General features: G+C 37.0%; 4 protein-coding genes across 7 annotated transcripts; 2 read left to right on the forward strand and 2 right to left on the reverse strand.

Moving 5' to 3' along the window:
* Positions 1-1,940: 1,940 nt before the first annotated feature.
* LOC113750495 lies at positions 1,941-5,330 on the forward strand. Its single transcript, XM_027294459.1, has 3 exons — positions 1,941-2,342; positions 2,703-3,881; positions 5,085-5,330. The coding sequence occupies exons 1-3, from the start codon at positions 1,941-1,943 to the stop codon at positions 5,328-5,330; spliced, it is 1,827 nt and encodes a 608-aa protein (XP_027150260.1).
* Positions 5,331-12,514: 7,184 nt separating this feature from the next.
* Positions 12,515-28,485, reverse strand: LOC113749536 (putative CCA tRNA nucleotidyltransferase 2). The gene is made up of 15 exons (XM_027293306.1): positions 28,083-28,485; positions 27,365-27,495; positions 25,220-25,337; positions 24,182-24,234; positions 23,747-23,796; positions 23,532-23,630; positions 20,590-20,699; positions 20,312-20,439; positions 18,436-18,499; positions 17,741-17,824; positions 17,258-17,320; positions 16,733-16,877; positions 15,233-15,388; positions 13,072-13,169; positions 12,515-12,987 (listed from the first exon to the last, which is right to left on the reverse strand). The coding sequence occupies exons 1-15, from the start codon at positions 28,458-28,460 to the stop codon at positions 12,883-12,885; spliced, it is 1,782 nt and encodes a 593-aa protein (XP_027149107.1). The 5' UTR covers positions 28,461-28,485; the 3' UTR covers positions 12,515-12,882.
* Positions 28,486-33,610: 5,125 nt separating this feature from the next.
* LOC113749479 lies at positions 33,611-38,516 on the reverse strand. Of its 4 annotated transcripts, XM_027293235.1 has the most exons (4): positions 38,249-38,516; positions 36,866-36,915; positions 35,815-35,923; positions 33,611-34,209 (listed from the first exon to the last, which is right to left on the reverse strand). In XM_027293235.1, the coding sequence occupies exons 3-4, from the start codon at positions 35,909-35,911 to the stop codon at positions 33,986-33,988; spliced, it is 321 nt and encodes a 106-aa protein (XP_027149036.1). In that variant the 5' UTR covers positions 35,912-35,923; positions 36,866-36,915; positions 38,249-38,516; the 3' UTR covers positions 33,611-33,985. The 4 variants fall into 4 exon arrangements, with proteins under 4 accessions (XP_027149036.1, XP_027149037.1, XP_027149034.1 ...); XM_027293236.1 differs by lacking the exon at positions 36,866-36,915 and having other exon boundaries at positions 38,239-38,516; XM_027293233.1 differs by lacking the exon at positions 36,866-36,915 and having other exon boundaries at positions 38,235-38,516.
* Positions 38,517-47,047: 8,531 nt separating this feature from the next.
* On the forward strand, positions 47,048-51,998 carry LOC113750496 (zinc finger BED domain-containing protein RICESLEEPER 2-like). The gene is made up of 6 exons (XM_027294460.1): positions 47,048-47,144; positions 47,207-47,259; positions 47,709-47,786; positions 50,101-50,205; positions 50,800-51,098; positions 51,212-51,998. Exons 1-6 carry the CDS (start codon positions 47,048-47,050, stop codon positions 51,996-51,998), a joined length of 1,419 nt encoding a protein of 472 aa, XP_027150261.1.
* Positions 51,999-72,089: the final 20,091 nt, after the last annotated feature.

Below are 72,089 nucleotides of genomic sequence, written 5' to 3' on the forward strand. Positions count from 1 at the left end.
TCAAGGAGAAACTCCTTGAACTTCCTGAAATGAAGCGTCCGGAGGAAGCCGGTCAAGTCAATGATCCGAATTATTGCTGTTATCATCGCTTGATTGGTCACCCTCTCACTAAATGCTTTGTCTTTAAGGACAAAATTATGGAATTAGCCCGCCAAGGAAAAATCCTTCTTGAGGAGGATAAAGCATCGGCAAACCAAACAACAATAATGTTTGGATCTGTGTGTTGCCCGATAGAAGTCCTACCCACATCAAGCAGTGCTCTGTCTGTACAAACGGAATTTGAAAAATCGTCGATTGAAAATGTTGTCGAAGATGATAATGAAGGATGGACTTTAGTTACTCGAAAAAGGACCTGCAAGCCAAAGACAAAGAAGCACATCTTTCCGAAAAGCATGCGCTCGACAAAGGCTAAAGTAATAGTGAAACGACAAAATGCAACAAAGAAACAAAAGAGAGTCGCCACAACACCAATTTCGTTAGATTTTCAGCTTCTTCAAGAGGTTCGACAGCCCGTGACATTGAGAGAATTTATACCCAAAGGGTATTTAAGTGATGATACTGATAAATCCACTTCTTGTAATGTCGTCAAAGCTGAAAATCCTCAAGTCACACAAATTGGCACTGAATTTGAGAAAAAACTCAAAATCGATGATAAACCACCGGTGGATTGTGCAACGACCATCATATTTGATGATGACGATTTAACTGTTGAGTTCAAGACCCACAATCGACCTTTGTTTGTTAGTGCATATGTTCGGGAACAAAAGATGAATCGGATACTCATTGATGGGGGATCTGCTGTCAATATCATGTCCGTACGTGCTATGAAAGAGTTAGGAATCTCAAGTGATGAACTCTCCCAGAGCCGCCTTATGATCCAAGGATTTAACCAAGGGGGGCAAAGAGCAATTGGCCTCATAAGGCTTGAATTGCTCATTGGTGAGCTGTCTTCAAGTGCGTTATTTCATATCATTGAGGCCAAAACCTCTTATAACATGCTCTTGGGAAGGCCCTGGATTCACGAGAATGAAATTATACCATCTACTCTGCATCAATGTTTCAAATATTGTCGAGACGGTATTGTTAAGAAAGTCACTGCCGACGACAAACCGTTCACGGAAGCCGAAACTCACTTTGCCGACGCCAAATTTTATCTTCACAAAGAAGCAAAAAGAAAGGAATCGGTAAGGGAAGAAAGTCAAGATTCCAAAGTACCCATTTTGCGGTATACTCCAAGATCAAAGAGAGAAGAAGGTCAGTCTTCTTTTATCAGAAATGACACATTAAATGTTCTGCTCACCAAGATAGAGTCTATCAAAATTGAGAAGGTGAGCTTGCAAGGGTTTGTCCGCCCCAAAGAAGAGCCGGCAGTGGAACATTACTCGCTACTAACTAATCGGACTCAAGAAGGTTTTGATCCAAACGCCTATAGACTTCTTGCTAAGGCGGGTTATAACCCAAATGAGAAGAATACATTGGGCAAACTCCCTCCTGAAGTGACTGGCGAGAAGACTCACGGATTGACACCTACGCAGAAAATGTTGAAAGAAAAGGGCTATAATGTTGAAAGTTCATCGATGGGTCTTGGTTATCAACCGCCCTCTCCTGTTCGTATAATGATCAAAAGAGCGAGTTGTAACTATGTGAATGAAGAAATGGAGGTCACAAGCCGAAGGAGGTCTGTGTTCGATAGGTTGGGAAATAAGTCAAAGCGTATTTCTGTGTTTGACAGACTTGGCCCGCAGCCGAAAAATTTGAAACCGCCTGTCTATGAAAGATTAGGCAGTAAAAAGAAAGAGTACCAGATTGCCAAGGAAGAAAGCCTTACTCCAATAAAGAAGAACGGACCAAGAAAGCGAGTCTCCAATTTCTTCATGCACTATGGAGACTTATTCAATGTAAGAATTGAAACCATTTTTGAGGAATAGGGTCAAGGAAGTATGGCTTCCTGTCACCATATTACGATCAGTGATCCCGAAGAAGAAGAAGAAGATGCAGACGACGCTCCCCCTGAACTTGAGCAAGGGGTAAAAAATACGGTCGATGAGCTAAAAGAGATTAACCTTGGCACAAACGACGATCCTCGCCCAATTTACATAAGCTCTTGTATGACTCCTGAAGAAGAAAAAGAGTATGTTGATTTGCTGCTCGAGTTCAGGGACGTCTTTGCTTGGAATTACTCAGAAATGCCTAGTTTGGATCCAAGGGTCGCCGTTCATAATTTGTCCGTCAAGCGGGGAATAAAACCTGTCAAGCAAACGCAAAGGCGCTTTCGGCCCGAATTGATTCCCCTGATAGAAAATGAGATAAATCGATTGATTGAAGCTGGATTTATACGAGAAGTAAAATATCCAACATGGATTTCAAGCATCGTCCCTGTAAGGAAAAAGAATGGGCAAATTCGAGTTTGTGTTGACTTTCGAGATTTAAACGAGGCTTGCCCCAAAGATGATTTTCCTCTCCCCATCACAGAATTGACGGTAGATGCTACAACCGGGCATGAAGCACTATCTTTTCTCGATGGATCGTCTGGCTACAATCAAATACGCATGGCGCCCGAGGATGAGGAGCTAACTGCCTTCCGCACCCCCAAGGGAATTTATTGCTATAAAGTAATGCCGTTTGGCTTGAAAAATGCTGGAGCAACATATCAAAGGGCAATGCAAAGAATTTTTGACGATATGCTCCATAAAAATGTGGAGTGCTATGTCGATGATCTTGTGGTGAAATCAAAGAAGCGGGAAGATCATATTCAAGACCTTCGAAAAGTTTTCCAACGCCTTCGGAGATACCAACTGAAGATGAATCCTTTGAAGTGTGCGTTCGGAGTCACTTCTGGCAAGTTTCTCGGTTTTATCGTTCATCAGCGAGGAATAGAAGTCGATCGATCTAAAATTGATGCCATCGTGAACATGCCTGAACCGCGAAATATTCATGAATTGAAGAGTCTTCAAGGGAAGTTGGCTTATATCCGCAGGTTTATCTCTAATTTGGCCGGACGATGCCAACCCTTCAGTCGACTGATGAAGAAATGGGTGCCCTTCGAGTGGGATGAATCGTGTAGGAATGCCTTTACAAGCATCAAAATGTATCTCATGAATCCTCCAGTTTTGGCTGCACCCATCTCAGGAAAACCATTGATTCTCTATATTTTCGCCCAAGAACGGTCGGTTGGGGCCTTACTTGCTCAAGAAAACGATGAAGGTAAGGAGAATGCACTGTATTACTTGAGCCGGATGATGACATCTAATGAGTTGAACTACTCGCCCATCGAGAAGTTGTGTTTGGCACTTATATTTGTCATTCAGAAGTTGAAACATTACTTTCAAACACACACTATTCGACTCATATCTAAGTCTAATCCCATTAAATACTTCATGGCAAAACCTGTACTGTCTGATCGACTCGCGAGATGGTACCTCCAGTTTCAACAGTTTGAAATTATTTACGTACCTGCGAAGGCTGTCAAAGGACAAATATTGGCAGACTTTTTAGCCGATCATCCCCTACCTGCCGAGTGGGAGTTGACTGATGAACTTCCCGATGAAGAAGTGTTTATGGTCGAATCTCCGTGGTCGATGTATTTCGATGGAGCCGCGCACCGTGACGGAGCCGGTGCAGGAATTATCTTTCATACTCCTGAAGCAAATATATTGCCATACTCTTTCACTTTAACACGCCGGTGTTCCAACAATGTGGCTGAATATCAGGCGTTGATTCTCGGTCTTGAAACGGCTGTAGACATGAAACAGTTGCATCTTAGAGTCTACGGTGATTCAAAATTGGTGGTAAATCAACTTCTTGGTGTTTATGATGTCAAGAAACCCGAATTGATCCCATATTATAAGTATGCAAGGCAACTCATGGGATATCTGGGCGATGTCACTATAGAACATATCCCTAGAAATTTCAACCAACAAGCTGACTCTTTGGCAAGGGTGGCGTCCATGATCACTCTGCCTTCTCATCGAAATCAGATTTCAATATGTCAAAGTTGGGTCATACCTCCGATGTTTGATGAAGATGATGATGGTGAGGAAGAAAATGCTTATCATATTTTTGTCCATGAGATCGAAAAGGAGGATTGGTGTCACCTCATCATTGATTACCTTAATCATGGGAAGTTACCAGAAGATCCTAAGAAAAGGGTTGATATACGTCGTCGAGCACCACGTTTCATTTACTACAAAGGGACGCTTTACCGAAAGTCATTCGATGGGGTGTTTCTACGATGTCTTGGAGAAGATGAGGCCATGCAAGCAATGGAGGAGGCTCACTCTGGGATATGTGGTGCTCACCAATCTGGCCCGAAATTACACTTTCGCATTAAAAGAATGGGATACTACTGGCCAACAATGGTGAAGGACTGTATCGATTTTGCTAGAAGATGTCAAGCTTGTCAATTCCATGGCAATTTCATCCGTCAACCTCCTGAACCATTGCATCCAACTGTAGCTTCTTGGCCGTTCGATGCTTGGGGTTTGGATATAGTTGGACCGCTTCCAAAATCTTCCGGAGGACACATTTTTATTTTGGCAGCGACGGATTATTTCTCAAAGTGGGCCGAAGCGGTTCCTCTAAGAGAGGTCAAAAAGGAGAATGTAGTAGATTTTATCCGCTCGCACATCATTTATCGATATGGGGTCCCGCGTTATATCATCACCGATAATGGTAAACCTTTTTGCAATGTAGCAATGAACAAACTTTGCGAAAAGTTTCATTTCAAACAATACAATTCGTCCATGTACTACGCTGCCGCAAATGGACTCGCTGAAGCATTCAACAAGACCTTATGTAATCTGTTGAAGAAAATCGTGGATAAATCGAAAAGGGATTGGCATCTTCGGATTGGAGAAGCGCTTTGGGCATACCGAACCACTTTTCGAACTCCCACACAAGCAACCCCATATGCGCTTGTTTACGGTGTTGAAGCTGTTCTTCCACTTGAGTGTCAAATACCTTCGCTAAGAATTGCAATTCAAGAAGGGCTCAGTGGAGAAGATAATGTTCGTCTTCGCCTTGAGGAATTAGAAGCACTCGACGAAAAGAGATTGGAAGCTCAGCAACGGATTGAGTGTTATCAGGCTCGCCTTTCAAAGGCATTCAATAAGCACGTTCGACCCCGCTCTTTTCAAATTGGAGAGTTAGTGCTCGCCGTTCGGAGACCAATCATTCTCACTCATGGCGGACAAAGAAAGTTTACTCCTAAGTGGGATGGTCCATATGTCATTCGAGAAGTATATACAAATGGCTCATACAAGTTGGTTGCCGAAGATGGATTAAGGGTTGGCCCCATCAATGGCAAGTACCTAAAAAGGTACTATGCATAATCGGAACCGCGCGATGCTCCTGGCCCGCATGAGCTAAAACTGTGGATGGCAACCACCAACAGTGTAGTATGTGGTTAAACTGCTGAAACACTCCACCAAGTCTAAGGTGGTAAACAAATAGATACTCCTGGCCCGCATGAGGTTAAAATGCGAACGGCAGGAACTACATGTGACTTGATTCCCTTGTTGGGATACGTAGGCAGCTTGGAGGGCATCCTCTAAGTTCAGTTACACCGCTCCAAATCAAATCCTTGTCCCTTACAAAAAAAAAATGAAAAAAGAATTTTCTCTTTCCAAAAAATAAAAAAAAATAAAAAAAAATAATAAAATGCTCCATTTGAGTTCTTTTCTCTTAAAAAAAAACATGAGATAAGAAATGAAAAGCATTTTATTATTCAAAAGAAAACTCATTACATGGAAAAAATGAGTGATAAAATAATTCAAGGAAAAGAAGAACATGGTGGAAAGTCTAAATATCAAATTTGTATTCCACTACAGCTACTTTATATGATTCAAGTGCAGAATTCATGTCTTCAAGTTCCTTCATTGCGTTATCAGTCATGATGCTAGTATTTTCAATGGAAGATAGCTCATCATGCGCTTGGGTTATTTCAGCCTGGATCTCCTTGAAGGTCTCATACTTTTGATCGATAGTCGAACTGATTTCCAGGCCTTGTTTCTCCAAACTGATGAGTTCCTGTTGCAGAACCTTCTTCCTGTCTTCAATGGACTGCAACTTTTCTTCAAGACTTTGCAAGTGACAAGTTAGTCCTTCTTCCTTTGCCTTAACTCTCTTGAGTTGGACGGTCGCGTTGGAAAGGAGTTCTGCATGTGTTTCTTTGCTCATCCTTTCCCACGATGAGGATGCCAGAACATCATATGCCTCCGCCTTGGCAAACAATTCCATCAAGTGATCTTTTAAAGGGAGACCATTGGTAGAATCCGTTCTTGTGATTTCCGCAATGATTTCCTCTGCACACTCTTTTAAAGAAGAGATCTGTTCAGTTGGAGTGTCAAGAATCTGTCCGCGAAAATCCATCAACAAACTCTGCAAGTACTTCCTTCGATGCGCCTGGATCAATTTTTGACCATGAAATTCTGAAACCAATGCTACCTTAGGTTTTTTCCGGATTTCGTGCAAATTAGACAGCTCCTTCTTTGACAAAGCGCCTCCACTGGGGGCAAGTTGCTTTGGGATGCTGATAACGACTTCGTCACCTTTCTTGTTTGAAATTATAGCATCAGTCTCAAGTTCAAGTGGTGAATTGGTATCAACATCTTCTTGGTGGAATTCAAGAAGTGGGGGCTGAAAAAAAAAATGTTTTGAGGGTCTTTTTTTTTTAAAAAAAAAGAAAAGGAAAATATGATTACCTTAAGTGGCGACACTCCAACCGACGGTGGTGAAAAGGAAATTTCCTCCAAATCAGAAGATGTCCTCTTCTTCGATCGGTTCCAATGACGGTCTTGGCTACTACTGCCGCTTGCCAACGAATGGGTTCCTCTCTGGGTAGATTCGATACCCTGAGCTTGAGTCCCTTCTTGTCCTATAGCCTCGAGAGAACCACGATCGTCCATCATTTCAATTTCGACATCTTCTTCTGTGTGAGTCACTGATAAAGATTTTGAAACCATGGGCGGCATCTTCTTTGCTGGAATCACTGGTTGCGCCTCTTTGATGGCCTGTCGAGAGTCCTTGGAAGACTTATTTCTTGTAACAATATTTTCCAAGGAGCTACTAATGGTTTTGTTCTTCCGCAAGGTAGATGAGGTAAGACCCGTTACAATCTCTATAACTCCATTAGGATGCACTGACTCGTTGGCGGAGGTAATCTTGCTCTTCTTCGATGATTGCTGAGGGATCTTAACGGTAAATTTTAAGGGAGTTGAAGAGACACTATTTGACCGAGTCGACCACCAGGCATCATAGTCTTTGGTGATCAATGGATACTTCCTGTGCATGGGTATAGTCATCCGAGATCGCGTCTGAGTGCGAACTGAGGAATCCCATAGTTGAATAGCTTCACCTAAGGTATAAGTGTGAGTGATCTCTTTCAAGTTGTTGGGGATGTCCTGACAAAAACCGAATTAACTGCTGAACCTGCAAGGATTATATTTTTCAGTAATGAAAGTATTATCCTTACGTAGAGTTAAATGGCAAGAGCGTTGACTAATGAAGTAGCTCATGAGTCTTGATGATAAGGATCCGGCATCGATCAACGCCTTTTCTTCATTCTCAGTCCAGCACAATTTAGGAAGCATCAAAGGATTCGTTTCTTTGAAGATTTCCTCAGCTTCCAATTGGCCATAAAATATTGCCATCTTCTCACCACTAAATCTTGTCATGCGCGCGTGGTGGCTACTCACTTGATGATTTTCGTAGTATACATCGAAGTATTGGCCAATCCAAGCATAGACGTAATGGATTGGAAAAGTTACCTCACATTCTCCAAGGTTAGGGGCGTGGACGATCTCCCTCAACCCATGATATATGCTCGCAAGGACGGGAATTGCAAGACAAAATTTTTTTCCTGTAGCCATTAAGCATGCAACCTTGAAAACACTTGGGCGAATACGGTCGACCTTTTTGCTTGGCAAAAGGAACTTGCAGATCCAACACGCTATGAATGCCGCAATATAGGTCTCCTTTCTTAGAGACCCTGGGATACCCAGGGTGTCAAAAGGGACATTGAAGTCATTCGTATCGGCAAGGTCGTAAGGCTCCACGCTTCCAGAAGGGTTGTAAGTCATTTTTGGTTTAGATGTGGTCTTCCTTCTATTCGCTCTACTCGGAGGAGCCCTATACCTAGCCTCTCCTTTGAACCAGAAGCGAATCCAGTCCTTCATCCATACCCCTTGGTCATTCGTCCAGAGGTGGTAGTAAGCCGAAAAAAGATGCCTGCAACTCTCAGGGAGAAGTGGTTTCCCTTCTTTGTCGCGAGTGAGGAGCTCCCGTGCCGAAGGAACAACTTCATCGAAAAAGGTGCCGTCGATTGAAAGGCCACCAAGTCGATAAAGGTCCCAAAGTGTGATGGACAACTCCCCAACGGGCGTATGAAGTGTGTTCGTCGAGGGACACCAATATTTGAAGAAGGCTCGCAAGATATTTTCACAGCGGTCGTAGGAGTATCTCGACGCGTAGACGGCTTCAAATATGCCAGCGCGTGTGAGTACGTCTTTATACCTTCCAAGCATGTCCTCAACCCACTCCCAATAATGAGAAGTGAAGCACGCCTCACCAAAGAAGGACGAAGGGGTTTTCCATGTAGCTTTGTCAACATTGAAGCCCACGAACGGAAGCGTGAATTTGGCTATTTCTGGATCTCCATTGTGAAGTGACGAGTTTAATACGACCACTTCATCTTCCCTCGATGTAGTGGAGTAAGTCGACGGTGCCACCACTTCCTTGGTCCACTTGCTAGTCCAATTTTCGAGATGAAAGCTTTCTTCAAGGGGTATAAAAGATTCGGCGAGCGCCCCAACAGCTGGTTTATACACATGTAGCGACAAGCTCTTTGATTGAGGCCCTCCCCTTTCATCCGTCAGTGAAATATGCGGCACTGGCGCGGCGTAGTCCTTAATTTGCATGATTGCTGAAATTTTGTAAAAGAAAATATTAGAGGATGCAGGAGGTTCGTGCAAGAAGTTTGGTAATTAAATTACCTAATTGGTTGCCTCTTCGCAAATCCCCGGAATTGTTTCAAATCCCTCTTCAAGCGCGGCTTGAGTTGTCTACAAAGAGGCAAGTTGACAAAGTTTAGATCAAAACCATGTATAGTAGGAATATTTGGGGGGCAAAAAAAAAAACAAAACAAAACAAAAAAAAAATTAGGGTCAGAGTTCTAGCAAAAGGAAGGGAAGTTTTTGCTCAAATATCATTTTTGGTATTGTCCTAATAGATGAGCAAAAGCAAAAAAAAAAAAAAAATTAGTGTCAGAGTTCTAGCAAAAGGAAGAGAAGTTTTTGCTCAAATATCGTTTTTGGTATTGTCCTAATAGATGAGTAAAAAAATATATATATATAAAAAAAAAAACAAGAAGAAAAGTGCGAAAATTGAGATTTCAGCCCCAAGGGATAGTTCAAAAATAATTTTGAGCCAATCTTCATTCTCAAATAATATTTTGAGAATTTATTTGGTAAAATCATGAGGCCCTAAGCTTCTCAATGGACCGAAGCTATTTGTTGACCGAAGCATCTAACGATGAAACATGCAAAAGCCTTGACTGAAGTAAGAAGCTTCGTGCGGGAACAGTAGAAAGAGATACATGGGATGCTTCGTATCCGGCACGAAAACAGAAGCAAAAAAAAAAAAAAAGGAATATATCAAGTGTAGCGTATGTACCTCCGAGTCAACAATGGCAACTGGTGGCTTTGAGAAGACAATAAATTGGGACGAACTAGCAATGATAGCAGCAAGGAAAGAAAGCGGCGGCAACCTCTGTTGAATAAACCATAGAGTGCAGGTGACAAGTAGTAGCTAGAGCGTCACGCTTTTGGGGGTATTTGTGAATTCGCTGTCCTAGTCGTGAGCATTTTATAGCAGGGAGAGTCTTACTGAAGGGAGGCTTGGCCGCAGGAATTATGCACGCTTATCAGAGCTCCAATAGATAGAACTTGAGTCCAATACGGAGTCCTGGGGGTCAATTACAGTATGGTAAAGGACATTCGCATGAGGGGATACAGCTTCCTTTTACAATCAAAGTTCTTACCCTGGCGGAGATAAGAGTCCTGGTCAAGCTCTGAGATATCACGCGTGTATCCTAAGGAGCAAAAGAAAACTTGGAAATCTGGGTAAGTTAATGCGGGGCCATTCGATCTTGGAAATTGAAGCCGCCGAAATCCATTTGATGATACATATAGCAGTGGACTTGAGGATATCACCGAATTTTGCATGTAATGGTGGCGGCCCACATGGTCTTCTCATGACCAATTCAAAAGCTAAGATATTGCAAAGCTTTAAGTCCATTCACGGACTCTACTATAAGACTTCAATACGTGGAATCCGGCCTCGGGATTTTCCAATATCTCGTAGGTTCCTAATATCATCAAATACTACTTGAATTCATATGCTACTTGGAATTCGATTTACGGGACTTGCAAGACTTTCCTAATCATCTTAGAATTCAAATACTACGTAAGATGATCCAGTCTCGGGAAAATTGAAAGCACTAAGTGCATGCAATCCTCATTCCATGTTATCAATTAAGGACCATGACTAGGAACTTCATATGTTAACGGATTTGAATTGGGGATTAATGTTGTCTTGCTCCTAGGACAACCGAATCAAGCTGGAAAATAAAATATATATGTCAAAACTTGTCCGTTCAAAATTTGCTCCGATATCCAGCAGTCACGCACAAGTTTCGAGGGGGCATTTGTAGACAATGGAATTTTAATTAAATTCTAAAAATTACCATTGGTCTATTAAAATATTTTTGTCCAATCGGATATTGCCATATGTCATGTACACTTGGAAAATTTGGTTATTAAGTAGCCAATTATATTTTGCCACGTGTCAAGGTGAGGTGTTCCAAATCAATTCAAATTGCAGGGGTATCTCCACCAACCAAATCATATCATATCATGTATTTATTGGATAAATGTCTAAATATTTATTTCTTATTAAAGGGATAATATTTAGAAATGTTTAATCCAAGTATATCTCTTATATACTGCAATGGCCTGGCCAGTAAAATGGCGCCACGTCACGTGTCCCCACAAGTCTAGCCAATCGAGAAATTACTTATCTCTTTATTAATGAAGAGATAATATTTAACTGGCACGGTCCTAATATGACTGTACGTCTTGCTAGGCAAGTGGAGTGGTGTACATGATCTCAACCTCCACCTCTTGCTACAACTATAAATAGAGGTCTCTCAACCAAGTTAAGGGGACACAGAGATATCAAGAAGCATCTCATACACTCAAGTATTGAAGTTTCAAGCTACGAAGGGTTGGATCTTCAAGCTCTCCAAGTCTTCCGCATATCAAGGCTTGAGCCTCCAAATATTCTCAAATTCTTCAAATCTTCCATATCAAGATTTGAAAGAATCGGTGGTTGATCCAAGAACAAGCTGCGAAGCCCTTGGATTGGTGTTCGAGGAGAAGAATCGAAGGAAACTCTCCATAAGTTCGAGAAACTTCCAGAGATTGTACCTACATATTTTTCTAAGTTTATATAGTATATATTTGTCGTGTATTTCTTTTTCTTGTCGTTTTGCAGACTTGAAATCTTTATCGCGTACAGTGAGTTCTCAACTTTCTTCGAATTTTCTCTGCAACTTGAGAGTGGAATAAAGCTTTTAACCCACCATTGGAAGATTCATACAATTGTACGAAAATTTCTCAACGAAAAAGCAATTTCTAAACTGAACGTTAAAATGCTTTTACATCAATTAAAATAAAGTAGTTGCTAATGCCTGTAACTTGTTTTTCTATCTTCAGTTAATTTTGATTTAAGTTACTCTGGTTGCAGTATATATTTTGAATAGCCATGAACCTTTTTTTTTTTTTTTTTTTGCATAATAGATATAATTTGAAGATGTAAATGATGAAGTTCCTTGAAGCTGTACAATTGGGAACAAGAAAATTATTTTGAGTTTAAAGTAAAATGTAAGATCATGTTCGCATTTTTTTTTATTATCTTCATTTTTCATTCCTACGGGTTAAAATTAACTTCATATGAAATGTGCAGCTATCCTCATCTCTTTGAGGAACACATAAGAAAGGCGGAGAAAAAGGGGATCAACTACTAAAAACCAATAATTTAAAATAACATCAACTAAAAATAACCATCGGTGTTGGTCAAGTGATCAGAAAAAGAATTTTATAGTTCATCCCACTATCAAATTCAAGTTCAAATCCCGAGCCTAATAATTTGGTAATAAGAAAGGGTGTGAGAAGACGAAGGAGGGCTAAAAAACAAAAAATCAACCAAGGAACTCAACAACAACCGAACATAAAATGGAATTCAGGTGAATTGATTGCAGCCCAAATAATTTTAGAATGCCACTTTGGGTGGTGGGCTGGCCTACTGGTTAGAATGTTAAGTCCGCAACTGGCGTTAAAGAAGAAAATCAGTCCAGAAAAGGAATTTACTCGGAGTGAGTGAAGAATTGAACTCTCAACAGAAAATTTTCCATCTCTTTACCAGAAAAGCATAGACTTTCGGTAAAAGCATGCATTCCTTTACCAAAAAACATACAGATTTTCATCAAAAGCATGCATTCCTAAACTGTACAAAAATTTTGCCCCATATCCGGTTTTGGGAGAAATTTTCATCTTTCTAGCAATCTCCTATAGTAGCGCACTGGAGAGGTTAGGTTATTATCTGGTATCACTGGGGATATATATTTAGTTAATCATATTCCTTCAGAAGGAAAAAGCTATACAAACTTAACAATGATCTACAGATATTGTGACCCTACTATGCGCAGGCTGCCAGGGGAAGTAAAATTGGCAGCAAGAACCACAGTTTTGAATCTTCAAATATGACACCAAGCACACAGCTGGGCAAACAGGAACCAGATAATTGCATCTATGAGTACTGGAACAGTTACTCCAATCTTGCGCGTTTGGAGGATGCTTCATTCATCCATTGAATACATTTATCTTTAGATTCAAAGGGATGGGCAAGCTGCCACTCAATCATCTTCTGTTGCTGCAAAGAACAAATTGGCAGAAACCTCAATTATTTCAGCTATAATGTATTCCATAGCTTTACTTCAAAAGTATGATGATTTACCCATTCTCTGACAAGTGGTCCTCCAGTCTTAAGATCCAAAATACTCATAATCTCCTTTCCATCCACCAACGGTTTTACTTCCCAAACTTTATCTAGACCTGCATCCACACAAGAGACAAAAACCTAAGAGAGAATAGCATTAAGTTATGAGACAATGAAAAAAAATCCAAGTTCACTGTCAGGTTGCCATTCAAACATTCTCCCCACCCTTTTTCAAGTCATCTAAATTTTTGAAGGTGGGTTAATGAGCTAGATGGCAGGGAAGAAGCAGCCACTCTCAGAAGGACAAGTAAAAAATGATTACAGATAAGCCAGCAATTCTGCCAAGACAGAACTATAGAAGTGGCTTCTAAAAAATCTGTTGCATTGTTTAAGTGTTATTAGCAAAGTGCCCAAGCTTATAGACCATTCAAAGCATTCTCAAGAAACCCTCTTTGTATGATTTAGTACTTCACAATTTGCTTTTAACTTTCAGAGTCAAAAACCCAAAACAAAATGGGGAGATCTAGATGCAAATTTATCCGACAAGTCCATGCTTTTTAGAAAAAGAGTGCAAAAGCTTACTATCCAAACTATGCAGAGGATTATACTTTATAGTTCAAAGCATTTAAGTCAAACCCTAAACCCTACAACATCCAAAGACAAAAATTAAGGATGCTCCAAATGTTCATCTTCTCAGCAGAAATGATCACACAGTTTCAGCTTCTACACATCTGACAATGCGATAAGAAGAGAATTTTACTCATAATGACATGCAGAGGCCTCATAATTTAATTCACAAAATAAGCATAGAACTCACAAGGTTCTGTAACCCATATAATAATTTCATGAGAATATGCTGAAAGAAAGAATTGATTATCCCGAAAATCATATTTGTGATGCAGAAAACATGTATAAGGCTAGAAACCTTCCAAAAGATTCTTCCAGCAATTTGGTTTTGGTTTGGCAGCCAAAAACTTGAATAATAAGTTTGAGTTGATATAGCTTCAGGAGATTATGCTGAAAATTGAACAGCAGAGGAAGGGAAGAAATTTTAAAATCCCATATAAGTTGCTTTGACACCACAAGGTAAGGCTCATACAAACTTCAAAATGTTCCAAACATTCTGGCTCCAAGCATAAATTCCACTGTTTTTTGTACATAGAATTTTTTTAAACACTTGTGGACTTCCAACAGCCAATAATAGTTACTTTTATGTCAAAAATCATATATCTACACGATCTAACCATCCAACATTGTAAAACAAAGTCAGTACTATCTGGCTCTTGCAAAACCTAAGTAAAATAGTTCTAAGTATGACTTGTCAGCAATAGCCACTAGTGAAACTTTTCCCAGAACTTTCCAAATAATAAGCCAAATGCCAATTGGCAGTACAAAGTTTACCCTAATTCTTTCAAAGTTTGCCAACTAAACTGCCAGGCTTGGGAAAATTCCACTTTGTTCCAATAAAGTTTAAAGAAGAAACAAGTTGGCATGCCAAAATCCTAATTAGATCTATTTAGAACTCCTTAACCTTAACCTACTGCAAACCATGAGGAATATATTTTCAAGGCCAAGAATTCTGGAAACACCGCAATATACAGCTATGGCAAGCCAGTCACAAATGCAGGCTACATAATGCATAATTCTAGACAGATACACAATCCTTGGATTCCAACTCATCATCTCAAGTGATAGAACTACTGGTCCTACAAGCTTCTAGAAACTACTGGTTGCACCAACCAACCACAGCTACTTGGTTGTAAACACACAATCAACTCAATGAACACTTTTGTATTTCTATGGTATGGTAGACTTTTGAGTGGTAAGGGAAAAAAAACACTTCATTAGCTGGTAGTTGCATGAGACCATACTGGTGATGAGAGTAACCAAGAGCACAGATGAAAGCAGATCAAGGACAGTGTACACAGTTGTATTGCAGTCACAGAAGTTTTGAGATTCTAATTAGAATACTTGGCATACCACTTTCACAAATGAAATGAAAAGAATAGCTAGAGATCTGAGCATATGAACTATCCAAGCTTAAAATCTCATCTCAAACACATATTAGATGCTCAATTAGAGAACTCAACCACAAGAACAAGCACATTCATCTTCACCAAAATTTGTATATTTAAGCTAACCCATAAATAAGAACATGAACAAGAGATAGCAACCATACCTTTTTCCAGAATTGCTTCCTCAACCATGTTATATACTTCTCTCCTCTTATCAAATTCAAAAGAACTGGTGGCAGAATAAATATCTGTAGGGTATAACAGCATAGACAGCAGTAATGCAGCCCTCCAAAAGTCTTTGATGTCTCGTAAGAGTAATCCTGCAAGTTGAAGTAAATGCCAAGCATTGGCTGCAAAAGTCAAGGACACTATACTTGAAGAACTGATAGACCATTCATCCACACAAATAAAGTCTTCTTGAGAATTTTTTAGAGTAAACCATTGCCTGTTATCTCACATGTCTCAAGCATTGGCTGCAAAAGTCAAGGGCACTATACTTGAAGAACCGCTAGATCATTCATCCACTCAAATAATGTCTTCTTGAGAATTTTTTAGAATAATTTATTGTCTATCATCTAACATGTTCCCCACCCTCCACCCTCCACCCTCCGAATATTTATTTAAACAAAAAAAAAAAAGCTGTGTTGTTGCATCTCATAATACAGGTATTAGTTCTTTTTAAAATTAATCCAGAAGTCTCACAATAATTTCAAGACCATTGCACATTCTCAAAATGTTTTGTGCAGATATTACTGAACCAACAATAAACTTTAAATACTTCTAGATACTTAAGCACATCCTATCAACACCAAAAATCTTTTTCATGTGTTATTTCTGTTCATGCAGAGGCAGCATGGCCAAACTACCTTCAAATACAGGAAATGAATCCCTAGGTTTCAATAAGAGCAGAAATCAAAGTAAAGTGTGAGAAGCTCAACTGCACATTCGAACAGACCATTATCACCCAAGAAGTCCAAAAACATGAAGAGAGGCAGGGGAATGAAAAGATGGCAACAAGCCCAGCATCATTTCTGAAGCAAGCACCAATTGAAATAGCTTAGTGAATATAATAGGTCGATCTAGATTGGTCAATTAGGATACCCCACAAGTGTATCTAAATTTATGGATAAGAAACCCCAGGCAATATGCAGGTTTGTAATGGCAGCACAGTTTCCGAACCATTTCCAACCATTTCCTTTAGGATCAAATGTTCTATCAACACTAAGTTTTGCACACTCATTTCTATTCAAGCATAGCTCAAGAATTCTAGATTTTCAGCAGAGTTCACATCCTCTACCTTAGAAACTTCTGTGTAATGCAATCCTCAATTTTTCTCAACTATCAGAAATTTAGACTGCAGAAAGTTGTATTACTAGTTTAGACTGCAATCCTCAATTTTTCTCAACTATCATTAGTATTAATAGTTTAAAGTCATCCAGTATATTTGGAAATATGAATGAGACTTATCAATCTTGCTTATGTGACAGTCAGTTGAGCTAAAATCTGTTTTCGTTGAACACCAATGTGAGTAAACATTATCAAAATATAGAACATGCAAGTAACATCAGTTTAGACTAAAATATACAATTCAAAGACAAGCAACATCATATATTATATATGCCGAAAATCATGCAAAATTGTGTTGCAAGGAAACAGTTATTTACCAGCCAATATTCTAAGTTTTGAAGCAAAAGGGACATCAATTATTTCTTTTTTCCAATCAACTTCAAGAATCTGTATATCCTCCTTGGATACTATAAAAGGAATCAAGGACACAAACTTTTTTGTTGCGATATGCAAGCTTATGACCTGCAAAAAAAAACTAATCGAATATAGTTTACAAGCATCATGGTGTCCACAAGCAAGGAATTAGAGAAGTATCAGCTAACAGATTTATTTCAACCACAAGAATTAGCCATTTAGATAGAGCAAGTTATAACACTTTCATTTTAGCAGTTAGAGGCAGAAAGGAAAGTTCTGCTGCCCTTCAAGCATTCTTACATAAAATTTTCAAAGTTTTCATTTTCCATAAATTGTTTGACGACGAATTCAACCAATATGCGCTAAAGTTCTATTCTTTGAGAAATTACAATGATTTGTATCTAGTATTAATATATTAGCAAAGAAGTTAATATTTCACCATTATACACATTCGTATATATTAATCAATTAAAAGAATAACAACTTACCATCTCAGCATCACTGGCCTTTAGCTTGAGAGAATTGCGAATGATGTAGCTAACAACTGGAATCTGTTAAATATTTGAGCCTCAGTATCAAATGTCATGAACCGGTTAAAAAAAAAAAAAGGATTTCTTGCATGCAGTTAAGATGCTAAATAAAAGTAAAGGGAACAATGAGGTCTTTCCACAAATGATCAATTTCGGAAAAACCACGACAGTACCACAGCAGTTTGGCAAAAACTCGTGTTTATGGAGACTCTTTTCACATCAACGAGAAATGCTTTAGTAAACAGCTTTGAAGCTGATAAAAACAAAGTTTAAAAGGAGGAAGATTACAATATGCAGAGAAAAATATACCTCTAGACATTCACTTAATCATTTGGTTATCTTTGACAAACACAAATGCAGCATAACGTCTGCTAATGTACCCAACAAATGCATAAAAATGGATAGACAGTAATTAAGAAGAATATCAAGAAATTACTCTACCTTTTTAGCCTTTTTTTCTTTGTACACATTCTCTCTAAAAGGAAGAAACAAAGCAGCATACAGAAACAGCCGCTGTTGATCTGCCTGAATCCATAAAGCAGCATGCACATTTCAAACCTAAAAGGATACCCTTACGCAAAGAAAGGTAAAGCAGACTGAACATAGAAGCACAAATCTTAGTCTGATACCTACCATTGAACACTGAATGACATAAACAGAGTAATTCATACAAGACTGATTAGTTTCCAAAGCCAACTCAGCAGACAGCAATTGAAAGCAGTACAGTACAATAGTGAAACAAAATTTCTAACTAAATTCTTTCTTTTAAATGTCAGCCCCTTTTATCGGGAAAAAGAATAAATAAACTTGTTTTGTATCTAAATTAAGTATGCATAGCTTATTTACTGAGTTCCGTACTTACAGTTTTACACCTCCATCACAACAAATGGGCCTGCAAATGTTCAATATCAACAAATGGAAGCACTCTCTTGCATCTTGGCATAGGATTTTCTATTCTATAAACTCTCTCCCACTCTCACCCAACAAAAGTATAATGGTACATTTGGGCAGGCCATATCAAGAACAGATGAATTGCCACCGTGTATATTCAACTTACAAGTGAGAGGTATAAAGGCGAGACTAATAGGTCAGAAAGTAGATAATATTTAACTTGACATGAGATGTGTGTAACTCACACTGAAAGGGCAACCAATTGCTTCCAAAAGTCTCCAAGCAGAATCCAAGTCAGCAACACAAACACTGAAAGAAAATAAATACTAACCATGAGAAAATAACATAAATAAGTAAACATGAAAAAAATAAAAGAATGCCAAAAAAGCAGTTAAAAGAAGAAAACATTGCTCAGTACATGGTAATAAATGAAAAGGTAGTATTGTTGAGAAAACTCTCAAGTTGCGACTGCAAGGTAGGCCCTATTATAAATTTGAGCAAGACACACCGAACATTGTATAGCAATAGTCCTCCAGGTGCACAAAACATTAACTACCAGTATGATGTCAACAGCAACCACCACCCAAAAAAAAAAAAACACTCAGCAAGGATTGGGAGTGCTGTGGGAATTCACAAACAGTTTTGAATGTATTCAAGGATTTACCAGCCAAAACCAATTCATAACAAGAACTGAGATGCCAAACTAAACCAGTTTAACAAAATCAGGGTTAAAGGAGTGCAACATTTTACAACTAAATCAACTGCAGAATGTCAGTAGTATCAAGATAACACTCCAGATGTTCAGTGACACATCATCATCACAGGAACAAAAAACGTTACAGTTTCTACACCCATGATGATATTTGACTTTTATACCAACAATTTTCATATAAAGAAGAAGTCTGACAAACGAGTTAAAGGAAGAGAAGAGCCATTCTTCAACAACATTATAGGCAGAAATTGTTACTAATTTATCATTGTCAATACTATATTAAATGGAAAGGGTCCATAAGGATTGAAAATTATTTGCAATTTTTTTCCCATTATGTACCATAGCTCTTTTATCTTTATGTGATGTATGTGAGGTAAAAAGGTGGTCACAAAATATGTTAAGAAATAATGTGTGTAATATATTGACAATCCAAATGCACCAAAGCTGCCCTTGAACAGGGTGCTTAGGAGACCAAACCTTTGTGACTACAAAAGTCCTCCCAATTTTTAAACCAAGACAAAAAACCTATTCCACATCTTTTAACTAGCACTTACATTGTTTCATCCAAAATATAAACCAAAACTACATTAAAATTGGAAGCCACCCTCCTACTTTCAATTGGCAGTTAATTGTAATGACCCCAAGAATCCTCCCATTTTTATTACGTGACCACAAAACCCCTTTCACTTTTTGGATTTGCACTTTATTCAACCCAGATTATAAAAGCATAAAATTACAAATAAACTACTGCAAAAAAATGCATAAATTATATATGGTTACCATTTCAATAAGTATGCTCCATATAATATGCGTGTACAATTGTGTGTGAGCAATGCTAGCGATCTTAAATGCAGGCTTGAATTGATATCTTATTTTATATTTTGCTGGTCATACATTTCATAGCAGCTGGAACTTGAGCACTTGACCTACATAACTGGGAAAATTCTACTGAAAGCAGTTCCATACTTCCAATGACCTCTTTCTTGTATTACATTTCATAAACATGTTTGTCTAGGCTTCATCAAGGAGCATTCAGAAAGATATTTAATTCATTATCTCCTCCCTCCTCAGACAAATTAAAGAATCACCAAATACAATAAACATCTAACAAACATGACAGTAGATTAGGAAGGGAAATAAAATGGACAAGAATGGTGATGAAAGTCAAAAGTCTAGACAACTGATTAATTAAGAAGAAAATAAAAAAAAATTATAGGATGACTAAGAATTTGTGATACCAGAGATATACTCGATCAGTAATGATTACAGCCCTATCTGTCTAGCCCAATTAAATCACTTGATTTCATAAGTTTGTACTCACTTAAGAAATGCATAACAAGCCCATGCTCAATGCTTCTATAATGAAACACGATCATCACCAACAAAAGGTAACATGAAAAGAGAAAAACCTATCATATCTATCGGGAATTTCAGGCTCAAACTCCAAAGGAAGACTGAACACGGCGCCAAAAAGCTGCAAATCAGAAACATAGGTCAGTGCTTTCACCGGTTGATTGCCAGATACCATAAGATCAATCTGCGTAATCAAATATGAAACAAGAAAAAGATTAAGTTAGATCATGCATCAAAATAATCTGTTGTCATAGAAAAGTTGACTTTTTTTGAAGAAAAGAAAAAAAAATAACTTAAAAGACAAGCAGTATATACAACTTTAGTATGAACATACTTCATGACCAATACGTTCTCTGCTGATTTTATTTGCAATAGCAGCTTTGACTTCCTCATCAGAAGCAGCTTTTCTCAACTCTTCATCCAGAGCGAAGCCAAACCGTGCACCTGACATCACCAGAAAGCAGTAAGACATACAGGAAGAAACAAACAGTAGATCTATTGAAAGGTAACGAATTCTTCAGGAGGCTCCAGAGGGGCAGACAAAGTGTTTAAAACTCTCTGCATCAATCCTTAATGCCCAATTGAATTATCAAAAAGTGTTATTCCATGTTTGCTAGACTTCAGACATGGTAATACCAATCATACTTATATAGAGATACAATCCCATGCAAGCTGGTAAAACTATTTATCTGGAAAGAAACCTAAAAGGCTTAGTTGCCTCCATAAATATTTGGAAAACCAATTTAAGACAACTCGAAGCATTCAAAAATCCCTGTTACACATCTCCAAAACTAGGTCAAAGAAACGTGATCTCAATGTAACAGTCTGTTCACTACTAATGCCCCAACCTTTTGCAAGCAAAGAAATCCTGACAAGTATGGGAGTTGCAACAAATCAATATGCAAGCAAAACACCATCCACGTTATCCAAATCTCAACCTATTTTTAAACCAAAAATTCTTGTCATAAATTTATTCAATAATCATCATAGAAGTACAAGTACTTCACAACAGAAGTTGTCAAATATTGACTATCTCATATATTGTTAGCTTTCAGTACTATCATTTCAGACAAGTTAAACAAAACAAACAGACAGGACATTTTCTCATTAAGCATAACAAACCAGTCCAAAGAGAAAAACCCCAGTCACATCTGAACCGTATGCCAGACTAGAGGTCAGCAACCAAACATGAAGGATGTAAATGATCCAAGATTTAGACTATTTAATCCACTTCCTTCTCGATAAAGTTCCTAGAGTACTAGAGATACCATGAAAGAACCTTTTTTCTGATAGGATTATCCACAGAGATCAGAAAAACCAGTACAGACAGACTCGTCAAAAGCAAGACCCATCCTTCAAAAGACTAGCAAGAGTAAGACAAAGAACAAAAAGAAGGATAAGACAGTTGTTAGGTAATTTCAGGTCATATGTGTACTACACATGACACGACTTGCAGTTAAAGTATTCCATTACCTACATCTCCTCTTAACAATAATATTGTGCAATAAAATAGCCAGATCCTTATTAGTTCAAATGTTTGTGAGGCCAAATTCTCAAGATCCAACTCCACAAACTCACTACAGCAACAACATTCCCAACTTTGTCAAAAGTTAGTCTTCTCTGTAAAATTAGCCATGTCCTTTTTATTAAATTTTTTTTACACTAATTTCCATGGAACCAAACCCTTCAAATTCTGGTCTATTAACAATCCCAAGTGAACAAATGACCAATTTTATTTTTTCCTTTCACCATATTGTCATTCTGTATTTATGATTTCTACGGACATTCACGATTCACACTGATCAGAAACCTTGGGAAGTCAAGAAGAGCATTACAAAATTACTGTCTTTTTTTTTGTTTTTCAATGTACAATTTGTTAAATGCATGCCAAATAGAGCTAAACTCTGTTCCGCAAAAAGCTACACTAGCAAGAGTACTCAAAGAAGTTTGGTTTCCAAACCTCATACTCTACCATGACATCCTCTCAGAACTCTCAGCCAAGAGAGAAAATCACAAATTTCCTATTAGATATGAGCATGAATAAATACAACAATTCATCAAAAAGACTTCAATGTCCATTTCACAATAGTACCTTTTGTCCATGACAGATGACACGTCTTATCACCCTATATTATCATCAAAAGGTGGAAGATGTCCTGAAAATGAATTTATGGCAATAGAGACAGATATGTTGCACCCCTCAAATTAAGTAATGGTCAGACAGAAAGCCAACTACAAAAGCTAAAATACAGAGAAAATTACAGATCTGCAACAAAGCAGGAGTAATGCCTTGCAGTCTGAGCCTTGAAGAAAGAAGCACTCCCCTGATCATGGTAGTCCTAAGTGTCTATAAATAGGTAAATCTGTGTCACAATGAGTCCTAACACCTAGTCAGACAGCAAATGCAACTTCTATAACTATTATCCTTCAAACGTACATATATTTGTTCATAGGAGACAATGAATCACAAATGGATATGATTCCTTAGTCTGGAAAATTCTGCTAATTAACTTTTGCATAAGATTTAGATTAATACAGACAAAGAAATGCAACCTCAGCATCTGGTACCATCAAAATACAGTTGGCAACAAACTTTGCTGCCATTATGCAATTTCTATCATGTATAATAAAAACTCTAGTCAACAGCTCCAACAATTACAGAAAAAAAGCCTGAATCATTTTCTGGCTTCAAAATCTAGTACTCTACTGCCATCAGCCTTTTCTCCCTCAAACCAAAACATTCTGGTGTACTAATAAAACAGCAACTAATGATGTTTATCTGCATAGGCATTTCATAACTGCTTTTTTCCAGAAGCGTGCCTGTGGGATACTTCAAAAATTCGCATAATTAACATACCTAACATGTAAACAAAAAAATAAACCTAGACTTCCTCTACAGTCACAATCCTAAACATAATCCATTCACCCACTTCTTTTCTTCCATTGTATTCAAATCAAGATTAAGCTTGCAATGGCACCTAATGTATGATTATCCTGATCACCAAAACTAGTTTTACAAACTGACATGGCTTTCCAAATTTCCTATCAGTTACCCCAGAAAATGCTCAAATTTCCAAACCTCGCCTTCCCATCCAACCAACTTCTACTGTTCTGGGATTCAGAGGTTTCCAATCTCTGAAGTGCAGTGCCTAATATGAGTATCTATTCAGCGCTGGTATATATCCATCTAACTTCGTTCAATACCAGGAAGAAGAGAAGAGGGACAAAAAGAAAGAACGTAAATAAAGAGTGAAGTCAAGAGTTGTCTGTCGCTACCAAAACGTATAGCTCGAAGAACTCGCAGTGGATCATCCAAAAAGGTTTGCTTTGGAGGCAATGGAGTCACTATTTTTCCAGATTTAAGATCTGATATGCCTGAATTGAAAAAAAGTAGAGCTTTTTCAGAATGGGGAAAGACCACAAACAATGATGCACGAAACTAAATCTTTCGGAAAAAGAATGCAAAAGACAGTAGAATATATTCAATTTACCTCTTTCAGTCAAATCTTCCACTGAATCTTTGTTAATGTTGTAGAACAAACTGTAGCAACAATATTGTAAATGAAAGGCAATGAAGGGGGAAAAAAAGGTCAATTTCACTGTTTCATCTGACTTATTTACAAGAAAATGTACTGTTATCCCTTCCTAATAAAATTATATACCAACTTGAATAAAGAGATAAAAGAAAATGAAATAAAGAACAGAAGAAGCAAAAAGAAAGAAAAAACCAAGTGACAAATGCACTTCTTCAGTTTCAAGTTTGAAAAATGACAAAAAAATTGCAGAAAGGAACAGGAAGAGAAAATCAAGAAATGCATTAAAAAAATCCAGCACAAAGCGAGCAGATAGCTATTATTTTGCCCTCTCTAACGAACAGACAGTTTAGAAGACAACGATAACCAAAAAAAATGCGCGCTGACAAATACCTGTTAATGGTTAAATCCCTACGATATGCATCCTCCTTTGCAGTACCAAATCTCTAAATAATATAAAATAAAATAAAATAAAAAGAGGTCAGAAAAAGAAACAAAAGGTTTTCAACATCCTAACTGCATAGTCTTTCCCAACACGAGAGTTTCCAGGAAAAGCAGATTTCATAGTCATACTGCAGATAGAAACTCAAAATGCTTGGCACACTTAAGAAATCCCCCTCCCCTCACCCCCTCCCCCCCTTTAAAAACAAAAACCACACCCCACCAAAACAAAACAAAACAGTGGACCTTTGCACTCAGAACCACAATGAAACTAGCCATAATTTATAAAAGTAAAATTCATTTAAGGACAAGCATTAGTGAGAAGAATTTTAGCCCTACCAAACTACTCATAATAAACAAGTTGATTCAACCATAGTCTCATATCTTGTTACAGTAGAGTTTCTACCATTTGCTCAAGAAAGATTTCCCTTATGTTTGATGGGACATTTTAAGCCATTAAAGTTATTAGTATTAAACTGATTCCACTTTTTAACTTCATTGTCTTCATAACAGGTAAATAACTAAAATCTTGCAATAAATGTGGCCAAATCACAGACTTTCTTCAATTGCCATTTCATGGTTTACCTTTTATGACTTAACAAGGAACATACTGGTAGGGGTGCAAACAATAGTATAAAAAACACGGAGGTACAATAATGTGTGACTGAGTGAGGACTTGCATGCAGAAAATAACATACAACTAGGATCACAAAGATTGGAAAAACACAGAATTTTAGAAGACAAAGAAAACTCTCAATATTGAAGCTATTGGTTGCAAATAAGTGCCAAGACCCCAAAATATTGTATGAATAAAAGATTCCTAACTTCTGGATCATAATTGTTACCAAATTCATACATGTTAAGAAGTCTATACATGACAACCATGTCCAGTCCATGAGGCATCATCTCAACAAGTTCTCCAAAACATCTACAGAGTAAAGCCTCCAACATAATCTTAAAGCCAACCCTTTTTGCTGTATCAGTTCTTACCATCACTGGGATACGGCTACTCTCACTATAGTCTTCAGATCTTAAGTTAACAAAATCAATCCATACATCAAACAAGCGCATCCTAGCTGTTTCCAAGTGTTTTGACTGATCAGGATTGCTGCAGCAACAAAACAGAAAATATCTATTTCAATTTCACCATCAAATGACACATTCTAATATGCTATTATCAGGTTCAAGAATTTTCAGCTAGAAATAAGGATTGGCAACTATAAAAACAAATTATTTCTTATGTGAAATTAATCTGATAAAAGCTCAATTACAGACTTAGCCCCAAAAACTCACAACTGTACCATAGACAATTAGATTACAAAAAAAAAAAAAAAAAAAAAAAAACCCAATCTAACAACTGTAAAGTCGAGTTTGCACAGTCACATAGACCAGTAAATCTGGTTCTAGATGAGCACAAAACCAAGGAAGACCAGCTCTTGGAATTTGAATCCATTCTTATAAATGTACAATCAGCCCACCCACATATCTAATGCACTCTACCTTTACATAAACCAATAAAAGTAGTAATTTTGTTAAGGAGCACCAACTGCTTACAGCTCAGTTATCTCTTATAGCTCTATGAAGTTAAGGCTGAGTTGTGCACAATCTCCAAAAGTAAAAGGGTGTTCCAGAATTGACATGTAAGTGGTTTCTGATTAGGGTCCCAATTGAAAGCTCCACCCCAATCTGTGTGTACGTATGTATTGCAGTTTCACCATAGATTGAGTCATTCGGGTACTGGTCGATGTTAATTCAGTAGAAGTAATAATTGTGAATCACAAAATACCAATACAATGCGCTTGCAAATTTGCATTTTTCGGTTCATTCTCCCTAAGCTTCTCATATATTCAATAGACATTAATAAAATATAACCGCAAAAAGCTATAAACTCTAAGAAGAATCCCACATGAACAAGATACACATGTAAAAGTACATACAGTAATAAACACCTAACACATATGAACACAAATATCTGGCGGTACAAAATGGTACTAAAAAGTGGAAATTCTAATGAACAAACTCAATACAACAATGATTGAAGAAAAAAGAAGAAAAGAAAAAAAAGAGCATTGTTCATCTTACTTATCAAGTCAAAGAGTGAAATGCCTTTTTCATCCCTCCTTTTTCTTGTCACAAAATTTAGCTAAAATTCATAAAAACAAAGCAGCATCATTACATGTCAAATATGTACTAGCATATGATATAAAATGCCAGTATGCAACCTGTCAGCAAATCAGGATACAGAAAAGGGGATATGTTGAACGCTAAAGAAACTTAACATAGCATTAAAAAAAATAAAACCCGAATTCATAGAGAATAAATCACATTTGAAACTAAAATTGTACAAAAATAATTGGTTTGGTAAATAATTTTTAATTATACAAGCTTAGATTGTAGCTTACATTTGATCTTATTCAGATTCAATAACATGCCTATACGTAAACATGATCTACATCCAATTCGATAAACATTTCCCCCCATCTCCACAGCCCTCCACTCTTCCTAGCCAAGATTTCAAAGTCGAAATTTGCTTCTTTGTACCATCTCTACTTCCTCCAACCCCATTGTTGCTTTTGAATTATTAATGACTATTAGCCCTTCTCTTAGTTTTCTTCCAGCTTAATTTTGCCTCATCTTTTCTGCTTCTTTTCCCCTCCTCCCAATTTTCATTGTTTCAGCATCCATATAAACTTATATTTTTAAAGCAGTAATGTGATTGAAGTTGCATTGGAAGACCTCTAAAGTTGCTCTACTGGTGTTAATTTGGAGGGATTTTGTTCAAATTGTACAGGTCTTTTCATCCGTCTGGCCTGGCATCTTTGTATATCCAGTATCTCCAGGTGATGACACGTGTTTCTATCACATAATACTACAAGATATAATAGCTAGAACATTTTACATAGCCCATAAGACTTTCCAATTTGCTGCCCCTTTCACCGTTTACTGCAATTTTAGTCAACAAGCTAATTCATTTTAAATCTATTTCAAGACTGAAGAGACATATAAGTTTCCAAAAGAAACATTCAATAATAAAATATGCTTGACTACCAAATTTTGGTAAGTTCCTCACTAAAATTTACATGCAAAGAAAGTATGCATTACAAAAAGGATGGAGAAACAAATCAAATCACGTACCACTGAATAACACCAATTCCTGGAGTTTCCTCACCAGTATATGACAAGTACTCATTGATTTTTTCACAAAACTCTCTTCCCGACATAGTGTCAATAGCAACATCGATATCATCACTATCTTTACCAAGAAGCTGCATCAATGATATTCAGAAATGTGTTAAGTCATCAGAAAAATAAATGTGTTTCATATGATAAATTCAATTTATATCAACTGATGAATTTGTTCAACAAGGTTTAATAAAGAGCCAACACATTTCAGTCGACCATCAAATGATGCAAGATTAAAAGAGAAAAAACCAACCCCCAAAAACTACAGAAAATGTAAAATTTACAAAGCAGGAAAAAAAGGGCCAGATAAACTGTCAACTTTAAACTTTTGCGGCATCTAATGTAGATATCCTTTGCTAATACTAAAAGCCACCAATAAATTAATATTCAGGCTTCCCGCCAAAAGTTAAATCTATCTCCTTATCTTAACAACATTGGTAAATAATTCCATTTCTAATTTCGCCCAATTTTCCTCCAGAAAATCTCATATGCCCCCAACCGAAAACAGAATTAGGAAATTATGGTAAACTGAACCGAGAGAGAGAGAGATAACAACCAAGAATCTCAATGAAAAGGAGGAAAACCAATAGCATTCACCGAAAAAAAATTAACCACCCAGAATCCCAATAAAAAGGGGAAAACAAACAGCATTTCGCCAGAAATAACTTACCTTATCACGAACCCAGCCACCGGCAACACGGAGTTCAGTTTCGAGATCAAAATGGCGGACAACTTGAAGAAGCCGATGAAAAATTTCCTTCTCCTTTGGGGTTAATTCGATGTGGTCTTTGACCTGAATTGGCGGTTGAGACGATGCAGTAGTAGTAGTAGTAGTAGTAGTAGTTATCGACATTGTTGAATTGTAAAATCGAAGAAATGGTCCGGTGGATTTGAAGGAAGAGAATTTCAAGGAGGAATTTGCAGTGTTGGGGCGAATTGGAGATTTTCTCAGAGGAGGAAAGGAGATCAAAGGACGGAAGAAAAAAGGTCGGCTTTGGGAAGTGAAGAGGCCGTTAGCGCTTCTGTTTAAAGATATGGGCAGTTTCATAGTTAGTTCGTTTTGAGGGGTTTTGGGTTTAAAGAATTGGATGCAATTTATGGCTAAAAGGAGTTTTTTGAGTGGCATTTTCTACTGCAGTGTGGGGAACCAGGGAACTGCAGTAGAAAACCAGGGAAAGCTTTCCCTGGTTTAACCAAATTGCTAACAGCAGAAAAAACATAAAAAGCTCCCGTCTGACCACTGGATTTAATCTAACAATAATAAGACTATAAGAGAACTTAAATAGCCCTCATCTGGTCACTGGACCAATTCCATTGGTTACGAAAAGGTTGCAACTCGTCGCTATCAATTTTTTTTCGCTAGTTTGGATTTTTTTTTTAATTACAAAGAATGAAAGTTGTGGGTTCTCTAGCAAATTAGTAACAGGTCAATCAGGGTATCAATGCCCCCACGTGAATGGGCTGGTGGTTGGCGTCTCTTCCTCGGTCTCTTCCTCGGGACGTTAGGTCCTGGGGTCGAACCTCCGCAGCAACATCGGTTTCTCCGTGCATCTAACCTGCTAGGTCTGGTTGGGGCGCTGGGCCGGGCCGAAGTGGGATTAGTCGGGCCACCTTTACGGACTTGACCCGGACACCCACTCCGTCGACAAAAAAAAAAAATAAAAAAAATCAGGGTATCAATAAATTTATCAAAGCTTACAGGTATCACACAAAAAATGACATCCCCACTGAATTACTAGAGGTTTCTCAAGAAAAGGGAAAAACAATTTTCCTTCGTACCAAAAGAAATTCATGCACTAGCTATGAGTGTAAAAAATAAAAGAATCATTTTGGTTTTTTTTACACCTTTTAATCTTTTTCTTGCAACAAACATAGAAATAAAAGAGTAATTTCCTTCTTACTTTTTGAAATTGGTTGGTTTTTCCTCCATTTGATTTTCTACAACGAGAAAATCTTTCAAAACATCTCTTATATTTTATAAAATAATTTTTGGGATAATTTCAGAAACCTCCCCTGAGGTTTCTGACACTTTCACTGACATCCCCTGAGGTTCTCAAAATTTCACTTACCTCCCTTGATAAAAAATTGGGCCCCTTTTCTGACGTCATCAGGGCCAAAATTACAGATATATCCCAAGTAGTTGGGGTTAATTACTACCGTTTAGTTACATAATGGCATCTGATATGATTAATTAAGCTTAACAACAATAATAGAAACTTGATTCCTGATACATGAATTAATCCAGTCATTTTGGGAGTAAGGCGCCAATTGAGCTACAATATTGGCGCCATTTTTTGTGCCTGGTGTGATTTGACAAGAGGAAATAACAAGATCACATATAAGATCACTTATATGTGGTCTTATACGACATTCTGGATATAGGAAAAGAAACAGAGGAAATAACAAGAACAAAAATGGAAAGGAAATTGTGATCAAACCAGTGGTCCTAATATGCACTGGAGTAGCGGCAACAAAGTGAATAATTAATTGTTATTTTGAAATAGTTGCAAACACAACAGGAAAGGTACAAATTTATTTGTTCCTTTAACTTTCCTTTCCTGGTGCTGCGAAAAGCTACATGACACCTTTGCTAGTGTTGCTCAATTCCACCTCTGTCTTTTGTCTAAATGTTGATATTGAACATTCATTTTGGTTGTTAAGTGGATTTTTGAGTTAATCATTATGTCTTAACTTAACTCAATTCTCAGAATGCGAGCTCGTACTAAGCTCCACCGCCAACCCTCCATTTCGAAAAAAAAAGACAAAAGCAAAACAAAAGCAAACACACGAAGCGCAGAATAACGTTGAAACCCGCAAGCGGGATTCTGTGTTTTTTCTATTTCAAGGTTAGCTCGCATGCGGGTTAATGTTATATTTGAGCGCGAGAAGAAAAAATTGGTAATTAGGCTCTTTGGGCATTATAAGTAAATATTTAAATTAATGGCAGTTTTATTACACCAATATTATTGTATTATCATTATTATGATTATTGTATTATTTCTTATGCAAATATAACATTTAATTATCCAAGCAGTTTGATTTTATTTTTACAATTTATAAAATTTTTATCACTTATATAATATTTTTAAAACCCTAATACATCTAAATTTGATTTTATTTTTCAAATTTATAAGATTTTTATTTTAAAAAATGGGATACGGATAAGATATCCGGTTGGTTCGATTTGCATAGGTGCATATGAGAATATCCGAATACTCCTGAAACCCGCAAGCGGGATTCTGTGTTTTTTCTATTTCAAGGTTAGCTCGCATGCGGGTTAATGTTATATTTGAGCGCGAGAAGAAAAAATTGGTAATTAGGCTCTTTGGGCATTATAAGTAAATATTTAAATTAATGGCAGTTTTATTACACCAATATTATTGTATTATCATTATTATGATTATTGTATTATTTCTTATGCAAATATAACATTTAATTATCCAAGCAGTTTGATTTTATTTTTACAATTTATAAAATTTTTATCACTTATATAATATTTTTAAAACCCTAATACATCTAAATTTGAATCTAATTTTCTACAAGTCATACTTATAAATGCGAAATCTAACAAAAAAGTTAAATACAATTTTTGCAGGTCAAATTTAACAAATGCGAGCTATTTGCAAAATTTTAAATATTTGCAACATTTTTTAAAACAAAAATTAGAAGCTTTCTGCAAATAATTCCCTACCTCTCAAAAAATACCAAAATAAAAAAGATAAGAGCTCGCATTTGCTTCCTAGAAATAATTCCCTAGCTCTTAAAAAAGGAAAAAAAAAATTGAGAAGAGCTCGCATTCGTGGAATGCGAGCTCAATAACCAGAGCTCGCATTTGTGAAATTCACAAATGCGAAGACCCCCCTGACGGAAATTAAACCCAAAATCACCCCTTTTGTAGAATTTTTTTAAAATTCATCACAAAGTTGGAAATTTCTCAATAGAAATACAACTTGTCTGGATTCCTTTCACTCTCTGATATCATTACGGTTGCTTTGCGATTACAGCGGCAAAACCTGTTTTTAATGGAGAAAGATGTAGGTGAATTCCATGATTCTCCCCTATGGCTTGAAGAGGCCATGGTTGCAGCTAAAACTTTTTACTCAGAGCTCTAATTGTAGCACAGCAAATGCACTTGTTATCACTCCAAATTAGTAGCAAAGAATGTTAATAGCTTGAAACCTCAGAGGTAGTTAAGTTGCTTTGCTTTATATGCTATTGCTACTGAAACAGCAAACCTTCTGGCCGTTGCAATTTGCAGCTAGCCGTTGCAAAATCTGCCAAATAACTGTTGCATGGCACATCTGGTGCATGCAATTTTTTGTATTGCACTTACCCCCCCTCAACTTTACTAATTAGTCCAAATCATTTATTCTTCTTTGAATCTTCTACTAATACAACTTCTGCAAAGGGTAGCTATGGAATAAAAATACCTTCTCACACATGAAAATAATATTTTAATCTGATTTGGACTGGATTGTTACCACAAAATCAAAAGCAAGGGAGGTAAGTGAAATTTTGAGAACCTCAGGGGATGTCAGTGAAAGTGTCAGAAACCTCAGGGGAGGTTTCTGAAATTATCCCATAATTTTTTAGTCTCTCACTTTTAAAAGTGTAATTTTACGTCCTTTACAAATTCACATTAGTAAAATTTGATCCCTATTTAAATTTTCGATTAGTTTTTTGCCGAAATCAACCACCTGCCCTGTACGTGATCATTTTTTTAAGGACAAAATTATCAAATTAAATTTTGTATAATCTGATCCATAGTCCCTTACATTTCATAAAATGAATTTTTTCATCCTCATATTTCACAAAATGAATTTTTTCATCGCTCATTGATCATGTATACGAATAGCATTTTTTTTTTAAACTTATATATATGTCTATTTGATTTTACCTGAACAGTGCGAATAACATGTAATATATCCCTATTTAATTTTGTCTAAACATACTGTTCAGGTGAAATTAAATATATATATATATGGGTTTAAAAAAATTGTTAGTTTTTCACTCATGTTCATTTCCGTTGACTCGAAAATTGAAAATAAAGAAGACATTTAATCCTAAACACTATCGAGTGTTTATATCTAATTAAATTTTGGACAGAAAAAATAAACAAAAGAAAAGTATTACAAAAAGAAGCAAGTGATTGGCACTTTTAAATTTTAAGACAATCACATGGCAAGTAATTCAATAATTGGTCTTAAAGGTGGTGAGTAGAAACTTCAGATTTAAATTGCAATTTATTAGCATAACTATAGAATTCAAATAGGACCCATTAATTAGATGATCTTATTATACAACTCAATAAATGAATTGTTACCAAAAGAGAAAAAGCCACAAAAATTGAATAGGTTCACATGATGAAATCAAATAGATTTAGACATGGGTTTTAAATAAAATTGTTAGTTTTAAACCCATGTATTTATCTATTGAATAGCATGTGTACAACTACAAATAGCCTATTTAGGTGAAATCAAATAGAGATATATTACATGCTATTCATGCTGTTCAGGTGAAATCAAATAAATATATGCATAGGTTTTTAAAAAAAAAAAAAAAACTATTCGTACACATAGTCAATGAGGGATGAAAAAATTCATTTTGTGAAATGTGAGAAATAAATTTATGAAATGTGAAGGACAAAATAATTCATTTTATAAAATGTGAGAGACTATAGATCGGATTATGTAAAATTTAATTTGACAATTGTATTTCTTAAAAATGATCACATGCAAGACACGCAATGAATTTCAGTCAAAAACTAGTCAAAAATCTAAATAGAAATCAAATTTGACTAATATAAATTTATAAAAGAAGTAAAATTACACTTTTCAAAGCGAGAGACGAAAAAAGTTCTTTTACAAAATGCGATTGACGTTTTCAACGATTTTCCTTTCTACAACCGAAAACTGTGCAGCCAAAACTTAATTTGATAAAATGATACTTCTTGTTTCAAACTTTACACTTTCTGCAGGTTGCTCAAAGCCTCAAATCCTGTTGGCTAGTTGCTTATTCATCAAATGTGGAAGCAATATTATTTCATGTGGGCCTCCAAAATTCCTTTGCATCTGGTTAAAATTGGGTAGGCACTCGTCACAAATGTTGAGGAATTTGTCGATATTTCCATGATGATCCTTTACTCTATACGTTTCATTCTATGAAGATCCACTATATTCAAGGTTAAAGCATATATGATAATGTCAATTTGGAAGCTTCATATCAACACAAAGAGGCTCCAAAATCCAACCACCAACTCAATACTCCTGTCTTTGAAGAATCAAAACCTATGATCCCTTGGACATAGAAGAACGGAAATGACAAAAAGTTAAAAAACAGTAAATAAAAAAAGCTGATGGAATCAATGTCACTGGACTACCAGCCCTCTAAAAAATTACAGCGTAGTCCAGTTCTACTGTTCTCACCTTGCGAAAATTTGCCAACACTATCTCCAGCACTATAGCAAAACATTGACTAGGGAAAAATAACTTGTCGCATGATTAGTAATTCAATGTACTGGCACATTTTCTTTTTAATACAATCCAGCAGCTGCGAGGCTGCAACCAGATAGAGCTACTCTTGTTTCGTCCGTGTATTTGATGAATCCTCAGCTTCAGTTGATTCAGAGTGCCGAATACTAGCCTTGGCCTCTGCAAGGAATTTAGGATCTGGCTCATGCTTATGTGACGGTTCCTTCATTGCCATACAAATGTAGAATGCAATAATCACATTGACAGATATGACAGCCAGGAAACCACTCAACAATGTAACAGAATAAGGAGACAATTGAGTAGAACCTGTTAAAAAGTGGACATGTTAGTTAAAAATGGCTTATAATCACAGCAACAATGATACTGAATGCGACCAGAAGGCCAGAATGGAAAGGGCAATGGAAAACAATATACGCTGAGTTTTCAGGAGGTTAAGTAGCTTAATCACAAATCATTTAATAGTGGTCCAAGCGAGACATAAATGCAACCCAAATGCATACATTTCTAAATAATAACTGCTAAGACTCTACTTAAAACTATCTAAACGGCTTCCAACAATGAACAGATAATCCTAAACTGCAAAAGAAAAGAGGACAACCGTGAAGGATCAGAGGCTAAAACTTAGACAAATATGTATCAAAATATTAGACTTCAATGTAGAATCAGTGCCTCAGATGTTCACATATGTTCCCTGTCATATTTAACATCTTTTGAAGAATTTCAAATAAGGACAAAGAATTATGACAACAGTAATGATTTATGAACCATGTTGCATTACATTCTTTCCCCTAAATGAATCCCCCTCAAGGTAAGGGAAACCAAAAGGTTGGAAAAACAAACACAAATCATCAAGCAAAGGGGGGAAAATTTAGGCTGTAATGTCTCAATCAAAATATACCATAGCCCACCCCCACTTTAAAACTAAAGCCACTTCTCAACAGCAAGACATATAGTCAGTAATTAACAAATTTAATTTTGAAATACTACCTTACCTGTAACGAACATCAAAGTCAAACCACATGTAGCAAGAACAATACTAACGTAAAACCATCACTCATGTGAAAAACCACCATTTAGCCTCCCCTAGATAGAATCTCTAAAACGGACTTGACTAATATTATTGCCGTGCAGCATAGCCGAAGGACAAGCATTCAAACTCCCCACTTCCCATGGCCTTACATTTCATAGCAATTCCAGTAACATGACAGTCAACCAAAAATTGACCAGTCAAATCCTTCACAAGACACTACATTACCGATGAACTCGTGAAAGCACAGTTCATTACCTATAATACTTAACAGTATAAATTTAACATTCTACCTCCTTCCTTTGCAAATATGCCTCCTTCCTTTGCAAATAGGCACAACCTTTTTCTGTCTTAAACAGTTCATCTTTCTACCTGATTTGATTTTCCTCCACGAAAAACTAATGAAGTTAAAATTCTGTAGGTCCCAGATAAAACAAGGACTACATCTTAGCACATTGCGAACAGCTCAGCCTTTGTCACTTCAATTCAATGATGACACTTTCTGGCTGTTAAACACCTATTTTTCTGGCAGAGATAAAGTGCCCTTGTCACGAGTGGCAGACAGGTATTCCTTCTGCCAAAGATGCACCTCAGAATTCCATAGTAATAAAATTTACACTTAGTTGAAAAAGAGCAGGTTGTCTACAGTTTTTTAGTCAACATATCTCTGAATAACTAGCATTTTCAAAGCCCTAAAACTTCATAACCCCTAGAAATCAAGTTTTGTAAAATGCCTCTTTCAAGAACAGATTGTGGGGAAAATCTAGACCGACACTTGTCACTGTTTTCAGACTATAAGCAGTCAAAAGCAGCTATTTTCAGCAAGTCTGTAATAGAAAATGGCTAAATATAAAAGAAGCATGAAGCTGCTAAGAACCACTTACCAGGAAACAAATTATGGTTGAAACCATATAAAATAGCAACAGGAGCAGCCCACATAAACATAGACGCAATAACAAATTTTTGTATTACTCCCACCATGGTACCTTCTTCCTGTAAATGCTATGCAGTGTCAAATTAAAGTGCAAAATGAACCAAGTCTTTCATTGAAAGTTTTCACAGTAAACATCAAAACGTGCAACAAATCAAATAAGCATTAACAGGTATTCACAAAATTATTTAACTGTTATCATGTGAGATCCATCCTTGAAAACATCAGTTGCAAATTTTACAAATAAATATGAGAAAAGGAATCGTATAACCAGGGAATGTCAATAGGGACTCCAAGGTAATACAACAATTATCAAAGCGCTCTATTAACAAGTTTGTGTAATTGATTACTATAAATTAATATCAAATATTATGACAAGAAGGTTTCTCAGTGACAACCTCATTTTCATGCCTTGTTATGGACAGCTTTTTCTTTTTAAAGCAAATTCCTGATTATCTGTGTAATTTCAAGAACATTTTATTCTTTTAAACCTTTCAAAAAGCTAAAAGCTGGAATAAACACCAATGTGCAACAAATCAAATAGCCATCACCAAGTATTCACAAAACTTTTAACTCTTATTAATGTGAGATCCATCCTTGAAAACAACAAATAAATATGATAGAAGGAATCGTATAACCAGGGAATGTCAAAAGGGACTCCAAGGCGATACAACAATTATCAAAGCGCTCTATTAACAAGTTTGTGCAATTGATACTAAAAATTAATATCAAATATCATGAGAAGAAGGTTTCTCAGTGACAACCTCATTTTCATGCCTTGTTATGGACAGCTTTTCTTTTTAAAGCAAATTACTGATTATCTGTGTAATTTCAAGAACATTTTATTCTTTTAAATCTTTCAAAAAGCTAAAAGCTGTAATAAGCACCATCAGAATCAATTTTTCTTTGACTTAGTAAGCTAAAATTAAAAGCTCTAATCAATTGAAAGCACCTCAAAACAGGTTTTAGCCGGGAAAGCAACAATGAGAGAGCTGTGGACGTACCAAAATGGGTAGAAGTTTGGCTAGTATTGAGGGAAAGCAGGATTGGGAGCCTCAAATCAGAAATGTATGTGTGGTAAGGATTTGCCAGTGAAGAAGGAAGCACAAATTTATAAATAAAAAATAATGGAAAGAATGAAAAGATATGATGGACAGTAAGAAAGATTTTGTTATTCCCCTCAAGGTACACCATATATGCATGAATGTTTATGCAGATGTGTGTGCTTTGATTTTCCATCTATTTTGAATCACATGAAAATATATTACCAATCAAATAAATGGATTACTTTTTCATGTCAATGTAGTGACTTTCTTAGGAGAAGAAAGCAGTACAAGTAAGTGAATTGTGTTTATTGTAAATTGAAACTGCTAGCTTTTATACCATTTCAGAATTTGAGTTTGCACTCTACTTTGCAGGATGAGGAAATCTTTTTTTTTTTTTGTCTAGAATATCCCAAAGTGTTACAAATTCAATGAGTTTCCATGTAAAGCATGCTTTACAGTTCAAGCATCATTTTGCATAATCCTTTACAGTAATCTTCTAAAAGGAAAGGAATTAACCTTCTCTCTGGAACTCTTAAAGGAATAAGTTCATAATCATGTAGTGTAACTTATATTTCCTGAGCACCTCTCCATATTTAAGGTGGTATAAAATAAGGTGCTGACACAAAATGGTAGTATGGTCTACCCTGTCTAGAAAAATACAGAACAATGGTGCTATAAGCAAGTGCCAACTAAAACCAATCCCTCTATCAATACAATCATATATTCGTATGCCATCTAATTCAATTCATTATTGTTTTCCTTCAAAGAAATAATTCCATCATAAAAAATTTCCTGAAAGCTATTCAATGCAAATATTATCATACCATTTGACACCAAAAATTTCAATTTCAGTGTCTTTATACCACCTCGGGTTAATTAGTACATATACTGATTTTCAAGACATATATTTTTCATTCCTTTCCAACAATGTTAAAAAAGTTTACACAATCCAAATTAATGGGAGAACTTTTTAACCTACACTAAATCATTTGGTAACTCCACATGACTAATATACAATCCATATCCATTTTCTAACTCCTCAACTCACCTAAAAAAGTTCGAAACTTCCCCTAACCTAACCCAATCAAGCTAAAAATTTCCAAATACACCATCAACAAATGAAGTTTTTGGAGAAAAAAAATAACCTTTACACAATAGAAATCATTATGCACAGAAAAGCTGCCTCCTTGACAACAATTCAACTCACCCAGCAATTCAATAAAACCTAAAAAATTAAAAGCGGTCCTGTATTCAATCTTCAAACCAATTTCCTTCAAAAAAAAAAATAAAAACCTAATATTGATAGTCGTGTTGCATAATTACATACATGCATGAACGAACCTGAGGTTGCTGCCAAGAGGCTGAATTGAAGGAGAGTGATCTCGATGAGAGAGAAGTCCGGACCGTGTGGTCAATGGTAGTTGGAAAAAAGAAAAACACAGTTCGGATAATTCAAATCAACTTAATTGTGGCAGCGGCAGAGCGATGTGCCGGAAGTCATCTGCAATTCTTTTATAGTCCGACTAAAAGCTTAGGGCTTAGGAGCTTTGAAAGAGACTAGGAGAGAAACACCGTACCATGCACAGTTAATATATGCCTATTGCCCAGTTATGCCCTGCAAAATTGTAAATTATTGTGATGGTCAATGTTGAATTATTCAGGGCAGTATAATTAGTGACAAAATTGTTGATTAAAAGAATTTAGTGAAAGTTGCAATGCGGTGTCATTCAAAAAACAACTAACCATAACAGAACAAAAATTAGGAGCTACATAACTGGCCTATATACACTATATTATATGATATACTGGAACTAAAGATGTCCACTATTTAAAATGCCAAGGTACATATTGTCTGGATCCACAAACAAAGCAAATTAATTTTCACCATAAATCCACATACATAAAACAGACATTAAAATTACTCCAATCTTGAATCTCAAAACAAAGCCAAAACAGCATTCTAATCATGATCATGCAGATAAAAGCAATAGGCCTTCTTTCTTTCTCCCAGTTTTTTTTTCTCCCATTGGTGAGCAAAAAATTGGGACTTCATAGGTGATCCACTTAGCATTTTGTAGAAAGTTCCAAGTTTTTGATATTCTACCTCAAAAACAAAATACTTCACTAATTACAAAGTCACACAAGGTCACAATAGCTTATGCAAGTTCTTAAATAACCCTATATCAGATTGACTCTATTTGTATTAGCTGTTTTGGGAGTGTTTTTCAAATATTTCACTTTAGCAGTGTATATGAAAAAAAATTTACTGTAAATGTTTTTTTGTGATGTTTTTAGATGCATTTTTTGGATATATTTTGGGGTATTTTTAAAATTTAAAATTTTTCTAATATTTTTTAAAAATTACCACCACCACCCCCTCCCTTCTCCTCCCTCTCTTTCTTCATCCTCCCTCTTTTTCTTCCTCCTCCTCCCCTCCTCTTCCATCTCTTTCCTCCTCCCTTTCTTTCCTCCGCTCCTCCCTTCCCCTTCCCCTCCCTTTCCCCACCATGGCTCACCCCTCCCCTTCCCCCTAGATCCAGCCAAGGCCAGATTGAGGCTTCTGGTCATGACATTGCGGCCAGATTGCAGTCCTTCTAGTCGAGATTTTGCTGCGGCCAGATCATTGCCTCTAGTCGAGACCAGATTTAAAGGGGAAGGGGAGGGGTAGGGTGGGGTGAGGCGGGAAAGGGAGGAGGGGTGGAGGACGAGGGAGGGAGAGGAAAGAGGAAAATGGAGGGGGATGGTGGCGGTGATGGGTAGTGTTAACGAAGTTTTGGATGGAAATATTTCACTACTTCATTGAGAGAAAATGTTACATATATATACATGCACTAACACCTCTATGTTAAGAAAGTTAACTGTCAATCAGCTAGAGTACTATAATTAAACTATCCCAATAATCAAGCTATTCATATAATTAAGCTATCCCTATAATCAAGCTATTCCTATAATTACGCTATCCCAATAATCAAGCTATTCAAAATAAATTCTTATATTTAATTCTGTAACACTCCCCCTCAAGCTGGAGTATAGATGTTGCTCATGCCCAACTTGTTACAAAATTAATCAACTCGAACCCCATGTAGAGCCTTCGTAAAGAGATCTCCCAATTGTTCTCCAGTCCTTACAAATCCTGTAGAAATCAAACCCTACTGTATTTTCTCACGAACAAAATGACAATCTATTTCGATGTGTTTTGTTCGCTCATGAAATACGGGATTGGATGCAATATGAAGAGCCGCTTGGTTATCACACCACAATTTTGCAGGCATTGAGGTTTTGAGACCTACTTCAGTTAGAAGTTGATTTATCCACATGATTTCACATATCGATTGTGCCATAGCTCTATATTCTGACTTTGCACTTGATCGCGAGACAACATTCTGCGTCTTACTCTTCCATGAGACCAGGTTTCCTCTAACAAAAACACAAAATCCAGTTGTGGATCTTCGATCTGCCTTGGATCCTGTCCAATCAGCATCTGAAAAACACTCAATCCTAGTATGACCATGATTTTTATACAGAATACCATGTCTAGGAGCTCCTTTTAAATAATACAAAATTTGTTCTACAGCTGCCCAATGATTAACAGTAGGATTAGACATATATTGACTAACAACACTAACTGAATACGCGATATCTGGACAAGTCACTGTAAGATAATTCAACTTTCCAACCAATCTTCTATACCTCCCAGGATCTTCTAACAATTCACCTTCTTTTGTGAGCTGCAAGTTAGGAATCATTGGGGTACTAATTGGTTTAGCCCCCAATTTTCCCGTTTCAGATAGTAAGTCAAGAACATATTTTCTTTGGGACAGAAATATCCCCTTCCTACTCTTTACTACCTCAATACCCAAAAAATACTTTAACAGTCCCAAATCCTTTGTCTGAAATTGACTATGGAGAAAAGTTTTAAGAGATGAAATACCGGCAGCATCATTCCCAGTGATAACAATATCATCCACATATACTACCAACAAAATAATACCAGTTTCAGACTGTTTGTAGAAAACAGAATGATCAAATTTGCTTTTCTGCATCCCAAACCTTTCAACTGCTAGACTAAACTTTCCAAACCAAGCACGAGGACTTTGTTTCAGTCCATACAAGGATTTCCAAAAATGACAAACCTTCCCAGACTCCCCCTGAACAACAAACCCTGGTGGTTGCTCCATATAAACTTCCTCTTGGAGGTCTCCATGAAGAAAGTTATTCTTGATATCTAGTTGATGCAAAGGCCAATTATGAGTGGCTGTCATAGAAATAAATAACCTGACAGATGTTAACTTAGCAACAAGGGAAAAAGTGTCAGAATAATCCTCTCTATAGATTTGGGCATAGCCTTTGACAACAAGGCGAGCTTTCAACCGAGCAACCGACCCAACAGGATTGAATTTAACTGTAAAAACCCACTTACTCCCTATAGCCTTCTTCCCTGCAGGTAAATTTACTAAGTTCCAAGTATCATTACCATCTAGAGCATTCATCTCCTCTATCATAGCATTACGCTATCCGGAATAGGATAGGGCTTCATAAACAGTTTTAGAAGGAAGATAGAATCAATAGATGCAATAAAGGAACAAGAAGAGGTGGGTAAATGATTATAAGATACACACGAAGACACATGATAAGTGCATTGACGCTTACCTTTGCGAAGAGCAATAAGAAGATCATCACTTGAGACAGGATCTGGTAACGAAGGAACTGGTTCAGGGCATGCATCAGGAGGCTTTTGTTGTCGAGAATATACCTGAGTAATTGAAGGTTTAACAGGGGAAGAACTTGAAGATATGACAGTATAGATTAACAAATCATCATCCTCCTCCTGACATGAATGAGATGAGAATGGGGTAAAAGGCGTATTTTCAAGAAAAGTAACATCAACTGACACAATGTACCTGTCGAGACTAGGACAATAACATCTATATCCTTTTCGGATACGAGAATAACCAAGAAAAATACATTTCAATGATTTGGGGTCTAATTTAGTGACTTGGGGACGAGAGTCGCGGACAAAACATGTACACCCAAAGATTTTAGTTTCGATGGGAAACAAAGGTCTATTTGGAAAAAGAGTATTATAAGGAGTCCCACCATTTAGAACACATGAAGGCAGACGATTGACTAGAAAGCAAGTTGTGGACACTGCATCAGCCCAAAAATATTTAGGAACATGCATTTGAAATGATAAAGCTCTTGCAGTTTTGAGCAAATGTCTATTCTTTCGTTCTGCGACCCCGTTTTGGGATAGTATATCCACACAAGAGATTTGATGAATAATGCCATTTTGCACCATATAAGATTGAAAAGGTGGGAATAAATATTCTTTGGCATTGTCACTTCGTAATATTTGTACAGAACGCTTAAATTGAGTCTTAACCTCAGCACAAAAAGCACAAAAATGAGAAAACAACTCTGACCGATTTTTCATTAAATATAACCAAGTCATGCGAGAATGGTCATCGACAAAAGTAACAAAATACTCGAATCTAGTTTTAGAAATGACTGGACTAGGTCCCCAGACATCTGAATGAACTAATGCAAAAGGAGCATCCGCTCGTTCATTGACTCTAGAACTCAGATTAACACGATGATGTTTGGCAAACTGACAAGACTCACAATCTAATGAAGACAAACTCTGAAATTGTGAACAAAGTGTCTTTAACAACGGGAGAGAAGGATGACCCAGCCTACAATGTGCTTCAAATGGAGTTACAATTTCAGAACAAGCTATGGACTTTGGTATCTGTGTGTCAAGGATGTAAATGTGAAGACTCACAAAATTTATCTATTTTAAACTCCTGTTACGTGCTTATTTAAATATTTAATTGTCTGTTTGCCCCGAATATTAATTTCTAAACTTTTTAGACCTAATTACATGAATCTATAGCTTAGTTATATTTTTTAAAGTGACTTGTTTCAAAATTTAATTTTTGAAAGTTCGTTAAGTGAGAATAGTGAATGCGCGTTTGGAGACAATAACCGATTTGAGGATACAATAAGCTTGAAAAATTGGAAACTTGTACATTAGTCTTAAAATAGGTATTTTTATGTTTAAGTGTTCAAGTGTTAGATAGTTATACTAATGTTATAAGAATTTCTTGAAAATTCCACTTTATCGCGCACAAATCGGAAGTAAGCGTTTTTACGCGCGCGATTAATTGAGGGGTTTTAAACATTTATTTTTAGACCATTAAGAGTGAATAATAATAGTATGAATGTAAGTGCATTAGAGGTTTAGTGCACTAGTGCAACAAACCCGAGAGGATTTGGGCGCGAAACGCGCGTGAACGCGCACTATTCCCGGTTGACTTTTGGGACAAATCTTGGCCACAAATTCTCAAGCTTCCTCAAGAAGCTACAACACTCTCTACACTCTCTTTTCTCTCTCTTGGTGGCCGGCCAAAACAGCAAGGAAGGAGGAAGAAAAGCTTCACCATTTTCACTCCAAATCTTTGCACCAATCTTTCTCCATTTCATCTCAAAATCACACTACACTTTGCTAACCACTTGGAGACCACCTCAAGCTAGAAAAAGGGCTTGCTTTCCACGGTTTTTTTTTTTGAGTTTCAAGAGGCCAAAATTTCTATCTTGATCATCCAAAGACGTAAGTGACGATCAACCCTCAAATTCTTGGTTTATGGAAGCTACCTTGCACTTATAAGCTCATATAGTCATGTGGGTAGCTTTATTTTTGTTGAAAATTGGATGTGTGGGATCTATGAACTCCCACTTTGATTTGATGGACTGATTTTGTGAGTTTTGATGTTAATAATGTTGGATTAATGCTTAAATTAGTAGAAATGAGTGATATTATGAATGAAAGCTCAAAGGAAGTGAAGGGGAGAATTTTTCCATTTCTGCCCCTGTGAATGTCGTGACCTTTAGAGCAATGTTTTGAAGTTCTATTGACTTGTTTATGATGTGTATATGTTGTATGGGTTGTGTGGAAGGTTTCCACAAAAAATTACGTGATTTGGATGGCCAAATATGGTGATTTCGAAAGTTTATTCAAAACTGGAATTTTTCCCTTATTGCACTGGCAGTGCTTTTCAAACAGCTATAACATTTTGTTCCAACATCGAAATCGAGTGCCGTTTGTAGCATTGGAAACTAGACATTCCCAATTTTCCAACGGTATAAAATACACGTCATGATTCCACCTGAGTAATCCAAACCAATTATTTGAACGTGACTGTCCTGTTTCGCTAATTCCCTGGAAGCTCTGTTTTGAGCAGCGAATTGATGCTCAAATGTGAGCTAATTGTGAACAGATTTTGCGAATGATTTCTTCTGAGAAATTGTAGCTTTATGAATCTAGTTTTCAACTCCATCAACCACGCTCAATTCCAAGTTGAATTGAGTGAGTTGTCGCCAAAGTTCGAAACTGATTTAGGGATTGAAAACCCTCTTTTGGCTAGTTGATGCCTTAACCTTGATTGGGACTTGTTGTTTCAAAATTCTTGGTGTTAATCACCTATCAAACACATCTTGGATACTTCTTAGACATTGTCTACCTAAATGAACCAGATTTCAGATGTTTTCATTGGCCGAATATTTAGAAAAGGAGAATTTGCATACAAGGCAGATTTGCCTTGGAAACTTGTGGGATTTTAACAATTTTGTTAACTGACTTTCCGTACATATTTTTCTATGAAATTTTACAATGGAATAGCCCTTATATGGTAGTGTAACACTGCTAAATTTGGCGCCATTCCGAGTCCGTTTCGATATTCAACCAAAGTTCCAACGGTCATGAATTAAATCTGGAATTTGGCCTAACTGTCTCACTTTTTAGTAACTTTGAGCAGCCATATCCTGGTGCTCGAAACTTCAATTCTTGTTCTGCTTATTGTGTTGAAAACTTTGATTGTAACTCTAATTGAGTTCCAAATTTTAGAGGCTAGTTCGCATTGTGTGAATTTTGCCAAATTTCCAAACTTTGTCAGAAATCAACCCAAATCTATCCTAACTTTCCAAAACAGCAACTTTGGGCCAAATTTCGAATATCTTCCATTTGGAATCATTGAAAGGTGTCTTCTAAAAACATTTTAATACTTTGGAAGTAGTTTCCAAAGGTACCAAGTTTTCAAATTTTGGACTTGTAGAGAGTGAGATACAATTTTTCAAAGTAGGTGTAGCAAATCTGAAAATTCCTAACTTAAAAGAAATGGAGTTTTTCAAACTCATCTTTTTCCTTCGATATCACTTGATCGTTTTACACTTGATTTCAAAGATGAAAATCAGATTTCGCTTGTGTTATAAAACCCCACTTTTGAGCTTCGATTTTCGAGTAATTAAGGCTCATTTTCGTAAAATTTTCTTAGATTGTACAAGTGTGCAATCTTCCTTGATAATTGGAGTTTATAAGTGATAGTTCATTATTAATTACTCAGCCACTCAAGAGGACCTCCAAGAGGATCTCACGGGAGACACCTAATCAATCGCTTGTACTTGCTACTTGAATCACTCGGTGAGTGTCAAGTGTATGAATACTTGATACATGCTTAATTGCTATAATTGATTGGAGATTTTGAAAATGGAGGCGAGTGTGTACTTTACTGCACTCATTCTTATTTGAAATAAATGAATTATTAATGACTTGATTGAATGAAATGAAATGATTAAATGCTTGAATGAAATGAAATTGTATGCTATGGCTGCATACGTCGTTGGAATGAATCTTCTCGACTCTCAAATGTACATGGGGACGCCTAAACTCATAGGCCGACCTTGGGACTCGAGCCGGCATGGGGTTGGTCGGGACCCTCGGTGAGCCATAAGAATAACATGACAAGCTTGATCTATTGAAGAGATCTTACTTGGCCTACTCGTGCAGTAGCGCCTTTATCGTCGTTCAGGCCGGGTGGGGGTTTGTAAGGTGGACGGATATGAGAAGTAAGTGGAGTTCTACGGATTGAAAATATCGACCCGGTTGATGGAGAGTCATCACGGGAAGATATACGAATGAAATTTGCAAAGTAAGTGGAAATTAGCTCCTGAGAGTTACCATATCCTTGAATTGTTTCTGTTTACTTTTCTCGCTCGAATTATTATTTATTGCAATATTATTGCTCTACTTGTTAAATTGAGATTGTTACTTGAACAGCGTGCCTGCATGTGTGTTCTTGGCCTCACGAAAATTTTGCTCACCATGTAGTTTTATTTTTCTTAACAGGAAAGGATCAGAAGTGAATCTCGGAGAAATCCCTTTTGAATGTACGTTTGTATTAGGGTTTTCAATGTATTTGGCTAGACTCTGAATTATTGCATATTTTGGGATTTGATGTAACCTTTGTGAACTTGATGTAAGGATTGGATACTTGACGTTTTTTGGAATCCGTGATGTAAGTTTGAATGTTAGTTATAGGAGTGACCTCCCTTTTCTTACTTATATCATTGTGATGGCTGGTATTTCATTAAACTTGAACGGAATTTGTCTTGAGTCTTGACGAGAGTTGGGCAAGCGTCTCGCGGATACCTTTTGGTTCGCCTTAGGAAGAAGTGGGGGCGTCACAGTTGGTATCAGAGTGCTAGGTTAGAGATCTATTTGGAAGTTATATTAAAAACCTTATCTTTAAGATTTGAAATAGGATGACTCAGTCATACCTTAAGTGATACTTGGGCAAGTTAGTGACTAAGTTGGTCATGCATTAAGCGACATTCGTGCGAGTTAGTGATTAAGTTTCTAACCTGAAAAGTGTAGTTGTTTTGCAGGGATGAAAAATGGAAATGGAACTCCGGTAGCTAATGGAAATGACCACGCTAATGGTCATATAGAGCCTTCTAGGCCTATTTACTACCAAACTCTTGATAGAGGGGCTCGCGTGCGTTACTCATCTGCCAATAGGTATCTCCGATGTTCGTGTAGATTGATCTTCGCCTACCCGAACCATCTCGTGCTAGCTTTGGACGACGAGCGTCGTCAGTTGGTGAATCTCAACCGAGATTTGCAGGAGAAGGTAGATGAGCTTAGACAGATGGTTGGCGCTCAGGGTAAGAGGGTCGCTGAGCTCGAGGAGACATTGGAGGGTGAGGTGGCAATGGCTGCAGTTACTCGTGAGGAGCTCCAGAGAACTAGGGCTCGACTTACTAGATTAGGAGTGGAGGTCTGTGATCTTGGCTGATGCCACTAAGATGATAGAGGGGGTGTTGGATATTGTCCAGAATCCAGTTCAGGGGGAGGACTTAGAGGAGGATCCGGAGGAGGATCCTCAGGAGGAGATTCCTCCTGGTAGTCCTACTGTGGACTAGGTCCCTAGTGATTGACTCTTTTGACCCTTTTGATTGGTACAGTTAGGATTAACTGGGGTGATGCGAGTACTGAGGCCATTGTATTTTGCATGACTGTGTGGCCTACTTTTGTGGCACTTGATTTTGCTTTAGTCTTATATGACTGAAAGTACTCTTGTGACACCTGTGTGCTATATTTTTGTGATTTTCCCCATGACTTGCTAATTATATGGATTTTGACAAGTTAATGAATGTAAATTATCGTTATTTTCAATGCTTTCGTGATTGGTTCTTGTTTTAAACATTTTCTCGCGTAATTGATTCATTTCTTGCACTAGGCACGCCTAGGATAATGGAAGAACTAAGGAGTGGTCGAGACTATGGGCGAGAGACTAAACAGGCCCAACCTCAGGGGGATGATCAGGGATCGGCAACTGGACCGACTCAGGGACAAGAAAATATTGAGGGTAATCAACTGGCTACTGCCATTAATAGGATGACTGATATTCTAGAACGGTTAGCTGATAGACAAGGTCTTGGACCGTTTTACTAACTTGGGGGACAGGATAGAGGAGAGGATAGAGCTTTGGAGAGATTCTTGAAGTTTAACCCGTCTAAGTTTATTGGTGAATCTGATCCTGAGGTAGCGGAGAATTGGTTGGAAAGGGTGACTAATATATTCGCTGCCTTAGACTATACCGAAGATAGGCGAGTGAATTTTGCTGCTTTCCAATTTGAGGGAGTGGCTCGTGCTTGGTGGGACATGATAAAAGGAAAATGGGAGAGAACCCAAACCCCTTGGACTTGGGAGAATTTTACGAGGGAGTTTAATGAAAAATTTCTTCCACCTTTGATCCAAGAAAAAAGGGAGGATGAGTTTATCAAATTGAAACAAGGGACCCTTAGTGTAGCAGAGTATAAAGGGAAATTTACTAAACTTTCCAAGTACGCTCCTGAATTGGTGATCAATGAACGAAGGAGGATCAAATAATTTATACAGGGGCTTAATGTGGAAATCCAAGAGGGATTGACTGCAGTCCAAATCTCTACATTTACTGAAACTTTAGAGAAAGCGCAACGGGTCGAAAGTGCGAGAATGCAAGTTAAGGACTTTCAGAATAGGAAGAGGAACTTTTCTAGTCGTACTTTTGGACAGACTAGTAAGAGTTCACAGCCTTCCAAAATTGGAAGGGATATGGGAGGAATAAGGACTACTGGAGCTTCTAGGAGAACTTTATCCAGAGGATGACGTAATGGACCGGTTCGGGGTGAGGGGAGTGCCTTCTAGTGGGTCGGCAGTGACCTCTCAAGTTACTTGTGGGTATTGTGGTAAACCCAACCACTATGTGAACGATTGTTAGAGAAAGTCTGGGAAGTGTTTGGCTTGTGGTAGTACCAAGCACCAACTCGCGACTTGTCCAAATAAGCTAGGAGTATTAATAGGGTCGGGCCAGCCGGAGCCCGATCCGTTCGATCCGATAAAAAGCCTGATGAGCCTACAATATCAGTGAGCCGGGCTGAACTTGGGCCTCAAAACTAGGCTCACATTAACTATAGGCCGAGTTTGGGCTTTATTAGGCTCAAGCCCGATAGGCCCGACCCTATATATAATGTAATATAGATAATATTTATAATATTTATATTTTGGTAATATAATTATATATATATGTATTACATATAATATTTATGTTTTGGCATTATATTATGTACAATTAATCAATTCTATAAATATTATATAATGTTTAGTAATTAAAACTAACTATATAATTAATAAAGTCGTTTTGTCTCATTTACTAATTTCTATTCATTCAAGAAGAGTCTGACTCTTCATTAAAGAGTCTTGAGAGCCTACTAAATCATTTTGTCATCGTCTTTGCCGCTGAAGAGTCTTTAGTCTTCGAGAAGAGAACCCAAAGGCCAAATATCGGTCTTCAATCTTCATACTCACAGAGTCACACTCACACTCACAGCTCTAAGGAACAAATAGTCAAAGCTCCACAAGACCACCAAATTGACCGAAGTGATTCTTCATTCATTTCCATTTCTTCAAAGAATCAAAATCGCAAGTGAGAGTTCTCCAATGTCTGAAGGCCGGCCGAAGCACTTTGTTTGGTTACCCTTGATTTCTCTCACGACCAACCACTTCACCAAAGACCAACGATTTTTGAACTCTTCGTGCGGACCGTGCCTCCACTGGCCATCTCGCAGGCTCGCACTTCGGATTCTCCAGTTGCAACTTTCAATCTCGATCTCCAAAACCAGAGGCAAGGTAACTTTTAATTTTGGTCTCCAAATTTTTTATCTGTCTGATCTAATGTGTTTTCCCTTTTTTTATTTAGAGTTTTATTTTTATTATTTTTATGGTACTTATAAACTGCAACTTGGTTTTATTTTTTTTATTTTTTGTGATTTAATTATGGATGTCAAATCTTTGGGTCATAGAATGGTCTAATATATCTTGGTTTACTATCTGGAACTGCCCTTTAGCTTTAGCTTTTATGAATCCTTTAATTTGAACTGCATTACCTGAGTACCCCGGTGGTAGCATTCACTGGAATGTATGTTTAGGGAGTTGAGGTAGTTGTCTTTATACAGTTTTTGTTGGTAGGTATCCAAATATGTTGTTGATATGTGGCAAACCAGTATTAAGGTTTGCCGGTTTTCATAATGAATTGGCCAATTGGGTTGGATATCCAATTAGTTATTTTATTTTAACTTAAACTTGCTTATTGATTTTTTTTCATTTCTCAATCAAGGAAAAAATTATCCTGTCAATCTTTTGACTGCTGTGCATATTCGAACCACATTCTTAGAAATCAAAACTGGGAAATTCTGAGGTATGAATTTGTTGTATTTGCATAGTAACATTTTTTTATACAATGATCACTTTGTTATTTCTCTTATGTGTACCAGTAAATACTTTACCTCCTTGACAATGTCCTTTTTTTTGGCATTAGATATCAGATGCAAACAATGAAGACATTGTTATTACAATCACAGATGTTGAAGCAACAGAAACTGCAGCTGAACAAGAACCTGAAAAGAGGAAAAGAGAAGTGAAGGTCAGGTCCAAAGTTTGGGCCCATTTCACCAAAATTTCACCAAAGGAGGAGGAATGTACTTGCAATTATTGCAAGAAAGTTTTCTCCTGCCGCAGTAAAGGAGGAACAACTCATTTGCATCGACATATACTTGGGGGCATATGTGTAGCCTACAAAAGAGCCATAGGTGGACAATCGTCAAAAGGGCAAACACTTCTTAGTTTCCCCAAAGGTAATTCAGATCAAGCTAATAACTCTGTTTGGAAATTTGATCAAGAGAGTAGTCGAAAAGATCTAACGGAGCTTATAATTAATCGAGAGCTGCCATTCAATTTCGTTGAAGATAAATCATTTCAGAAGTATGCTCTGGGTCTTAATCTGAAGGTTAAATTTGTGTCTAGAAACACAATGAAAAGTGACTGTATGAAAATATATGAATTTGAAAAAAGTAAATTGAAGGAGATCTTTTTGCAATCCAAACCAAGAGTATGTTTGACAATAGATACTTGGACATCTAAGACGGATCTTCCTTTCATGGCATTGACTGCTCATTTCATAGATCATCATTGGAAATTGCATAAAAAAATTATCAATTTTGTCTTGGTTCCAATGAAGGCATCAGGGGAGAATCTATCTGATATAATTATCAATTGCTTGCTAGAGTGGAATATTGATAAGATATGCACCATAACTATGGATAATGCTTCAACTAATGATGTTGTTGCTAGATGCCTGCAAGAGCATTATTCATTTAGAGGTGCATTATTGGTAAATGGGAACAATATTCAAGTTCGTTGTTGGGATCATGTTCTTAATTTGATTGTTCAAGAAGGATTGGATGAGATTAATGATTGTATTCATAGGGTTAGGAATGCAGTGAAATATGTTCGAGGATCTGCTAAGAGAAAACTTGAGTTTCTACACTATCTGACCAGGAATGTATTTCTAGAGGCAAAATGTTATCTCTAGATATATGTACAAGGTGGAACTCAACACATTTAATGCTTGAATCTGCATTACATTATAGGAGAGCTTATGACCGCATGAAAACTCGTGATTTGAACTTCAAGGATCCTCCCTTGGCTGATGATTGGGAAAAAGCTCGGATTGTTCATGGTTTTCTAGAAACTTTTTACACTGTCACAAAAATTTTATCTGGCAGCAAATATTACACAGCTAATGTGTTTCTTCGTGAAATTTACCGTGTGTTCATATTATTAAGGGAAACTTCTATAGAGGACAGCCCACTTCTTGGAAGTATGGCAGTGAACATGTTGGTGAAATTTGAGAAATATTGGCTAGAAAAAGAGCCAAATATCTTGCTATCTGTTGCTTTTGTTTTAGATCCCAGGTTTAAAATGAGAAAATTGAAGACCATCTTTAGCAAGATTTATGAGAGCTATTTAGCACCATATATGTTAGATCGTGTTCAAAAAACACTTCAGGATCTTTTCATCGAGTATGTAAAGGCTTATGAAGTGAGTTGTCAGCAGGATATAACTTCACAAAACGAAAAAACTACAGGGACAAGCAGCAGCACTTCTTCCACAGCAAAGAAGAATTACATAGATGATTTTTATAGCCTTGACGAGGAAGAAGATAGCACTTGTAACAAGACAGAGTTGGACTCTTATTTGGAGGAAAAGATATATCCAGGCAAGGCCGATGAAGAAGAATCATTTAATGTATTGGATTATTGGAGAACTCATGCAGCCAAATTTCCAATATTGTCCATGATGGCAAGAGACATTTTATCTATTCATGTTTCTTCAGTTGCATCTGAGAGTGCTTTCAGTACAGGGGACGTGTTTTAAACAAGTTTCGTAGCTCATTGTTACCCTCCACTGTTGAAGCATTAATTTGTGCTCAAGATTGGATTAAAGATGCACCTAAGAAATTTGATTTTGAACAAGAATTTGATCCTGATTTTACTGGTCAGTAGCAATATTTAAAAATTTTCATTAATTATTTGATTTCTTGTTGATATTTAGACTAACAAGTAGTGTTTATTCTACCAGCTCCTCCTCCGTCCAAGAGTTAAAATCAACTCCTCTACCGGTTTTTTTGAGAGCCAATATTCGTAATGCAGGTTTAAAACTCTAACTTTTTTTGTTCATTGAATAAATTTTTATATTGACATAATATTGATTGATTTCTTTTTGTATTGGCATGTTTGGATTCAAGTCACAAGGTTATGAAAAAGTTCTAATATTTGAAAATATATTGGCTTATGACCATGTGTTTTATTATTATTTTTAATGTACTTTGAATGAATTAGACATAAATATTGTTGAAAAAATTCTTGGTTTATGTACTTTTTAAGAATTATTACTCGTTCGTGTTTAGTTTTAATATTACACTTCTGTGAATGTTAAATCAGTTTTACAACTTAACAATTATAGCAATTATATTAAGAAAATTGAGTTATAAGTGAGTTTGAGCTAAACCCGAATAAGACTCACAACCCGAATATTATGTGAGTTGAGTATGAACTTCACATTTATTAACCCGAAACTCATAACTCGAAACCCGAAGGTGTTATAAATTAAATGAGCTGAGCTTGAACTTATAAAAGCCCGACTCATTAGACCCGATTGACAAGTCTAAAATAAGCTGAAGGTGGGAGGTAGCACCCAAAGACTCGAAAAGTCAACCTCTAAACAGACCAGTGCTGGAGGAAGCCAACCAAAGGTACCTGCTAGGGTTTATGCACTGGATCATCAATAGATACCTGATGCGACTAAGGTAGTTGAAGGTAAGGTTCCTGTTTTTCACCGTTTAGCTAAGATTTTAATTGATCTCAGTGCGACACATTCTTTTGTAAATCCTAATTTCATGAGCGGAATAGACTTGAAACCAATTAAATTACCCTATGACTTGGATGTTAGAACGCCTACTGGGGACCAAAGTTTAATCGCTAATTTGGTATATAAAAATTGTGAGATCTGGGTTGAAGAATGTAAATTACTGGCTGATTTGAGAGGCTTAGCAATTAAAGGGTATGATGTGATCTTAGGAATGGACTGGTTAGCCCGTTTCAATGCTCAGTTGAATTGTAAGATGAAGATAGTAGATGTAAGGATCGAAGACAACCTAAGAGGGGGGTGAATTAGGTGGTTTAAAAGCTAGCCAAAATATAAATCCCTTTTTTTCTGAACTAGCCCTCTTTTTCTGAAGTACCAGACCAATGAACAACTTATGATAAAGCGGAAGTAATTTAGAGCAGAAGAGATAAACAGTTAATGTTGCAAAATAGTGAATAAGAAGATGGAATAGCAAACCAAATCTCAAACTCGACTAGAGTTTGAATATCCCTTTATATTGTAAGCTCCTTCACGTTGATTCAACATACAACCAATCTCTTGTGTACACGGGAAGGATCACTTCCTCCTTGCCTCAAGATACACTTGATCAAGCAAGGAAGTTTTACAATCACTGGAATAACCCTCACAAATCTACACTATTGAAGAAAATGAATCACACTTGAAAAGCTAAATATAGATCACACAACTAAGAGTACAAATCTTCTTTTTGGAGTATTCTTATGTTTGAATCACTCAAGATCTGATGTAGACTTAATGTGTATCGATACTCTTGGTGGTTGACTTTTATCCTATTTATAATAGACCAAAAACATCTTCAATTAATGCCACTAACGGACACAAGGTAGCTGAAAAGTCAACTAGCCGTTAGTAGTGTCGGACGTTCGGTAGGCTGGTTTTGTGCGTCTGAACGCAGGTAGTGATTTCAAGAAAATTTTCTTGAAATCTTTAGGACGTCCGACAGCATCAGAATATGCGTCCGACCATATGATGTAAAACTTGGAATCCTTCATTGATTCTTTCGGACGTCCGGTGCTTCTAATGCCTGTCGTCCGAAGTGTTGCAACGATTGTCGGACGTCCGGTGCTCAGGTATTGTGCGTCCGATCGAGGTTAGAGATCTTAGAAGTGCTGACTTATCAGCTTCGGACGTCCGAAAATAGGTTCTTTGCTCGTCCGAAGATATTCAACGGTTATCGGACGGCCGATAGGATGTATTTGTGCGTCCAACAGATGTTTTGGCAGATGCTTGGCCTTTGAACCTGTCTTGCTCCATTTTCTGACCAAAAACAAACTTGGAAAATATTAGTTTTATCCACTTATTTTGTAATCATCAAAAGGTACGAACAAAGATAAACAATCTCTCCCTTTTTGATGATGACAAAACAATGGATGAAATGAGGAAATTTTGATATAGTTTCCCTTTTCTTAGAGAGGTCTTGGAGTATTTACAACTCCCCCTCAGAAAATTTTCATACCCCACAGAAAAGGGAGTTGTAAATACTTGACTCCCCCTTACATATAGATCAGATTCTTGACTCCCCCTCACATATAGATCCTGATTCCATCCATGTTTCTCCCCATTTTTGTCATTATTACAACAATATCCATATCAGAACCAAAATTAATCAGAACTAAGATCAGAACAGCAACAAATGACTACAATCAACAAGAACTGACATAAACAGATAAGAGAGATAGCTAACAACGGATTTAAGACATCCATTTAAGACAGGAGAGACAACATCCATTTAAGACAAGAGAGACACAACCATAATATAGAAACATCTTCCAACAGCGGATAGTTAAATATTTTTACCGACCAGTAGAGGAGTAAACTCCTTAAAATTAACAAGCACACCAGATATCTTTTAAGAGCAAAATATGCAAAAGAGAATTATTGAGAACTACTCATGAAGTGCAGTGGCCTAGTAGTCCCTATATGGTGATCTTGGATGATCCAGGCCTTCTCCTAGTCAAACGAAATTGCTCAGGATCCACATAATCTTCCTCTTCAGTATCTTCAGCATCAACTTCAGTCGCCTCTTCAGAGATGGGAGCTTTTCCTTTATTCTTGGGCTGAGAACTGGAGGCATGAGCTTCTGGAGTATCTTCAGTACCAGGAGTGTTCTCAGTAGGCTTAGTTCTGGGCTCTTTTTGATGAGCATGTTCATTGTTCACAGAAGTGGGAGGCACAAGAAGATTTCGTTTCTCTATGAAGGAAGCCTGCTGGTCAGGTGTCATGGTCGACATTAAACCATCTTCAATGAGCATAACATGTTGCTTGAGGTCTTCAAGCAACGTGATGACCTCAGAGTTGTATACAAAGGACTTGTTGGCTGATTTTCTATGGTGAATGGTGAAAGGAGAGATATACATGGATTGATCCCAAGGGGTCCTAGGAGTGACTGGAGTTTCGTGAAGGCTCTTTCTTCTTAACTCTGACAAAGGTTCCTTGTGACACCAGTGACCCTAAAAAAACTTCAAATTTTTTCGTTCAAAATAGGCCTTTGAGAAAACAGTTGAGGCACTATCTCTAGGAGACTTTCCAGTGAAGGGAATTTCAAGGTGAGCAAAGATGGGAGTCAGGAATTTTCCATAGGAAAGCTTCCTACGACTGTCGGTACTAATCTTAAGCAGGAATTTGCACATCACAAAACCAAAATCGATTCTGATCTTTTCCACAAAACAGTAAAACAGATACAATTCCATTTTGTTTGCATCGGTTCTGTGACCATCAGTGGGTACCAACAGATTGGAAACAATGGTGAAGATAATCAAGTTCTAAGGACTGAGATCCTCTAATCTCGCCTCAGCAGGAGTGTTGAAGTGAGTATGAAAGTAAGTCATTAACTTGGAGATGTGAAAATGATGGTAAGCAAAGGGGAATTCTTCATATGAAAAGAAATTTGTAATTTTTCCTCTGAAGCCATCTTCAATCTTAGTTTTCAAAACAGAGTTAATGACATCAGGAGTTAAAGTGATATCAACAGAATTGACTCTAGAGATAAGCTCGGTGTGTGAGTTTTCTTTCCTAAGATTTGCAAAAAACTGGTAAAGCATGTCAGGGTAGAAGGTGTGTGGGATAGTCAGGAGGTGAATCCATTTTTGGAACTCAAAAAGCTTAAGCACAGGTTCTAAATCAATCTTACGAAATTCATATGGGATGACAGACCTCTGAATGATGAATCATTTTTGAGAGATTAACTCAAATCTATCTCTGGCCTCGTCATCAATGAACTTTGACAGGGGTGTTGGTTCTTTGACAGGCTGAGCCTCTGGTTCCTTTGAAGTGCTTTTCCTTTTTGCATTTTGTTTGGCAGCTGACCCAGTAGTCTGAGCACCAGACCTTGTCCTAGGTGATTTTCTGGTAGAGGGTTCAGGTGTTTGCTGTTCCTCAACAATTTGTTCCTCAGTTTGATGTGCTTCCACTTGTACAGGAGATGAATCAGCAGTTGGAGCATCCTGTATCTTCTTTGCAGGTTGCTTTGCCTTTCTACTACGAGTCCCTGTCCTCTTTTTGAATACCCTGTTGGAAGGTTCTACGATCTCAACATCTTCATCCCTGAGTCTAAATGTGCGTCCGGCACTTGCTGAACCGCCTCTAACTCTCACCATGATGTAATGCAGATGATTCTTGAGATGCAGTGTAGTGCAGATGCGTGTCAAATTGACTACTAGTGCGTTAAGAGCTGCAGAGGATGCTTGAGATGATTACAGGTAGTGGATTTGGAAAAGTTAGGGTTTCTAGTATGAATTGGGAATTATGAGGCAGTTGGGAGTTATGGGGTGTTATGAGTGAAGTAAAACGGTCAATGGAAGTGTAATGAAGTTGGTTAGATCAATTCCTTGGAACTTGAATGCGGGACACGATTAATTTGAATTTTGAATTTGAAGGAGAACCGAAGGGTTGCGTTCGAGTCTAAGGAGGTAACTGAACTGAATGAAATGGATGGCTTCTTTATAAGACGCAGTAAATTGAGTGTCGGACGGCCGAACGAAGTGAAGCGTCGGACACAATCGTCCGAACAAAAATTTCCTGGGAAAACTGATGAAGAACACTGTCCGACGTCCGTTCTAACACATCGGACGTCCGATGGAAATTTTTAGAGAACTTTTTCACAGACGCCCAGTTTTGTTCTAAGATACACAAACTGGTCCAGTGGAAGAGATTTTGTGAAAATATTAGCAATTTAATTTTTCGAACACACCTACTGAACACAGATTTCTCTCTTTTGAACAAGATCATGAATGAAGTGTTGCTTTATGTCTATATGCTTTGTTCTAGAGTGCTGAATGGGATTTTTTGTCAAATTTATGGCACTAGTGTTATCACAATACATAGGCACACATTCATATATTAGTTCGAAATCATTCAATATGTTTTTCATCCATAACAGTTGAGCACAACAAGCACCAGCAGCAATAAATTCTGCTTCAGTTGTAGAAAGAGAAATAGCATTTTGTTTCTTGCAGAACCAGGATACTAAGCAGTTTCCAAGAAAGCTACATATTCCTGATGTACTTTTTCTATCAACTTTACAACCACCGAAATCAGCATCAGAGAATCCACTCAATGGGAGTTCATTACACCTAGGATACCAAAGACCAAAATTCAAGGTTCCTTTTAGATATCTAAGAATTCTTTTTACTACATTCAAATGTGATTCCTTTGGACAGGACTGAAAATGAGCACATAAGCATACAACAAACATGATATCTGGTCTACTAGCAGTTAAATAAAGTAGACTACCAATCATACCTCTATACTTCTTTTCATCAACTTCTTCATCTTTGTCGAGTTTGGTAGATGTGCACATAGGTGTTCCAACCTGCTTTGAGTGCTCCATTCCAAATCTTTTGAGCAGCTCTTTGGTGTATTTTGTTTGATTGATAAATGTTCCTTCTCTGGTTTGAGCCACTTGGAGTCCAAGGAAGAAATTTAATTCTCCCATCATGCTCATTTCAAACTCTTTTTGCATTATTTTGGAAAATTCCTTGCACAAGTTCTCATTAGTAGCACCAAAAATAATATCATCCACATATATTTGAACAATTAGAAAATCACGTGAACTTTGTTTAGTGAAAAGAGTAGCATCTACTATGCCTCTTTTGAACCCATTCTCAATCAAAAAATCACTCAAGCGTTCATACCATGCTCTTGGAGCTTGTTTTAATTCATACAAAACTTTTGAGAGTTTAAAAACATGGTTTGGATAATTCTCATTTTCAAAACCAGGGGGCTGATCAACATAAACTTCTTGATCTATAAAACCATTTAAGAAAGCACTTTTAACATCCATTTGAAATAATTTAAAATTTTTGAAACATGCAAAAGCTAAAAACATTCTAATAGATTCTAACCTAACTACGGGTGCAAATGATTCATCAAAATCAATTGCTTCTTCTTGAGTGTAACTTTTAGCTACCAATCTGGCCTTGTTTCTAACTATCTCACCTTTGTCATTCATTTTGTTTCTAAAAACCCATTTAGTGCCAATAATAGGATGATTTTGTGGTCTAGAAACTAATGTTCAAACCTTATTTCTTTCAAATTGATTTAACTCCTCTTCCATGGCCAAAATCCAGCTCTCATCATTCAATGCATCAACAACATTTTTGGGCTCAAAATGTGAGACCAATGCAAAGTTATCAATTAATTGTCTAGAGGAGGAACGTGTTCTGACCTTTTCAGATGGATCCCCAATGATAAGTTCCTTAGGATAATTTTGGACGAATTTCCAAACTCTTGGAAGATCATTAGGAATCGCAGTATTACTGTCATTGTCTTCTCTAGCTGGACTGTCTTGATTTTCATCTTCCTTTGAATCATTTTCTGATGGAGCTGTGCCTTGATTGCTGATTGTTAGCTTCTTTAATTCTTCTCGAACACCTGCATCATCATCTTCACCATAACTTATGGAAATGTCACCATTAGATTCATCAAAAGTGATATGTATAGCTTCTTCTATAACCAGAGTTCTACGATTATAAACTCTAAAGTCTCTCTTATTTTCATAATATCCCAAGAAGATTCCCTCATCAGATTTTTTATCAAACTTACCAAGATACTCCTTGATGTTCAGAATGAAGCATTTGCAACCAAAAACTTTAAAATAACCAACTACAGGTTTTTTATCAAACAACAGCTCATATGAAGTTTTGTTTAAGATTGGTCTTAAGAGAACTCTGTTCATGGTATAACATGCAGTGTTTATAGTTTCAGCCCAAAAGTACTTTGATAAATTGCATTCACTAAGCATGGTTCTAGCAGCTTCTTGAAGAATTCTATTTTTCCTCTCAAGCACTCCATTTTGCTGAGGTACTCTAGAAATAGAAAACTCATGTGTAATGCCATTGTTATCATAAAATTCTGGAAATCCACAAAAACGAAATTCTGTGCCATTGTCACTTCTTATTTTTATGATTTTCAAACCAATCAGATTTTGAACCTTGGCAAACAGGGAAACAAAATTTTTGAAAGCATCATCTTTATGTGCAAGAAACATCACCCAAGTGTATCTAGAATAGTCATCAACAACAACAAACAGAATCTCTTGCCACCAAGGCTTGTGGTTTGAGTTGGACCAAAAAGATCAAGATGTAGGAGTTCTAAGGGTTTTGAGGTAGAAACACATTTTTTTGGTTTAAAAGATACCTTGACTTGTTTTCCAAATTGGCAAGCATCACAAATGCGATCTTTACAAAAATTGAGTTTTGGGAGCCCTCTAACCAGGTCCTTTTTGGAAATCTCTTTTAGCAAATCTATATTGAAATGACAAAGCCTTCTGTGCCATAACCAGGGATCCTCATTTGCTACTTTGAGACAACTAAGGCTGGAAGTATCAATTTTTTCAAGAATCACCACATAAATGTCATTAACTCTTTTTTCTTTGAAAACAATGTTAAACTTTGAGTCAAGAACAAGGCATTCATGTTTCTTAAATAACACGAGCAGGTTCCTATCACATAATTGACTAACACTCAGCAAATTGTAACTCAGGTTGTCGACTAAAAGAACATTATGAACAAAAGTCTGACCATTCTTACCAACATCACCAATTCCAACAGTTTTGGCTTTATTATCGTCTCCAAAAGTAACTTTTTCACTTGTTTTTGGCTTGAGATTGATGAACTGTGATGCATCACCAGTCATATGTCTTGAGCATCCACTATCTATGAACCATTTTGATTTTTTAACAATGTTCACTAGGTTCACCTCTTCATCTCCAATGGCCATGAAAGCCACTTGGACGGATTCCTCTTCTTCTTCTACTTCTCCTTCTGAATTGCAATCATTCCAGGTGATCTGAAAATTGTTAAATTTTGGTTTTCGTTCACTCTTGTTCTCCTTTTTTTTCTTCATTAGACATTCATTTGCATAATGACCAGGTTGACCGCATTCAAAGCACTTATCAGTTTGCTTTTTGTTGAATTCCAGCTTTCCTTTATTTCTGAAGTTGTTGGACTGATTTGGAAAGGAATTGCTATGTCTTCCTTTTCTGAATCTTCTCTTGTTGAGTATTCTTTTGAAGTCTCGTGTGATGAGTGTAATGTCACTATCATCACCTTCCATGTCATCTCCATCCAGAGAGATTGTATCATCTTTTTCTTGTGAAGTCTTCAGAGCAATGCTCTTTCTAACTCTTGTGTCTTCTTCTTCCTGCACCTTAGACTTGAGTTTTAGCTCATAAGAGGTTAGTGAATTTATAAGAGATTCAATAGATAAAGTGTTCAGATTTTTGGCTTCCTCAATTGCAGTCACTTTGCTCTCCCAATCCTTTGATAGAGCATTCAGAATTTTTCTGTTTTTCTCACCTAGAGAGTAATCTTTCTCAAGAACTTCTAGATCCTTAATAAGATCATTGAATCTGCAATACATCTTGTCGATATTTTCGTGAGGTTCCATCTTAAAGGATTCATACTTCGTGACCAGAATAGACTTCTTCTGTTCTCTCACATTTTCACTTCCTTCATGTATTTCTCGAAATTTATCCCAGATTTCTTTTGCAGATTTGCAGCCCTTGACTCTAATAGATTCGTTTGAGTCTAAAGCACTGTACAGTACATTCATCGCCTTGGCATTCAGAGTGAGATGAGTTCTATCTTCAGCAGTTAGTTCCCTTCTTGTTTTTGGTCTTGGCCTGTTTGTATTTGCATCAATAGTAGAGGCATCAAACGGACCTTCATTGACAATAAACCATAGCTCAATATCAATAGATTGTAAGAAAATAATCATCCTTTCCTTCCAACTCACATAGTTTGAACCATTGAACATAGGAGGTCTAGTTACTGATTATCCCTCAAAGAACATGACATTGTTGGTTGTCATATTTACACCTAAACCGATTGAGTTTAATTTCAAGGAGACCAAGTTCTGATACCAATTGTAAGGATCGAAAACAACCTAAGAGGGGGGATGAATTAGGTGGTTTAAAAGTTAGCCAAAATATAAATCCCTTTTTTTCTGAACTAACCCTTTTTTTCTAAAGTACCAGACCAAGGAACAACTTATGATAAAACGGAAGTAATTTAGAGCAGAAGAGATAAACAGTTAATGTTGCAAAACAGTGAATAAGAAGATGGAATAGAAAACCAAATCTCAAACTCGACTAGAGTTTGAATATCCCATTATATTGTAAACTCCTTCAAGTTGATTCAACATACACCCAATCTCTTGTGTACACGGGAAGGATCACTTCCTCCTTACCTCAAGATACACTTGATCAAGCAAGGAAGTTTTACAATCACTCAAATGATCCTCACAAAACTACACTATTGAAGAAATTGAATCACACTTGAAAAGCTAAATATAGATCACACAACTAAGAGTACAAATCTTCTTTTTGGAGTATTCTTATGCTTGAATCACTCAAGATCTGATGTAGACTTAATGTGTATCGATACTCTTGGTGGTTGACTTTTATCCTACTTATAATAGACCAAAAATATCTTCAATTAATGCCACTAACGGACACAAGGCAGCTGAAGAGTCAACTAGCCGTTAGTAGTGTCGGACGTCCGGTAGGCTGGTTTTGTGCGTTCGAACGCAGGTAGTGATTTCAAGAAAATTTTCTTGAAATCTTTAGGACGTCCGGCAGCATCAAAATATGCGTTCGACCATATGATGTAAAACTTGGAATCCTTCATTGATTCTTTCGGACGTCCGGTGCTTTTAATGCCTGTCGTCCGAAGTGTTGCAACAATTGTCGGACGTCCGGTGCTCAGGTATTGTGCGTCCGATCGAGGTTAGAGATCTTAGAAGTGCTGACTTATCAGTTTCGGACATTCGAAGATAGGTTCTTTCCGCATCTGATTCGGACGTCCGGTGCTCAGGTATTGTGCGTCCGATCGAGGTTAGAGATCTTAGAAGTGCTGACTTATCAGTTTCGGACGTCCGAAGATAGGTTCTTTGCGCATCCGAAGATACTCAACGGTTATCGGACGGGCGATAGGATGTATTTGTGCGTCCGACAGATGTTTTAGCAGATGCTTGGCCTTTGAACCTGTCTTGCTCCATTTTCTAACAAAAAACAAACTTGAAAAATATTAGTTTTATCCACTTGTTTTGTAATCGTCAAAAGGTGCGAACAAAGATAAACAGTAGAATTGTGTATTCCGGGAGAGGCAACCCTGAAATTGGATGTAAGAGGTAGATTAGTCTCATCTGCACTTGTCTCAGGAATCCGGGTTAGGAAAATGTTAAGTAAAGGAGTTCAGGGATATTTGACTTTTTTAATCAACACTCCTAGTGATAAAGTAAGATTGGAGGATATGCATGTAGTGAAAGATTACCCAAATATTTTTCCTGAAGAGTTAGAGTTTTATCCCAGGAAAGGGACATAAATTTTAAGATTGATGTGACTCCGGAAGTAGCACCTATCTCTAAAACGCCATATCGGATGGCTCCAACTGAACTGAAGGAATTGAAATTGCAATTACAGGACTTGTTGGAACGGGACTTTATAAAAGAAAGTGATTCATCGTGGGGAGCCCCAGTCTTATTCGTTAAGAAGAAAGATGGGAGTTTAAGGTTGTGTATAGATTACAGAGGTTTAAATGATGTTACTATTAAGAATAAGTACCCGTTGTCCCACATTGATGAATTGTTTGACCAATTGCAAGGGGCGGTAGTATTCTCCAAGTTGGATTTGAGACATGGTTATTATCAATTGAGGATTTTGGAGAAAGATATACCTAAAACTGCTTTTAACTTGAGGTATCGGCATTTTGAGTTTGCCGTAATACCATTTGGGTTAACGAATGTACCGCTGCTTTTATGGATTTGATGCACAGGGTCTTTAAGCCTTATCTAGACCAATTTGTGATGGTCTTTATTGATGATATCTTGGTGTGCTCTAAGAATGTGGAGGATCACGAGAGGCATTTGAGAATTATTTTACAAACCCTGAGGGAACACCAATTGTATGCTAAATTTAGCAAGTGTAAGTTTTGGTTGAAAGAAATGACATTCTTGGGACACATAATTTCTAAGGATGGGATAAAAGTGGATCCAGCCAAAGTTGAAACTGTTTCAAAGTGAAAACGACCGGAAAACCCAATTGAGGTTCGAAGTTTTATAAGATTAACAGGGTATTATCGGAGATTTATCCAGGATTTTTCTAGAATTACTGGACCCATGACTGAATTGACCAAGAAGAGTGAGAAGTTTATATGGAGTCCTAAGTATGAAGAGAGTTTTCAAGAATTGAAAAGACGTTTGACACGAGCGCCTGTACTAACTCTACCAAATGGAAAAGACAGCTTTGTGATCTACACAGATGCTTCTAAGGAAGGATTGTGATGTGTTTTAATGCAAAATGACAAGGTGATAGCATATGCTTCTAGGAAATTGAAACCTCATGAAAGAAACTACCTGACTCATGATTTGGAATTAGCGGCGGTAGTGTTTGTTTTAAAAAAATGGAGGCATTATTTGTATGGAGTAACATTGAAGTTTTTACTGACCACAAAAGCCTTAAGTATTTGTTTTCTCAAAAGGAGCTGAATTTAAGGCAACGTAGGTGGATGGAATTCTTGGAAGATTATGATTGCACGATAAAGTACCATCCAGGAAAGGCCAATACGGTGGCCGATGTTTTGAGTCGTCAAGTACAAGTGGTCGGATTGATGATTAAGAAATTGCACTTGTTAGAGAAAGTTAGTTATTGAAACCCTAGACTTGAGCCGAGAAAAGTAACTCTTAAGAATATTGTAGTGAATTCCACTTTATTGGAACGTATTAAAGAAACTCAGGAAAAGGACCTTGAAGTGCAAAAGTGGGTGGAGAAAGTCAAAAAGGGAGAGAAGTTAGATTTTAACTCGAGATCAAATGGTATTTTGAAGTTTCGAAATCGGATAGTAGTGTCAAAAGACGAAAGGCTTAAAAAGAAAATTTTAAAAGAAACACACCGATCGAAATTTATGGTACATCTTGGAGGGAATAAAATGTACCAAAACTTGAAAAATCTGTATTGGAGGGAGAGCATGAAGAAGGAAATTGCTCAATTTGTCCACACTTGTTTGACTTGTCAACAAGTAAAAATCGAACATCAGAAACCATCAGGACTTTTGCAACCTTTGGAGATACCTGAGTGGAAATGGGAGAACATCACTATAGATTTTGTATCAGGACTACCCAGGACACAAAGAAGCCATGATGCTATTTGGGTAATAGTGGATCGACTGACCAAATCAGCTTATTTTCTACCGATTAATATGAAGTACCCATTGGAGAAGTTGACTAAGTTGTATTTGAATGAGATTATCAGGTTATATGGAATACCTGTAAGTATCGTGTCCGATAAAGACTCGAGATTTGTTTTGAGATTTTTGCAAAAAATGCAGAAAGTATTGGGGACTAAATTGAATTTTAGTACTACTTACCATCCCCAGATCGATGGACAGTGTGAGAGGATGATTCAAACTCTTGAGAATATGTTGAGAACTTGTACCTTGGATTTTGGGGAGAGTTGGAGCAAATATTTAACTTTGGTGGAATTTTCCTATAACAATAGATTCCACTCTTCTATTCAAATGGCTCCGTATGAAGCATTTTATGATCGGAAGTGTAGATCTCCAATTTGTTGGGATGAAATAGGTGAATGAAAGATATTCGACCTGACTATAGTGCCTTGGATTGAGGAAGCTAATGAGAAAGTAAAGTTGGTACGCCAAAAGATTCAGACCGCTCAAAATCCTTCAAAGAGTTATGCAGATAATCGGAGGAAGGACTTAGAGTTTGCGGTTGGAGATCTAATATTTCTTAAAATTACACCTCTGAAAGCAAGTTTAATGTCTAGGAAGGGAAAGAAGTTACAACCGAGATTTGTAGGACCTTACAAGGTTATCCAACGCGTGGGAAAGATAGCGTATAAGTTGGAATTGCCACCGAGTCTGTCTTGGATCCATAATGTTTTCCACATGTCTATGCATAAGAAGTACCATCCAGACCCTTCACATATTTTACAACCGGAAAGCATTGAAATTGATGAGATTTTGACCTACGAGGAGAAATCGGTAATGCTTCTGGATAGGAAGGTGAAAGAATTGAGAAATAAACGGATACCATTGGTAAAAGCTCTTTGGAGGAACCACGGACTAGAGGAATCGACCTGAAAAATTGAAGAAGCAATTCGAGAAAAGTATCCGACCTATTCGCGGATCAAGGTAAATTTCGAGAACGAAATTTTCTTAAGGGAGAGAGGATGTGAAAACTCACAAAATTTATCTATTTTAAACTCCTGTTACGTGCTTATTTAAATATTTAATTGCCTGTTTGCCCCGAATATTAATTTCTAAACTTTTTAGACCTAATTACATGGATCTATAGCTTAGTTATATTTTTTAAAATGACTTGTTTCAAAATTTAATTTTTGAAAGTTCGTTAAGTGAGAATAGTGAATGTACATTTGGAGACAATAACCGATTTGAGAATACAATAAGTTTGAAAAATTGGAAATTTGTACATTAGTCTTAAAATAAGTATTTTTATGTTTAAGTGTTCAAGTGTTAGATACTTATACTAACGTTATAAGAATTTCTTGAAAATTTCACTTTATCGCGCACAAATCGGAAGTACGCGTTTTTACGCCCGCGATTAATTGAGGGACTTTAAACCTTTATTTTTAGACCATTAAGAGTGAATAATAATAGTATGAATGTAAGTGCATTAAAGGTTTAGTGCACTAGTGCAACAAATCCGAGAGGAATTGGGCGCAAAACGCCCGCGAACGCGCACTATTCCCGGTTGACTTTTGGGACAAATCTTGGCCACAAATTCTCAAGCTTCCTCAAGAAGCTACAACACTCTCTACACTCTTTTTTCTCTCTCTTGGTGGCCGGCCAAAACAGCAAGGAAGGAGGAAGAAAAGCTTCACCATTTTCATTCCAAATCTTTGCACCAATCTTTCTCCATTTCATCTCAAAATCACACTACATTTTGCTAACCACTTGGAGACCACCTCAAGCTAGAAAAAGGGCTTGCATTCCACGATTTTTTTTGAGCTTCAAGAGGCCGAAATTTCAGCCTTGATCATCCAAAGAAGTAAGTGATGATCAACCCTCAAATTCTTGGTTTATGGAAGCTACCTTGCGCTTATAAGCTCATATAGTCATGTGGGCAGCTTTATTTTTGTTGAAAATTGGATGTACGGGCTCTACGAACTCTCACTTTGGCTTGATAGACTGATTTTGTGAGTTTTGATGTTAATAATGTTGGATTAGTGCTTAAATTAGTAGAAATGAGTGATATTATGGATGAAATCTCAAAGGAAGTGAAGGGGAGAATTTTTCATTTCTGCCCCTGTGAATGCCGTGACCTTTAGAGCAATTTTTTGAAATTCTATTGACTTGTTTATAATGTGTATATGTTGTATGGGTTGTGTGGAAGGTTTCTACAAAATATTACGTGATTTGGATAGCCAAATGTGGTGATTTCGAAAGTTCATTCAAAACTAGAATTTTTCCCGTATTGCACTGGCAGTATTTGTCAAACAACTATAACTTTTTGTTCCGTAGTCAAAATCGAGTACTGTTTGTGGCACTGGAAACTAGACATTTTTAGTTTTCCAACGGTATAAAATGCGCATCCTGATTCCACCTGACTAATCAAAACCAATTGTTTGAACGTGACTATCCTGTTTCGCTAATTCCCTGGAAGCTCTGTTTTGAGCAGCGAATTGATGCTCAAATGTGAGCTAGTTGTGGATAGATTTTGAAAACAATTTCTTCTGAGAAATTGTAGCTTTATGAATCTAGTTTTCAACGCCATCAACCATGCTCAATTCCAAGTTGAATTGAGTGAGTTGTGATCGAAGTTCGAAACTGATTCAGTGATTGAAAACCCTCTATTGGCTAGTTGATGCCTTAACTTTGATTGGGACTTGTTGTTTCGAAATTCTTGGTGTTAATCACCTACCAAACACATCTTGGATGCTTCTTAGACATTGTCTACCTGAATGAACCAGATTTAAGATATTTTCATTGGCCGAATATTTAGAAAAGGAGAATTTGCATACAAGGCAGATTTGCCTTGGAAACTTGTGGGACTTTAACAATTTTGTTAACTGACTTTCCGTACGTATTTTTCTATGAAATTTTACAATGAAATAGCCCTCATATGGTAGTGTAATATTGCTAAATTTGGTGCCATTCCGAGTCCGTTTCGATATTCAACCAAAGTCCCAACTTTCATGAATTAAATCTGGAATTTGGCCTAACGGTCTCACTTTTTTAGTAACTTTGAACCGCCATATCTTGGTGCTCGAAACTCCAATTCTTGTTCTGCTTGTTGTATTGAAAACTTTGATTGTAACTCTAATTGAGTTCCAAATTTTAGAGGTTAGTTTGCATTGTGTGAATTTTGCCAAATTTCCAAACTTTGTCGGAAATCAATCCAAATCTGTCCTGACTTTCCAAAACAGCAACTTTGGGCCAAATTTCAAATATCTTCCATTTGGAATCATTGAAAGGTGTCTTCTAAAAACTTTTTAGTACTTTGGAAGTAGTTTCCAAAGGTACCAAGTTTTCAAATTTTGGACTTGTAGAGAGTGAGATACAATTTTTCAAAGTAGGTGTAGCAAATCTGAAAATTCCTAACTTAAAGGAAATGGAGTTTTTCAAACTCATCTTTTTCCTTCGATATCACTTGATCGTTTTACACTTGATTTCAATGATGAAAATCAGATTTCGCTTGTGTTATAAAACCCCACTTTTGAGCCTCGATTTTCGAGTAATTAAAGCTCATTTTCGTGAAATTTTCTTAGATTGTACAAGTGTGCAATCTTCCTTGATAATTGGGGTTTATAAGTGATAGTTCATTATTAATTACTCAGGCACTCAAGAGGACCTCCAAGAGGATCTCACGGGAGACTCCTAATCAATTGCTTGTACTTGCTACTTGAATCATTCGGTGAGTGTCAAGTATATGAATACTTGATACATGCTTAATTGCTATAATTGATTGGAAATTTTGAAAATGGAGGCGAGTGTGTACTTTACCGCACTCGTTCTTATTTGAAATAAATGAATTATTAATGACTTGATTGAATGGAATGAAATGATTAAATGCTTGAATGAAATGAAATTGTGTGCTATGGCTGCATACGTCGTTGGAGTGAATCTCCTCAACTCTCAAATGTACATGGGGGACGCCCAAACTCATAGGCCGACCTTGGGAGTCGAGTCGGCATGGGGTTGATCGGGACCCTCGGTGAGCCATGAGAATAACATGACAAGCTTGATCTATTGAAGAGATCTTGCTTGGCCTACTCGTGCAGTAGCGCCTTTATCGTCGTTCGGGTCGGGTGGGAGTTTGTAAGGTGGACGGACATGAGAAGTAATTGGAGTTCTACGGATTGAAAATATCGACCCGGTTGATGGAGAGTCATCATGGGAAGATATACGAATGAAATTTGCAAAGTAAGTGGAAATTAGCTCCTGAAAGTTACCAGATCTTTGAATTGTTTCTGTTTACTTTTCGCGCTCGAATTATTATTTATTGCAATATTATTACTCTACTTGTTAAATTGGGATTGTTACTTGAACAACGTGCCTGCATGTGTGTTCTTGGCCTCACGAGAATTTTGTTCACCCTGTAGTTTTGTTTTCCTTAACAGGAAAGGATTAGAAGTGAACCTCGGAGAAATCCCTTTTGAATGTACGTTTGTATTAGGGTTTTCAATGTACTTGGTTAGACTCTGGATTATTGCATATTTTGGGATTTGATGTAACCTTTGTGAACTTGATGTAAGGATTGGATACTTGATGTATTTTGGAATCTGTGATGTAAGTTTGAATTTTGGTTATGGGAGTGACCTCCCTTTTCTTACTTATATCATCGTGATGGCTAGTATTTCATTAAATTTGAACAGGATTTGTCTTGAGTCCTGGCGAGAGTTGGGCAGGCGTCCCGCGGATACCCTTTGGTTCGTCTTAAGAAGAAGTGGGGACGTCACAGTAAAGACCTCCAGATTCATGCCCTTTACCAATAATCTGCTTCATCGTAAGATCCTGAAACAAGCAATAGTTAGGAAAGAATTTGGTAGAACTATTGAGGGCACGAGTAAGTTTACTCACAGAAATTAGATTAAAAGACAACTCATGCAAACTTAAGACAGATGACAATAAGATTAATGGAGTAGGGTTAACTGAGCCTGATCCAAGAACACGAGATTTTGACCCATCAGCTAAAGCAATTGTAGGTGCAGATGTGTGTGGCTGAAAGGTAAAAAATAGACTAGAATTACCTGTCATATGATCTGTGGCACCAGAATCAATTACCCATTTGGAGGACGAGGACACGAGGCATGTGTTTGGTTTACCTGACTCAGCGATGGCAGTTACGGGAGTAGATGAATACTTTAATGACTCTTGATACTGAGAAAATTTAGCAAATTCATCTGCAGAGATCGTAACAGATTTTTCATGATTAATCGCATCATTGGTAGAAGCAATATGTGCGGATTGAGTTCTCTGGTTCCTGTACTGCAATTTCTTACAATCACGCTTCATATAACCCGGCTTATGACAATAGTGACACAACCACTTCTGCATTCTGTCCCCACGTGTCAATTCCTTTACCACCACCTTTGTATTGCTGTTTTCCAAATTCATATTTGTTAGTTTGACCAACAAGAGCACTATTGGACTGAACAGACTGGGAATTCTCTGTGCGAAACACCCTACTAAACGCATCTTGCAAGGATGAGATCTCAGGACTCGAAAGAATATGAGATTTAGCAGCTTCAAATTCAGGTGAAAGACCAGCCAAAAAACTCATAATTGCCATCTGTTCTCGTTGAGTTTGCTGAACTTTCACATCAAAACTAAACGGTAATAACAGATTAAGCTCCTCACAAGTTTTCTTAAAATCCATAAAATAAGTCATGATGGACTTATCTTGTTTCTCTGCAAGATAAAAGGCTTGACACATCTCATATATGCGAGAAATATTCCCTTTACCAGAATACAAAAATTCTAAATACTCCATTAACTCCTTAACAAATTCACAGTGATTAATTAAACTAATTATCTCACTGTCAATAGAATTTCGTATTTGCAGGAACAATCTAGCATCTTCCCTTAGCCATGTCTGTCTTGAACCATCTTTTGGAGGATCATCAGTCAGATGATTGTCTTTATCAATGCTTCGCAGATAAAGACGAACCGTTTTACTCCAATCAAGATAGTTAGAATTGTTGAATTTGTGGTCCGTGATCTTAGACATCACAGGAACCACATCAGACGTAACGACAAATTTCGTTTCTGCCATGGGTTCAGAATTAACAGAAAAAAAACAAAAAAAGGATAGACCTGAACTCTTTAAAACAAGAGTGAAAAATAGAACACAGATGTGTCCTATACAGAACCAGATGAACCGAATGATGACTAATGAATTTTCTGGCCGCGGACAGAGACCCTAACCTTGATGGTAGGGCTCTGATACCATCTTAACGAAGTTTTGGATGGAATATATTTCACTACTTCATTGAGAGAAAATGTTACATATATATACATGCACTAACACCTCTATGTTAGGAAAGTTAACTGTCAATCAGTTAGAGTCCTATAATTAAGCTATCCCTATAATCAAGCTATTCCTATAATTACGCTATCCCAATAATCAAGCTATTCAAAATAAATTCCTATATTTAATTTTGTAACAGGTAGGAATGGTGGTGGTGGGTGGTGGTGATAGATGGAAAAAGAAAATAGAGTAGATTTTATTTTTTATTTTTTTTGTATATTTGAAATTGTTTTTGATATATTGTATGGATGTGGTGTTTTTAGAATTTTGGCACACAAGAGACAAAAATAAAGGAGTTTATGGTCATTTTCTTTTTCTTGACACTCGTGAAGAAACTCAAAGCAGATGCATCGCACTTAGCATCAAAAGTGACAAAATAGACATTAAGACAGCATTAAAAATAATCAAAAGGAATAAATCAATAAAAAGTTTTACTTACAATTTAGAAGTAATCTTTTATGCACCAATATGCACCGATGTGTTGAATTATATCATCCAAGCTAGAGTTGGAAAAGATGCATCTTTCTTGTGGCATGAACATTCTTAACAGAATATGGAATAACTGAAAATCAAAGCCTACTATCAAGAAAGCTTAGAGTTTGATGTAAACAAAACAATATACGTTACAAGAAACTTACTTATATACCTATCAATAAGAAAGTTCAAAAAAAAAATTGGCAAGGACAAATGGACTATAAATATTCATTACCAACAAAACTTACTTTGACAGAAAAAGAAAAGAAAGTGTAATCAATCGTTCCAAGAGAGAAATGAAAGAACCATTTTTTTCTTAGCAACTTTTCAAGCCATAGAGATTACAAAATCCTTTTTTGTGTTTTCTGAGCACTACTTTAGATTTAGGACAGCATGTAAAAGAAATCATGAAAGACAACTAATTCTGCAATTAGCAAACCAATGAGGTAATTTTGCACCCAAAAAGGATAATGGATAGAATAAAGTCATCTATTGCATATTAATACTGATGTTCTCCATAGACAAAGCAATGAAATATCATATAAGGGCATATCCTTGACCCTGTAAAAGAAACTCAGACCA

Source organism: Coffea eugenioides, chromosome 10 (assembly GCF_003713205.1).
Source record: "Coffea eugenioides isolate CCC68of chromosome 10, Ceug_1.0, whole genome shotgun sequence".
Classification (NCBI taxonomy): domain Eukaryota; kingdom Viridiplantae; phylum Streptophyta; class Magnoliopsida; order Gentianales; family Rubiaceae; genus Coffea; species Coffea eugenioides.

Bases quoted from the DNA above. Each gene is read 5' to 3' on its own strand.
- LOC113749536 (XM_027293306.1), bottom strand. From the start codon at position 28,460: ATGAAACTGCCCATATCTTTAAACAGAAGCGCTAACGGCCTCTTCACT. The intron at 23,797-24,181 runs GTATTTGTCAGC...TTGTTGCTACAG, and splicing joins AGGGATTTAACCATTAACAG to TTTGTTCTACAACATTAACA. The intron at 15,389-16,732 runs GTAAATAACTGT...TTCAACTTGCAG, and splicing joins AAAACTTAGAATATTGGCTG to GATTACTCTTACGAGACATC.
- LOC113750495 (XM_027294459.1), top strand. From the start codon at position 1,941: ATGGCTTCCTGTCACCATATTACGATCAGTGATCCCGAAGAAGAAGAA. The intron at 2,343-2,702 runs GTAAAATATCCA...AAAAATGTGGAG, and splicing joins AAGCTGGATTTATACGAGAA to TGCTATGTCGATGATCTTGT. The intron at 3,882-5,084 runs GTCACTATAGAA...GAGTGTTATCAG, and splicing joins TCATGGGATATCTGGGCGAT to GCTCGCCTTTCAAAGGCATT.
- LOC113749479 (XM_027293233.1), bottom strand. The intron at 34,210-35,814 runs GTAAGTGGTTCT...ACTTTTTAACAG, and splicing joins CAACCATAATTTGTTTCCTG to GTTCTACTCAATTGTCTCCT.
- LOC113750496 (XM_027294460.1), top strand. From the start codon at position 47,048: ATGATAGAGGGGGTGTTGGATATTGTCCAGAATCCAGTTCAGGGGGAG. The intron at 47,145-47,206 runs GTAGTCCTACTG...TGATTGGTACAG, and splicing joins TCAGGAGGAGATTCCTCCTG to TTAGGATTAACTGGGGTGAT. The intron at 47,787-50,100 runs GTAGCGGAGAAT...TTTTGGCATTAG, and splicing joins TTGGTGAATCTGATCCTGAG to ATATCAGATGCAAACAATGA.